General features: G+C 35.9%; 2 protein-coding genes across 2 annotated transcripts in view; one reads left to right on the top strand and one right to left on the bottom strand.

Annotated features, from left to right (window-relative positions):
- The first annotated feature begins 4,961 nt into the window (after nt 1-4,961).
- PLCZ1 (phospholipase C zeta 1) lies at nt 4,962-38,413 on the top strand. Its single transcript, XM_019623620.1, has 11 exons — nt 4,962-5,031; nt 9,902-10,103; nt 15,249-15,393; nt 19,196-19,345; nt 22,417-22,659; nt 24,029-24,176; nt 27,011-27,127; nt 28,186-28,358; nt 33,810-33,942; nt 37,366-37,515; nt 38,295-38,413. Exons 1-11 carry the CDS (start codon nt 4,977-4,979, stop codon nt 38,378-38,380), a joined length of 1,602 nt encoding a protein of 533 aa, XP_019479165.1. The 5' UTR covers nt 4,962-4,976; the 3' UTR covers nt 38,381-38,413.
- Nucleotides 38,414-54,006: 15,593 nt separating this feature from the next.
- PIK3C2G (phosphatidylinositol-4-phosphate 3-kinase catalytic subunit type 2 gamma) overlaps nt 54,007-72,089 on the bottom strand; it is a 310,994-nt gene continuing 292,911 nt past the window's right edge. Inside the window, exons 28-29 of the mRNA XM_019623621.1 lie at nt 60,836-60,961; nt 54,007-54,338 (exon numbers count right to left, since the gene is read on the bottom strand). Of these exons, the coding sequence (XP_019479166.1) occupies nt 54,186-54,338; nt 60,836-60,961 (279 nt within the window). The 3' untranslated portion in view covers nt 54,007-54,185. The remainder of the gene's footprint in view (nt 54,339-60,835; nt 60,962-72,089) is intronic.

The raw sequence follows: 72,089 nt of genomic DNA on the forward strand, positions 1-72,089 counted from the left end.
CATCAGCAGTTTGGTGCCATTGCTCTAAGCCCCAGTTCCCGAAGCGTGATGTGAGGAAGGCCAGATGACATGTGCATTATTACCATGGGTTGCATTACCAGAGAGGCATCTAAAGTTTAAGAAACTCAGATCTTTTATTATGGGGAATAAGCCTGTCTGACCTTTACCCAGAGTGTCATTATCTTTATTATCATGGACAGTAAACAAACCTGTTTATTCCTACGGAAATACTATCTCTTCGTTATGCAAACATCTTTGAAAAGCTAGTCCTGAAGAGAGGATATTGGTGTCTCTGCTTGGGGAAAGTCTAGAAACATAAGCCCAATGGAGAACTGCCTCTCAGCCAGCACTTCTCTGGATAAGACATAGCCCCCATATTATAAGCCACAAGGAGGAAGTTCAAAAAAGAAAAGCAGAACTTCTTAGGAGACTACCATACAAAACAAAGTGTCAGAGTTGTTTCTATGAACCCAAGTACCTCCTGCTGCAATAAGCTATCAGAATTTTAATCAATTCATGTCTAATACCACATCCGAAGAACACAAATTTTTGAGAAAGACCTTTGCACATAGAATTTTCCCCCAGTGGTATCGCCCAAAAGGAGAAACAGCAATGAGCACGCTGTTTCAATAAAATTCACTTTCAACAAAATATATAGGTATAGTAGTAATTATATTTCTAATAAATGGAAAACACTGCAAATCTTATTCAGTGATTATCAGGTTGCTTTGAATTATCTGCAAGATAGAGCTATCTGTTTGCAATACACTTGAGTGAAATGCATGCTATATTTAAAAGCATTATGTAGAATGCCCAACAGTTATAACAAGCAAAGAAATAGCTCATTAATTGAAATTGATGATTATTCAGACATGGCAGGGCTGAAGGTCTATTTTGTTTAGCAAAACCTTTTTGGAGTGGCTATGAAAACAACATTAATTATAAAAATTAGAGAGGCAGAATTTGCTTTGAATACTTCAAAAACCTTTTAAAAATGACCTCAAATACTTTAAAAACATAAATTACATTTAAACAAGTTTGATGACCATAATAAACCATCCTTATTTATTAAAATATTTCCCCTGGGCCCTCTGATAAATACTTTGTAGCTTAAGCTAAGCTGCCATATGTTTATTAAAATGTTGATTATAGGGAATGCTTAAGGAAGGTGTATTGGCTAACTGAATTTTCTGGAGAGCTGAAGATTCATCTTCTTCGATATCCCACTCTTTTGCTTCAGCTTTTGTTGATAATCTTTCCTCACTTTATGGGTATACCTTTTAGCCAGAGTAGATAAAATGAATCATCATGAATCTTATTTTGATGACCAAAATCTTCCAGTGTCTCAGGGTTGTTTTTATTGACAGGCTCAACGGGCACGAGATTCTTCACTCTATTAGATCCTAGCTGTGTGGTACTTGGCAAGTCAGCAATCTCTCTGAGTAAATGTTTTAATATGCAGAATGGGGATACTAACATAGTTAACTTGCAGGATTATTCTGAATATTAGTAAGATATTATTTGTGAATGTACCTAGTGTCAGGTTTGAAAAAAGTAGGCACTCAATAAATTAGTTGAAGGTACACCCATCATGATGTTTAAAAAATATAGAGAGAAAATTGCATTCCATTTATTGATTTCCTAAGAAGCTGACATAAATTCTGACATGGATTTATTTCCTCACAAAGAATCTTTATTATAATATTTGAGTAAAGAAGATGTAACACTATGACTCTAATAAAATATTCTAATCTTTTTAAATCCCTTTATTAAAAGAACCTTTATTGGTTTTATCATTATCTTTAACTTGTAGCATTATAAGAAATATGTGTCATTTCAATCCACATAGCTAGTCTTAGATTACACTCTTAATTGTTGGTCAAACATTATTGACGAAAAAAAGTCTGGAATTTCAAAGTTGTGTTAACCTAGATGCACAATAAAAATGGACAGGGCTGGCTTAAAACCTTTCACTAAAGAAGTTATAGGCCTGAGGCATGACTACCCACCATGACCTGCCCAGCTAGAAGTTTATGATCGAATCACCCTGTGAGGTTATTTTCCATAGAACTCCTTTGTTTTTGCTCCACAATACCGTTTGTTCATCATCTGCCATAGTCTAGACACTGTATTAGGTTTTTGCATACATTATCTTAACAAATATCCAAAAAAGTTATTATTAGCCTGTTTTCATACATAAGGATATTGAGGGTAAAAATGTTAGTGTAATCTGTTTATATTTCATATAACTCTGGAAACTCATGTCTGGGTATGTCTGACTCCAAAATCCTTGTCTTGTTTTCTCCTATAACATAGCAATCCCCCCTTCCCATCCCAACCAATTGCATATTGGCTATCTCTGCTTGGATGACTGGGGGTACTTCAAGTTTAATGTTTAAAATGAAACTTATCTTCTCTGTAAAACTTTATATTTGACTCCCAGCTCAGACTGCTCTTGGATTCCTCATTTCAAACTCTCTGGTAATCATCACTGAACATTTCCTGATGAAATGAAGAGATCATCTTCAGCATGTTTGTCCCATACTGTACCCTAGGGGTTCACTTTAGAAGCAAAACTATCAAAAGATGAGACACTAGGCTGGATGATGTGAAGGAAGCAGACACAGATAAGACTTATATAACAATACATTGAAATATGGAACCGTTTCTTGTACATCTTCCATCCCCTTAGCAATCTGAAGATACAGGTAGTGTTATCTATCCCCATTTTGCAGATGAAGAATATGAAGCTCAGAGAATTTAATTTATATTTCCAAAGTTCCACATACTTTGGAGCTACAACTATGTCATCTCCAATCTGTCTACAAACTGTCAATTTAGCACCACAATACAATAGCCCTTTAACACAAGCCCCTTATACTCAAGCTGTTTACAATGTAACAAGAAAGTTAAAATAGGAGTAAATAGCCTCTTTTGAAATTAAACGTCCTTCTAAGGTGTACTTCCTATGTCTCAGTTTTGTTTTTATTTGTAAGTGATTCTAGGATCATACTAGTTATATAACTCCCCCAACTCCAGAGAGTTCTGACTTCTCTCCCTTATGCGTCTGAAGGTTTAATGTGTTGAATCCTCCTGATTTCTCCCTTCATAATTTCACTGACACCTGTGGCTTAGTTTCTATTTAGCACCTCCCACCTGGATCATGTCCTCTCTGTTCCCTTAACAGTTCTTCTCTTCCAGTTTGGAATGCACAATTTACAACACTAAACTTCTGCTTTTGCTAGTCTTTTTCTTACTCAGAACCTCATAGTGGTTTCGTTGCTTTTAATAACTGGACCCAGCCTAATTTCTTGTCTCTTACAAAGTGCAAGCATGAATTTTCCAGAACAGCCAGGTAAATCCACTCTTTCTTATTGGAACCCACCTTTTTTGTCACTGCCCCAAACCCTTGGGTGATAACGCAGATTTAGCTTCCTCTAGGTATTACGTAACTACTACTACAGCTTCTGTAGTTTACAGTGACCTTGAATGTCTCTGATTTACTCTGACATTTATGCTGCAGGCTGCATCTTGGTGGCATGGGAATACCTACTGTCTGGCTTTTTTTTTTTTTTTAAGAAGGCTTGAAATAGAGTGAAATTGAAAAATAAAATGTGTAATTGAAAGACAACCTAGAATACTCATTGTCTCCCATACCTTGTTCACTCCCACTATTGCCACTGTTTTGTTTTGTTTTTAACAATTTTTAAATTACAGTTGACATTCAATATTATATTAGTTTTAGGTATATAGCATTAGTGGTTAGAAATTTATACGATTTATGAGATGATCTCCCCAATAAATCTAGTACCCATATGACACCATACATAGTTATTACAATTTTTTTAAAAGATTTTTATTGGGGAATTGGGGGATGGGAACAGCGCTGGGGAATTGGGGGAAGGGGAACAGACAAGTTGCTGTCCTTTTGTTCTTCAGTCTAGTTGTGGAGGACATCGCTTCACTGGCCCAAGTTGGCACCATCATTGCGCTCTTCCCGGGCGAGGCAGATCAGTCACCGACTTCTGGACGGCTGCTCACTGTGGCTGCTGGCCGCTCATGCTGGCTGCTGGCTACACACAGTAGCTTATGGCAGCCCACTGCAGCAAGGGCTGCAGCCTATGCCGTCGCCAGCGACTCATGGCAGCCCAGCTCCAGGTTGAGCTGTTGTTCAGCATCTTAGCTGTAGAGGGCAGTGTCACTGGCCCTCATATGTGGGATCCGAACTGGGGCCCTCTGGTGTCCCAAGCCAGCTCTTAACCAATGCGCCACTCGGCTGGCCCAACAATTTTTTTTAAATTATATTCCCTAAGCTGCATTTTATATCCCTGTGACTATTTTGTAATTGCCAATTTGTACTTCTTAATCTCTTCATCCTTTTTACCCACCTCCTCTATCCCCCTCCCATCTGGCAACCATCAGTTTGTTCTCTCTATCTATGAGTTTGTTTCTCTTTTGTTCATTCATTCATTCATTCATTTGTTTATTTATTTATTCCACATATAAGTGAAATCATATGGTATTTGTCTTTCTCTGACATATTTCACTTAGTGTAATACCCTCTAGGGACATTCATGATGGTCACTGGGTTTTAAGTGGTAATGACCCATTAACCTTTTCCCAACTTTGGCATCATTTCATGTAGTTCTACATATTTTATCTGAGATAAGAATTCCATGTAAGATTCATCTTTTAAATGTAAGTTGCTATATATATTATACAAAAACTCTAATTTATTCATTTTGTGTATTTGTTATATTCACAATGTTAGCCCACCAGTCATTTTTTTTTTTTAGTAGGATAATGACAGGTTGAAGCAAGGAAGAATCACCATAGAAGAATTTAGATCAATTTACCGGATTATTGCACACAGAGAAGAAGTTATTGAGATTTTCAACACATATTCTGAAAACCGGAAACTTCTTTTTGAACAAAATCTGGTGAAATTTTTGAAACAAGAACAGTATATATTTAACATGAATAAAAGTGTTGCTTCTGATATCATTGAAAAATATGAGCCTATTGAAGAAGGTATGCTTGCTTTTCAAAGTTTTATCAAATATTTATATGCGAAGTATTTTTTTCTGAATTAGAATAATCAAATTCAAAATTTTGGATGGGTCAAATTTTTTTCTGAATAATATAAAACATTGGAAGTTTTATTTTTGAATTTCATGGGATGTATATATATTTACTTTTTAGAAAGCTACATTGTATAACCACAGCATTCTTTTCTATTTCATTGTCCATCTGTTTTCTTTCTTTTCTTTCTTCTTTTTTTTTTTAATTGGGGAATTGAGGGAGTGGAATAGTGTTGCACAATTGGGAAAGGGGACCAGCCAAGTTGTTGTTCTTCAGTCTTCGTTGTGGAGGGCGCCAGTTGCCATCTGGCTGCCCTTCAGCAGCTCGTGTCCCCTAAGTTCAAGGTGTTGTGTTACAATGTTAGTTGCGGGTGGGCATAGCCACCATCCCATGTGGGAGTTGAACCAGCAGCCTTGTTGTTAAGAGCGCAGGCTCTATCCACTTATCCATCTGGGTGGTGGCTCAGCTCAAGGTACCGAGTTTAGTCTTAGTTGCAGGCAGGCATAGCCCACCATCAAACAGGCAGTCGTCTTGTTAGGAGCCCATGCTCTCACCAGCTGAGCCATCCTGCCACCTGTTGGTAGCTCAGCAACAGCTCAGCTCGGTCACAGTGTCCCTGTCCCATGTGGGAATCAAACCGGCGGCCCTGTGGCTCAGAGCTCGTGCTCTTAAGCTAACTCTTAACCATCTGAGCCACTCGGCCGGCCCTGTCCAGCTGTTTTCTTTTAACTCTTTGCATATATCTTCCAAGTGTTCCGAGATAAGCTTTAATGTGGAAAGCAAGATGAGGATTCTGTTACATGTACTGTAATAGAAGAAAGTATCTTGATATCCATCGATAATATAAAAATGCAGATACAGGCAGTCTTCCATTTTTATACACTGTGTTATTGAAAATATATATGAATATTAAATTACCTATTTGAAAACAATTCTAGCAAAGAAAAATATAAGATGTGATAAAAAATTATGGTGCATGTTTAAATGTTTAAAAATTACAGTAAAAGACACATTGCCATTAATCCCCCTCAAAATATCCCCCCCCCCTGCTTCAAATACACTTATCCCATCATTCTTGCCACTTTCTGAAGCAGTTCTGGAAGTCCTCTTTCGTGTCTTTAGTTGTGCTGTTGTGGCTGCTGAGAATTCCTGAATCAATTCAAAACATTTTCCTTTCATGGTCATTTTGACTTTGGGGAAGAGCCAGAGGTCACATGGTGCCAGATCCAGTGAATAAGATGGATGAGGACACACTGTAATGTTTTTATTTGACAGAAATCGCTGTACTAGAAGCGATGTGTGACACGGAGTGCCGTCATGGTGGAGGATGGAATAAAGACACTAGCAAAAGAGGACTTCCAGAACTGCTTCAGAAAGTGGCAAGAACGATAGGATAAGTGTGTTCAAAGTGAGGGGGAGTATTTTGAAGGGGATTAATGGCAATATGTCATTTACTGTAATACATTTCTTTTATTTAAGCATTCACTGTATTTTTTATCACACCTCGTATTGTGAAATCACTAGTTCTTCTACTACTGTCTATATACATAACTGACTACAACAGTTTATAAATATTTAAAAATTTTGCTTTTTCATTTTTGAATACAGTCATCTGGTTTAAATTAAATGACTACTTAGGCTAATAATCTGTCATATAATTTTTTATCTTTTTCTCATCTTTCAATGGGTAAAAAACTTCAATATTTTTTATTTATGCTCATCTTTAAATAAAATAATAAAGGCATAATATAATAAAATATTCATATAGTTGTATAATTAGCACTGTTAAAGCACAGTGTTTAGTCCTACAGAAATTGATAGAATAGCTCAAAATATTTATTTAACAAGGGAGGTATGAAAGTCTAAGTTCTGACTTTGAAAGTTGGTTTAGGGTTACCACTGCTTAATATATGATGATAGGGGCTTTAACAAATCCAAACTTATTTCTTTATTGAGTTATACATTCATAATTTGCTCAAATATTTATTTGTGGCAACCCAAGTGTGTTTTTAGGGGCTGGAAATGCAGTGCAAAACAAGGTAAACTAAGTCTTATATTCCTGATGGGGGTTGGAGGAATTTTGACGATAGATAATTAGACATATAAAAGGATAATTTCAGAGAGTGCTATGTACTATGAAAAAAAATAAAACAAAGAAAGTGATAGAGACTAAACAACCCAGGAAGCCTAGTTCAGATTGGGTGTTTTGGAAAGTCCTTTATGAGGAGGTGACGTTTGAACTGAGACAAACATGATGAGAGATAACTAGCCATGTGATAAAATGAGAGAAGTTTCCGAGGTTGAGGGAAGAAAAATGTTGGACCTGAGTTGGAGAATTCAAGGAACAAGAGGACGGTGTGTTTGTAACTTGGAGAATGAGGGCGAGATGAATTTGTAAAGATAGGTAGGGATCAAATCATGTCTGTCTTATAGGCTATAATTAAGATTTTGTTTTTGTGACTCAGTCCTACCTAAAGACTTCCAAGGGTTTTCAGCATTGTAGTGCTAAGATTAAATGCAGTGCCAGCAAGAGTTTGGTCTGATCACCATTACAACTCTTGCAGGAAATAAAACAAAACAAAACACAAAACAAAACAAAACAACTCGTGCAGTTTTGCAACAAGATAGCTTGCATCAGAATGTAAAACAACTGGATCACTAAGCACACCTGATGAGTTCAGCTGACTACTACTACTTCTTCTCCTCCTCCTCCTCTTCTCCCCCTTTTTCCCCCTCCTCCTCCTCTTCCTCCTCCTCCCCCTCCTCTTCCTCCTCCTTTTTTTTTCTTCTTTTAATAACAAAGACTTTCTCTGAGAAAGTAGTGAATTGAGTTGTGTTCTGGAATAAGCTCTTTATATCACTCATCACTGGAAACAGCCAGGTCACCAACAAGTATTTTCAGTAGTACTGATCTAGTGACTATTAAAAAAAAAATTACTTAGGCACTGTTACCTGCAGGTGATAAAAGATACAAAGAGATAATGGGATTGTGGCAGTAACATCTTGGAATTGTGTTTGCATTTTAACTGCAATATTACACTGTTCATCTGTTTCATTTTTTGAACCTTCCTCTGCCACAGACACTTTTGTACACAGCCAAGTCCTTGCATTTTATTTATATGCTTATTGATCACTTTAGAGACTTATTAAGGCCAATTTGAATTATGATCTTGTAGTCCCAAATGCTGCCAAGTTCGTCATTCTCATTCCACATTGGTATGTGACATGTACCAAATGAGGATTTAAAAAATCCATGAGATTAGCTCTCATCTCAATCTAGTAGTTTTTAAGGACACAAGATGAGTTTATTTCCTATTTCATTATCAAGGACATTCACTTAATTATTAAATAGTTCAACAGGGCTATAAGTCAAGCACTGCTCATTACACTGGGAAAAATAATAAATTTATGCAAACCATTACTATTACAATATACAATGCATTTGCCTCACACTCTCCCGTATTCCTAAATTTTCAAGGCTTTGAAATAGAGTTTGCATGTCTATAAACATTCTATGTATTTGCTTCTAGCTTTCGTTTTTTTAAACCAAAAACAGCACTTTTGAATGCTGGCTTTTTCAGTTATGATTTCATAAACATTTACTTATGTCACTATATATTTTCTTATACATTATTTTTAATGGCTGCTTACTATTATATCATATTTTGAGCTTTAATTTGTTTCCTCCTGTTATTTAGTTTTAATAAATAATGCTAGTGTAAGCATTCTTGCACATTAATCTTTATTTGAGTCTCTATTTCTATAGTATAAATTCCCAGAAATAAAATTATTTTCCAAGGATCACTCTCTAGTCTTGAGACAAACTGAATTATTAAAAACAGAAACAACAGCAACTAAAAAAGAGCTAATATATAGAATAGGTGCTATTATGATCACCATTTCAAACATAGGGAGAGGTTAACTAACATGCTCATCATATAACAGTAAATGGATTTAATCCAAGGTGTCTGATTCCAGAGCCAGCATTCCTCTTAAGTAGATAATTTTGGTATATATTATACTGTGTAAAGTTCAAAGTTAACTTACTAAAGATGATAATATGCAAATGACCCAGCGATTCCATTTGTAGGCATGCACCCAACAGAAATGTGTACATATTTGTACCAGGTACAGGTTGTTTATAGCAGCAGCACTCTTTGTAATAATCCCAAACTGGAAATTATCTAAATGCTTTTCAAGAGTAGAATTGGTAAATAAATTGTGGTGCACTCACTCAATGGGATATTATACAATATGGAAATGACCAATGTCTAACTATATGCAACTGCAAGAATAAATCTTAGAAACAATGTTGAACAAAGTGAACCAGTCACAAAAATACATACTGCATGAGTTCATTCCTATAAAGTACAAAACCCAGAGAAAACTAATCTATGCTGTTAGAAGGTAGACCGTTGCATACACTTGGGTGTGTGGGGGGGCAGGGGAGACTGACAGTTAGCAAGAGGTAGGCTTCAGGGATGCTGTCATGATCTGTCCTTTGACCTGAGTGCTGGTTACCTAGATGTTTAGCTTGTGGAAATCCATTGATCTATGACATATATACTTGTATGTATTTTTAAACCATTAAAAAATCAGAAATAATTAAATAACATGCTCTCTACTTGAATGTTGATAAAAAATAATTAAGGGTATTGATGAGAAAAAATTGTTTCCAAAGACAAATTAGAAATAGTATTAATATTAATTCTAAATGAATATTTAAGAAACATGCTCTAGTACTGAATAAGTTTTAAAGTGAGATATAATTTTACATGGTTAATGATATTTCTGCACCCTTTTCACTTATCTTTTATAGTTAAGCAAGCACACCAGATGTCAATTGAAGGTTTTACAAGATACATGTGTTCATCTGACTGTCTACTATTTAATAATGAGTATGATAAAGTTTACCAAGATATGACTCATCCATTATGTGATTATTTTATTTCAAGTTCACATAATACATACTTGATATCTGACCAATTAGTGGGACCAAGTGACATCTGGGGATATGTAAGGTATTTATTTTGATTTTAAAATTCTTTACATTTTATAACACTTGGAAGTTTCTGGTGGTATCTACCTCCATAGGTACTAATTCACAGTGAAAACAGGCTATGTGTCAGGCAAATGCATAGGAAAGAACAAATTTGATTGTGCACGTCTTAGAGATTCAGCCTTTGGGTAGCTATGTAATTTATTCTGTGTATTTGTATCATACACTTCTAATTCTGCCTGCTGACCTCCTCTCGCTGATTATTGGCCCTCTGAAGTTTCCTGAATACTTTTTATTTTATTTTATTTTTATTTTATTTTATTTATTTATTTATTTTAGCTGAGCCATCCTGCCACCTGTTGGCAGCTCACGGCTGCTCAGCTCGGGCTGACTCGAACCGCTGTTGTTCAGAGCTCAAACTCTTGAGCGAGCTCTTAACCAACTGAGCCACTCAGCCGGCCCATTTCCTGAATACTTTTAATACTTCTTACAGGAAATATATGAAGGAGACAGCATATTTAGCTAATCAGAACATCCTAAATTTTGAAAAATATGGTTAAAAGTAATTCTCAGACATCAGGACACAATGCTATGAGTAAAGGCAACACATCAACTGAGTAAATTTGGCATTTATAGATAATAATATAGTTTTATATGTTAAATGATTTCCATAGATTAAAAACAATCTGTGCTGTCCCTCTAATTTTTTATTCTAATGTATTACGAGGTGTGATCAAAAGATATGGTGAATGTTTAAATAAAAGAAACTTATTACAGTAAAAGACACATTGCCATTAATCCTCCTCAAAATACTCCCCCTTACTTCGAACACACTTATCCCATTGTTCCTGCCACTTTCTGAAGCAGTTCTGGAAGTCCTCTTTCGTGAGTACCTTTACCTTATCCTCCATCATGACAGTGCCCCGTGTCACACATCGTTTCTGGTACGGCAGTTTCTGTCAAATAAAAGCATTATGGTGTGTCCTCATCCACCTTATTCACTGGATCTGGCACCATAAGATTTCTGGCTCTTCCCCAAAGTCAAAATGACCATGAAAGGAAGACGTTTTGAATCGATTCAGGACACCGAGGCAGCCACAACAGTGCAACTAAAGACACTCATGAAAGAAGATTTTTAGAACTATTTCAAAAAGTGGCAAGAATGATGGGACCTCGTATATTGTCAATACCAGGCTTCAGTTTAGCCAGTGAGCTGAGGATACATGGTAAGCAAGATTTTCAAAGCTGCTGCTCTCATCTGTTCATAGGAATAAACAGATAATAAGCAGGCGAACAAATTGATGTTTTCAGGGACTGATGAGCCAGTCATCTGGAGAAGATGTACTGGGGTAACATGATAGAAAGCAACTGTGGGTTGGAGGGCGTTACTTTGGTTAAAGGGTCAGGAAATGGTTCTTAAGAGGTGACATGGTTGTAGTCTGAGTGACGATAAAGAGAAAGTGTCAGAAAAATTTGGTGGGAAGGTCATGCTAAGTAGTAGTAGTAATAAGGGATTGACATGTTCGATTGTAAAACTGCAAGTGTGGCTTGAAACAAGTAAATGCAGAATGAAGGAGGTGAGTTTGAGGAGGTAGACAGAGTCAGTATAGGAAGGCCTTAGAGGGATAATGGTAGGAAGAATGGATTTTATTCCAGTTGCATTGAGAAGCCATTGGAAGAGTTGTCCTTAGGATAATGTCATAATTTAATTTACTTTTTACTGTGAAGGAAAGACTGATGGTGCAAAGAGCAGAGGTAGAATATGATTTGGGAAGATATTGTAGCAGTTATTTAGATGGTGAATTCATGAGGCTGCAGTTGAAATAAGTGGTTGAATTTGAAATATTTGAAGGAAGCAGAGTGAACAATACTTGCTAGGTAATTTGAAGAGAGGTCTGAGGGAAAGAGACTATCAAGATTTTGGCCTAATAACCTAGATTACGATGATAGATTGTCAAGAGATGGTGAAGCCTGTGGGGAAGCCATTGTAGGATGTGAGGAAAAGTAAGAGTTCAATGGTTTGGACATTCAGCTTGAGATAACAAGTCATTATTAAAAGGCCACATCAGATAGTCAGTTGGGTATATGTGCCTGGAATTTAGAAGAAATATCCAGACTGGAAAAATAGAATTGGATGTAATCAGCATATAGGTGATATTGAAAGCTATGTGATTGGATGATATTACTTTGGGAAAACCATAGATAGAAAAGCTATTTTATAATCCCAAGATCATATCAAATTTACAAATAAACATTGCTTCTCCAATTTAAAATCTAAATAAATACATAATTCCACAAACTCTGAAATGTATCCACTTAGAGTTTTATAAAGACATCCCAATTTATAGTTATACTTTCATTATAGACATTTTTGTTCATACTTTATTATTTTGTTTTAAAAAGGGAAAATATAAATTTTATTTTATTTTATTTTTATTTATTTATTTATTTATTTTTAGCTGAGCCATCCTGCTACCTGTTGGCAGCTCAGCGGCTGCTCAGCTCGGGCTGGACTCGAACCGCTGTTGCTCAGAGCTCAAACTCTTGAGCGAGCTCTTAACCAACTGAGCCACTCGGCCGGCCCGAAAATATAAATTTTAAACAAGTTGATTTAGAAATACAGACAATTACTTTTGAATTCCAAGAAAATGTTCCACACAACTGAATATTTAAATTTAAATTTAATTGCATATCTTCCTCTATTTCTTTACCCAGTTGTGGAAGATACACTCTTAGAATACAAGTCTTTCAAAATTTCTCTTACTCCTGAGAGGTAATGTGTATCTATTGATATTTAAATTTCTGGTGCTGATCTTTTTGCCTTTCCCTCAATTGTTAATTATGTGACAAATATAACCTCTTTCTGTCTCAATTTTCTTATCATCAAAAGAGGAAAACTAATATTAACTTTCCTACAGCATTAAATATTTTAATCCATATAAAATCCCTTAAACTTATTTAAGTGGAGCATTTCTTTACTGAGTGAGAGAAATTTCCATCATTCATTCCCTAAAAGGGGACTCGGTGTGAAATAATAGAAAGTGGCCTCATTAATACCACTAGAGAAGACATGACTTTTCCTTACATGCCTCTGAGTAAAAGGGGTTGGCATGATATAGAGCAATTGACTCAAATCATTTTTGCTGGGGACCACACCATGTAGTCAAAATAAGCAGTTTGGTAAACGTTGGTTGGATCTAAGGATGAAATTAAAGCTATCTAGAGAAGTAGCAAGAATCAGTATTATTTAGGTTGTCCTTCATGAAAAGTTTTTTTTTCACAATTGATTTTTTGGTGATTTTGTTTTCCTAGCAGAGAGTTCAAGATTATTCTCTGTTAGTACTTCAGAGAACTGATATTCTGTGCGATATAAAGGGCAAGACTATTTAACTAAGAGAAGAGTAAAGTAAACAATATAATTAATAAACTTTACTAACAGATATTGTTTCTTCAACAATTTAAAATCTAAATACATAAATAAATCCTCTAGCTGAGAAATATATTCAGTTTGATGTCTACACATATAGCCCAATTTAGGACTTATACCTAAAATTAGGGGCCACCTTATCTGCCCATGGAAATATCAATGGATCAAACAAGATTTCCCTAGAAGACAGTTCTAGGTCCATTCCTCCAACACAAAGACAAGTGGAGTAGAAAGCTCTGAAATTTTACATTGTAGTGCATCTTCACATGCCCAAATAAAGTAGTGTGCACTTAGAAAACAAACAACCCCCTAAAAACTTCCAAAAATGTATTAATCATTTAACTTTATATTTTGTATTGTTTTGGTGAAGCCTTCAAGATACATGAACTTTACCAATTCCCTTTCCTTTTAATGTCCTACCTCCTCAGGTTCCTTTCATCTTTCATCTACATTATTCCCAAAGGAACACAAGCTCCCTTTTTTCCTGAATTCAACACGTTGACTTCAGTGTCATCAGGGCTTTATCTTTTCACAGTTACACTCCTACCTAAATACTGCTTGAGTTATCTACTTAGAAAATTGACTAAATATGATCCCCAAAGAAGTACTAGATCTAAAAAGTCTATTTTGTCATATGGTCTATTTGGTACTCTGTATTTCTGTTTGAAGAGTTACTGATTCTATATCAAGACTTGGTGCTGGGGCCACACTCCTTTCTTCAAATTGTTATGACACAGGTAAGGGTTTCTCAAATTCTTCACATTTTAGGTCAGATAATTCTTTGTTGTGAGGGGCTGGTCCTGGGCATTGTAGAATGTTTAGAAGCATTCCTGACCTCTACCTACTAGATGCCAGTTGTAAACCTCCACTCCATTCCCAGTTATAGCAACCAAAAATGTCTCCAGACATTGCCACATGTCTCCTAGGAGGCAAAATTGTCCTGACTGAGAACCATTGGCCTAGAGACAGAGGGCTAATTTAATATTCTTGGTAAACGAGTATTAACTTGGCTTTCTATGGGAAAAAAATATCTCCGTGTATGGCAGGGGCTTCTTTGACTTTCTACTGGTACATGAGTGTCAATTTGAAGATTCTGGTGTTTCAAGTCAGCCTTTCTTCATTCAGTTCTCTCTCTTCCAAGATTGCATTTCTCCTACCACTTTTCTTCTTATATCCCTATAGCTCCCATTTTTTCTATTATAAATACAATAAATATTTATTGATAGTGAACTGTATATCAAACATTTTTTGATGATACTGACATTTCAGTTTCTGCCCTTATAGAATTTAAAGCCTAAGTAATATGTAGAAATCACAGGATTCAGAATCCACAGCCCTGCATGTCGCATCATCTTGGGGGTGGTTTTTTTTTTTTTTTTTTTTCAGCTGAGCCATCCTGCCACCTGTTGGCAGCTCAGCGGCTGCTCAGCTCAGGATGACTCGAACCGCTGTTGCTCAGAGCTCAAACTCTTGAGCGAGCTCTTAACCAACTGAGCCACTCAGCCAGCCCTTGGGGGTGTTTTGAAACTGAGGTTGCCAAGTATTAGTTCCATGTCAGTGTATGCTCACAGAAAATAGGAAGAAGAGTCTTGTGTTCAGTTTAACAACAACTTGTCTTTATTATGGATTCATTTTTGCAATTTTTACAAAATTACAAGTAGTCTTTGGACTATTTTGACACTATGGTATACATGTTGAATGATCCAGGAATGACAATTTATTTTGTTTAAATTTTGCTAGTGCTCTTATGAAAGGATGCCGTTGTCTGGAAATTGATTGCTGGGATGGATCACAAAATGAACCTGTTGTATACCATGGTTATACACTCACGAGCAAGCTTCTATTTAAAACTGTTATCCAAGCAATACACAAATATGCATTCATAGTACGTGCGTATCTTTGTTAATTTATAAATATTTAAACAATATAATTTACTGGTCTCAGAATTGTATAATGCTTAGCTTTAGTTTAGATCAGTGATATTCCAAACTGTGGGTTATGATCCATTGTAGGTAGTGAAATTCATGTAGTATATAGTTAATGGTAGATTTATCAAAGTTAATCTCAAATAGTAAGGTGCATGTTGTTTCATGGAACTTGTTTAAATACATACATATATATATATGTATTTATACACACACACATACATATATAAATGAGAAATGTGTGTGTGTCACAATGTAAAATGTGTTTCTTACTGTGAATTATGACCAGAAATGTTTGAGAAGTACTGTTGTATATAATAGTAAATGTTTTACCAGTATTCAACTATTATATTTTAGTTTCAAGACATGAAACTAAAATATGACAAAATATATTATCTCAATTATTGACATGTTTTATGACTATGGTGGCAGCTATTTATATAACAAAGAATGTTTAGAAGTTTATTTTGGATTTTAAAATTATTCAATTTATTAAAGTTACAGATTTAAAGAATAGTTCTTTCTAGAACTTCTAAATTCAGATTACAAACCGTAGTCTATAAATTGAGCAGGTTTGAACAGTTACTCAATTTTGAATAATACTTGGCTCTATTTATAAACTTGGCTAGTTAAACACTTTCAGATATTTTAAATTGTTTTGTAAACTTTGTTTATTTGATTTATTTCTTAAGTACTTCAATTGTAATGCAATGGAAGAGATTTAACAAAATCTTACTGAATACTTAATGTATATCTAATAAATTAAACTTACACATTTGATAAACCTAAAAATCTCATCAATAGGTCAATACGTTATCTGTAAATATAAACAAAAGATAAAATCACAAATTTAAATCAATTGCTCTATTATTTACTGGGAAGAGTATAAAATACAAAATACTCACAAAAAAGAAAATATGAAAAATTTCTATCTTAATATAAAACACTGATGTGTGGCATTGATTCTGTTAAATATCTAATTTCTAATGATTTCTAAATTTATATCTTTACCCAAACTTTCCAAATTTTCCCCCTGAACTTTATGCCAATAGAGACAACTATCCATTTGACACTATTTGCATATGTAATAGGCATATTTGACATAACATGTTTAGAATTGAAGTCCAGATATTCCTCTTTCTGCCAGTCAGGCTGTTCCCATGGTCTTCCCAGTCTCTCTGAATGGTAACTTCTGTGTGTTCAAGCTTAAATCCTTGTTGTCCACTTTAACCCTCCCCTCCTCCTTTCCAGCCTCTCAGTAAGTTCTTCAGCAAATCCTCTTTGCTCTACTTTCACAATAGCTATATCCCGACTTTAATACCTTCTTATTCTCATTCTCACTGTCCTGGTCAACCACTGTCACCTCTCAGATGGATTATTGCAATGGCCCTTATCCAGTGTTCCTGCTTCTTTTCCTCCTCCCTTGCAGTTTCATCTTAATGTATCAGCCAGAATGACTTTTTGGTAAGTCAAATCGTGTCATTCCCCTTCTCAAAACTTACAGTCCCACTCAAAATACAAGCTAAAATCCATCCCGTGACTCCCCAGGCCCTACATCACCAGTTTCTGTTCCCTCTCTGAGCTCTTCTGCTCCTTTCTCCCTTGTTCACTTGTCCATTCTGGCTTCCTCACCCTTTTTCAGACACATCTCAAAGGCTTTGCATTTGTAATATTAACCCTTAATCTGAAATACTCTTCCCAAGTATTTGCATATCAAACTTTCTCACTTTCTCCAGGATGGGTAACCAAGGGAATAAAAGGAAATAGAGACAGTCTTAAAATTCAAAGGCCTTGAAAAGATGGAAACCCCTGTGGCTTCTAAGATTCCAATGAGAAAGAGATAGAATGGAAAAAAGGCTTTGATCAACAGAGACTCAATGAGCCTTCTCAGGTGAACAGGGTAACTCATTTTGGCAGCAAAGATTACATTGAAGATTGAGCTTTCTACTCAAGATAGTCACTGTTAATTTGGAGAAAATAGAGCAATAAATAAAATGAACTTGGTAACTATGAATAGGAAAGAGCTTTGATTATAGTTATTGGCACATGTAACTTACTAGAAGCAAACAGAGAAGAAATCTAAGGTTTTAAGGGAATTAAAGAAAATAAAACACAACAAAACACAAGTCCTACTTGAGGTAAGCCTTAAAATAACCCTTGGTCAGAAAGTGAGCTGCAAAAGTTGCTTGGCTTTGAGGAAAGCAAACGCCTCAACACCTACTTTAGATGTGGCCAAAGAGGATGAAACACAAGAGAACCTTCTGAAAGGGTGGAGCCGAGGACAACCACAGAGGCCCAAAAATGAGCTTTACCCAGTGAGTGAAGTCAGGGCCTAATCGTGGAATGCATCTACTAAACTGTCACTTTGTCTCGTCTCAAAAATCGTCTTTTTTTTTTTTGGGGGGGGAGGATTTTACATGTTCTCTTGATATTAGACTGAGTCAATATATATGTATGTGGTAGGGCCCCCGAAGATATTAGGTTCTAATTCCTGGAACCTGTAAATATCACTCTATTTGGAAAAGGGGCCTTTGCTGATGTGATGAAGTTAGGAATTTGAGAGGAGAGGTTATCCTAGATTATCTGGGTGGGCCCTAAATGCCATCGTAAGTATTTTTATAAGAGGGAGTAGAGGAGATTTAGCATACACAGAGGAGGCAACTTGAAGATGAAATGCAGAGACTGGATATGGCTGTAAGCCAAGAAGTGTCGGCAACCACCAGAGGCTGGATGAGGCAAGGAACAGACCTCCCCTAGAGCCTGTTGATACTTTGAACTAATATTTTAGCCGGTGAAACTGATTATACTATTCTGACATCCAGAATTGTGAGAGAAATTTCTGTTGTTTCAAGCAACCAAGTTTGTGGTAATTTGTTACAGCAGCCACAAAAACTAAGATACTCAAACATTAAAAAGGTATATTATTATTACCTCCTATTCAAAGGTCTGGGATAATGCAGCAGCCCTGCAATGCCTTGGCTTGTTAATAAGTTGGTAAATTTGTGCCCTGATCATCATATATGGAAACAAAATAAAGAAAATTATTTTGAATAAGATCCAAAAATTTTGTGGCATATTTCAAGTTCACAGTTGTGAGAAAGGGCAGAAAATATCTTTGTAGAGTCACCTTTATTTAATATAGCTTCTTTATTATTAAGAACTGGAAATATCTTTGTTTTTATTTATAAAGCAATGAGTTTTGATTTTAGAATTTAAAACTGAAATAGTAGAAAATTAACATTTCCCCTAACTTATCAGTGTTAAAGTTTTTCCTTTACATTTTAAAATATCCAAATACACACACACACACACACACACACACACACACACAAACACATATACTTTGAAAAACAAAATAAAACTGTAGAATCTTACTCTTTGGCAACTTACTTTAGTTCAAAAGCCTATATTTTACACAAATTTCTGTAGCAGTATATATAGCTGCACTTCCTTCTTAACAGATCTATATCATTCCTTTAAATGGGTATGCCATAATTTATTTAAACAAGTAATCACTATTGGATGCTTCATTTATTTCCTGTAATTCTAGTGCAGGTAGTAGTCATTTTCCTTTTTATGTAGATTTAGTGTTCTCCGTTTTTGTCAAGCTCAAAAATACTTTCAGTTTAAAGACTTTAATTATTTTTGCAAAGATATTGAACATTAGAAGTAAGTTTTAAAATAGATTAAATGCTTCTATTAATTGTATTAAAGCTATCGAGGAGTTTTGATAAATAACTGCAGTAATGGCTCATTTTTTAGACGTCTGACTACCCAGTGGTGCTCTCCTTAGAGAATCATTGCTCTCCTCACCAACAAGAAGTGATGGCAGACAATTTGCAGCTAATTTTGGGAGATGCCTTGCTTTCTGATATGCTTGATGATTTTCCAGAAAAACTGCCTTCACCAGAGGTAACATTTTGTTGGAGAAGCTCAGGTTGAAAACAAAAGAAAAAAAACCACGTCACTATTATATTGGCTTATGAAACTGGGTTAGAGATCAATAAAAATGCTTAGATTCGCTTATTTATAGAGGTGTATCTTTGCAATGTGTTGCTTAGGAAATGTTTCTGTGAGCATTTAGGTGAATATATTTTGATAAAAGAGACTATATAGCAATATATGTAAAAGCCCACATTTTTAATGCATGCGATACCCCATAAGTCCAAAATTTCAAGTCAATTAATACTAGGCCAAAGGATTTTGGTCTGTTATATAGGCAAAAAGCTAAGAAAGAGGCAAGTACCTAGGGAGTAAAAAGAGTCCAGGCCCAGTACCTCAGCATCTGAGGTATTGTTCTTTTCTATTTTTTTAATCTGCTCTTTTCAATTTCCCTGACTCTATGGGCCTATTTCCATCTTCAGTAGAGAATACTCAACTATTTGGTTTAAAAAAGCACCCTACCCTCAGGATTTCAATTTGCTCTCCAGCTATCTCTTTAATGTTCCCTGTCTCAACACAAAATTTCATTTCCTCACCTCCTCACAATCTACCTAATCAGGCTTCCTAGTTCACCTGCACCACCGTAAATATCTCGTGGTCCTCAAAGACTTTCCTTCTGGTAAATTCTATCGGCCCTATCTCAGTCTTTTTTTTTTTTTTAAATTAGTTTCAGGTGTACAGAACAATGTAATAGTTATACATTTCACCCCTCACAAAGTGATAACCCCTCCCCCAATCTATTGCCTCCCTGCCGTCGTATATGTCTATTACAATTCCATTGACTCTATTCCCTATACTATACTCCATATTGGACCTATCTTAGTCTTTATCTGACTTGTTTCCTCAACAACATTCAATACTGTGGATGCCTCTTTCCTGTCCTTGAAATGTTTTTTTCTGTAACACCACGTTCTTTAGACATTCCTTATTCCTCTCTGGCTACTCTTAATTTCCTCTGCTGGCCCCAGATTTTATCAGGTGATAAATGAATTTTTTCTTTTTTGCATGATAGTATTGCCTAACAACTAGTAGTTTATTTCTGACATATCACCATTTTGGTGTAGAGCAGTGTTTTTATAATATTTGAATATTTCCTTGTATTTTTTTCCTTATTTAAATGAGTAAAAAATTTAAAGATGAAAGTGTTTTGACAGTAGTAACAAGAAATATAGAGCTCATGATAGAATTGAGATGGACAAAATAAATTGAATGTATGGAATAACTTTCATCTCATAAGAATGCTCACAGAGTAAATGTGTTTCATTATGGCAGGAAATAAACATTAAGCAACTTGTGCCAAGTGCTGGAAACATTGTTAAAGCTTTAATCTAAGAATCATGGTCTAATTTAGTAAGTCAATAATTTTTAGCTTTGTAGGAATAGAACCTCTGCTCCTATTATTTATACATTTATTTTTTGACATTTAGATTGTAGTTTTCATTAAAGTTTTTGCTTCCATACTAAAGTAAGGAGATGCTTTCCAATGAGTAAATGAGGAGTTAGAGATAAAGTCATTTTCTCATACTGCACTCAGTCTTCAGTGTATAAAAGAATTGCCTGGAGACTTATTAAAGAGGCATAAGTCCAGTCCCACAACTCAAGATTTCTTATTCTCTCATTTTGAAGTAGATCCCAGGACTCTGTTCCTTTCACAAGCACCCCAGGTGATGCTTTTGATACGTGTAGTTGCAAGGGAGCACTTTGGTAATCTCTGTGTTAGTAATATAAGGGCCATGGTAAAAGAGAGAAAGCTCACAAGGATGGAGTGATTTGAGTGGGTACCTGAGGATGACAAAGGGAAGGGATAATCAAAGCTCCTTGAAGAAAAGAACTTTACTTCATAGTCCAGATTTCAGCAGCGTTATATACAGCACGGCAGACACTTAATAAGTATATTTGTTATTTGATGAATATTTTAAAAGGGCAGGAATAACTAAGTAAACGATGGGAACCAGAAAGCTTTGGATTGAGATTGAGTGGCTCTGATGCCATGCTCCTAGTTTTGATGGATGGGAAATATTAAGCTGATGATGCCAGTGTGCAATACAGTTGAAATGTGAAGAACATTTACAAATCTTTAAATTTAGTCTATGCTAAATGCCAGACACTACAATAGATATATTTACATACTTGCTCTCTCTCTTTTAAAAAAAATATTTTATTGGGGAACTGGGGAGGGGAACAGTGTTGGGGAATTGGGGAAGGGGAACATTGTGTTTTTCCAGGACCCATCAGCTCCAAGTCAAGTTGCTGTCCTTCAATCTTAGTTGTGGAGGACGCAGCTCAGCTCCAAGTCCAGTCACCACTTTCAATCTATTAGATTGTCGGAAAAGCCATGATGTATTTTTTCTATGTTTTTCGTTGCAAAAATGTGTCATGACTTTTCTGGCAACTCAATAGTTGTGTGTGTGAGGGGGTGCAGCCCACCATCCCATGTGGGAGTCGAACTGGCAACCTTGCTGCTAAGAGCATGGCTCTCACCAGCTTAGCAGCAGCTCAGCATGGGCACAGCTCATGGCCCATGTGGGAATCGAACCGGTGACCCTGTTGCTGAGAACTCGCGCTGTTAACCAACTGAGCCTCTTGGTAGGCCCCAATACCTGATCTCTTTTAATACTTTTTATTATTGGATAAAAGAATGATGACTTGAAGCATTTACTACCAGAAGTTGTAATATTCTAACTTCTGTAACATTGGAAGTATTTTAACATATGTGTATGTGTGTGTGTGTGTGTGTGTGTATGTGTACATACATACACAAATAATTTGAATAGTAGTAATTTGTGGAATGTAAAAGAAATGGAGCTACAGTAAGTCCCAATCATAACAGTCTTATTTTTTGGTGAATTTTGGTCAATACCATAATATCACTGGTGGCTATATTAGGGTATTTATAGAGGTATGGAAAAATATGGAACTGTTACGTATCCTTCTGCTGTAAGATATGTGAGAATATGGTGAAAGACTTTTAGATGACTATTACAAATGCAAACTCACCTGTAACTGTGTAACTGTATCTCTCTTTCAAATTGTTTCTGTAGGCATTAAAATTCAAAATACTAGTTAGAAACAAGAAAATAGGAACCTTAGCAGAGACCCGTGAAAGGAGAAATTCTGATAAGCATGGTCAGGTACAGGAATATGAAGAATACGAAGACACAGATCTAGATGAAGAAGAGGACAGAGTCAAAGAATCAGAAACTCCAGTTATTTTAAAAGACAACCCAGAAAAGGAACTAGAGTCAAGAAGTAGAGTTTCATTACCACTTTTCAGGAAACACAAGGTGAGATGATGCTTTGGGAACATCTTACACATGTTTGAAAAGTTGTCTTGTTTTCTTATTGGTGGAGAATTAAGAAAAATTTTTTGGAGGGAAAAATCTTTTTCCTCCCTATAGAAGCTCTAGTCTATCATTTTAATTTTTTTGGGGGGGGGAAATTAGCAGTGGAAAATAATTTTTAAAAGTTATCTCTTTTCCTGTGCTAGTTGTTAGTAGCTTTTTCTCTATAGTTGACAAATATGGTATGTTTTTATGTATTATGCATTGTGCAGTGTACAAAAGAGAGAGAGATAAACAACATAATGTCTCTGCTGTCAAGGAGGTCATACTGTCAGAGACAAGAAAATCACTGTTTATAATATTGGGTTGTCGGAAAAGTCATGACGTATTTTCGCAACAAAAAACAGAAAAAATACGTCATGACTTTTCTGACAACCCAATACATAGTATTATAAGGATACAAATTAGCATGATGTAAGAGGTATATCAGTTTGTAAGTGACACAAAACTAATTCATGTGGTTTAAGTAAAATTAATTAATTTTTTTGCCTGCTTAATTAATTGGCGCACATAAATGAAAACTTAGGGAAAGGGATTCTAATTTCAGGAATGACTTGGTATAGCATCTCAAGCGAAGTCCACAGAACTTTATTTCTTTCTCCAACTTTAGCCTCACTTTCCCAATATTGGTGCAAGACTTTGCAAAGCTTTAGCTTTATATGCCTTTAGGTTCAACTCGAATGGAATGCCTAGCTATCTTTCAAATGACTGAGCAAATTCTTCTTGCTCTTTGGCTGGAACCCTGTTATATACACATACCTGAACCAATCTACTGTTAGGAGATGAAAACTTCCATTGGCCAGGCCTGATCTGCATTATCTATAGTTAAGCACATAAATTGAGTATGAGCAAGAAATGTTTTTCTTAAAACAAAACTTGGGAAGGAGATAACAGAAGTGTAAAGGATATAGATCCTGGGCTGTAAAAGAGCCAATGTACACTATACAATAGAATTTACTCCAAAATGTTAGATCATACTGGAAATATGACTTACTAATGATTAAAATTCCTAAATTGGTAAAATTCATAAGAACAAACTGAGGTCTTTGGGAAAAAGGAAATATTAATTGTCATCCTCAACACTTGTGACATTAATTAGGATTTTTAGGTTTGTGCTGTTTCATATTAAATACTTTTTATGATGATTAAATATTATCATCATGAAAGATAATCACATTGACCCAATCTGGATAGTTTTTGAGGAGGCTAAAATTATTGATGTGAAAGCATATTTTCTTTGTTGGAAAAGGAATTTTTCAAATGATTAGTGCAAAAATGCGAAATCACTGCATTTTATTCTTACACTATGAAGGTAAAAGTGGCTCTGGCCTTATCTGATCTCGTCATTTATACTAAAGCTGAAAAGTTCAGAAGCTTTCGCTATTCAAGACTCTATCAACAATTTAATGAAACTAATTCTATTGAGGAGTCAAAAGCTCGAAAACTTTCAAAGTTGAAAGGTAAATTCTTACGATTCAAACAGATGAAGTGTTTAAACAAATTATATTCACTGCTAAGGTGTTAAGATTAGTCAACAATATAAATAGTACATTGTCATAAAATTTCAGGATATTTAATATAATTAAACAGAAGAGTTAAATGCCTCAGGCCACATTAAATTTTCTTTCACAGAACTTAACCAATAATCAACTTATTTAAGTCATGAAATTTTGATTGAGAATGGGTAGTGTGGACCCTTTGGTAGGTGGGCCTGTGGCAAGTAGTTGATAGGGGAGAGCAGAGAGTGACCAGGCTGCAGAGGAAGGCAGAGCCAAATTGCAAGTAATCTGAACTTTGTCCTGAAATCCAAGGTTAGCAGGAGAAGAGTGAAATCTCAGGAGTTAACGTGATCCCCTGTGTATTTCTGAAAGATGCTTCTGATATCACTATTATAAGGGGGAGATTGCCTGTAGGGAAGACATGATGAAAGCTTATGGGAGTGAGAGAGAAGCAGGGTGAATACTGTGGACTCTGCAGGTATCTAAGAGAAAGAGTGAAATAGACCTGGAGGCTGTATGTCTAAGGTGAGGAAGGAAAGGGAGGAAATGGTACCCAGGCCAGACTGCAGGATAACTGTGCAGTGCATACTGCCACTGCACACCTATAGAGGTACATGTGTCTCTGCATCTTCCTTTACCTGTCTGCTGATTCTAAATCTGAGGTGAGTTACTGTTTGGTAGAGCCCAAGATGCAACAAAGCCTGGGAAGGAGATTGGGAAGTAGACCCTGCCTTCTCTCAGACTTAAATGGCGGGGAATACCCTCCACTTAAAAAAGGGATGGATAAATAAGTCAACAGCCAGGTGACTCTCCACATCCTTCTGAGAAATTGCAATTGACCATCTTGTGTAGAAACACCATGGCAAGAAAATCAGCATCTGTAATTGACCTGAGAAAAGCTGTTGGCTGTTTGGAAATGTGGATTCTGATACATCTGTTGGTTAATCTCATTAGGCTGGCCACAGGTACCCAAGGTTTTTGAGGCATATGTTAGCTAATCTCCTTAAACTGCCTCATAGAAAGACCCTGGATGTTTTAAGGCCTTTTTTAAACTGCAGATTATGACCAAAAATCAATTCAGCAGATTTGGACCACAGTTAAAATAATAGAGTGGAATGGAATGGAGTGGAATGGAATGAAAGAATAGAGAAGAGGGTATTATGTAGTAAGAATAAGGATTGTTGTATTTATAATTTATAATTGAGTGTGTGTATTGTCTGTTGGGTCATGATATAAAATATATTTCTTACTGTGAGGTCTTATCAACAGGGTTTGAATTTGAATGACCTTTTTTTTTTTTTACTAGTCCCTGTCCTTTCAAACTATAAGATTTTTTTTGTTGTTGTTCATGGGGATAGGATTTTGGGGCACAGCAAAGTAGTAATAATTCTCTCACTCTCACTATATTAAACAGTTGCTCAAAATCTGAAAAGGGCCTGGTAATTCTGGGAAGAGTTATAAAGTGTGTCATCCCCATTTCTTTAGAAAGAATATAGAGCATTTTTCTTGGACCCAAAGTCAGTGGTAAATAATTAATGATGTGGGCCAAGGTGCATTGCAAAGGTATTCATCATTATCAAAAACATAAATATTAAGTTTATTATAATGAAAAATCAGAAACAGTACTTTTCATACATATAAATATTTTTCAGTCATTAAAAATAATGTGGTTAGTGAATATTATTGAAGTGGAATGATTTTCATGTTATTTTAGTAAGTAAAAATGTGGAAGTTTATAAAAGCAATATGATTCAATTAAAAATAAGTATATATATATCTATATATATATAAAATATAAAAATGGAAAGTTATATACCAAGAGGTTATCAGTGGTTATTAATTGAGTGAAGAGACTATATGTGGTTTTATTTCTTATTTTTTAAATTTGATTTTCTCATTTATCTAAAATGAACATGAATTGCATTTGTAATAACATAGCATGTTTAATTCCTATAGATTAATCTCAGAAGTAACAAAATCATATTATGTTATGGGTCCTTAGTGACCATTCATGTTTACCATTTTAAAGGTGAGAAAAACTAAGACCCAGAAGAGTGCATGTTTTACCAAAAGATAAAAACATCTAGTTGAGGATTGAATAAGGGATCATGATACTAAGATAAACATTGTTTTTGTTTATACGTGAGTAGCTTTAAAATACACTTTTAAGGAGTGTATAACTTCCAAAAATGAGTGCTGATGAAGTTAACTGTAATTAATGTTAACTGCAGTAACTAATTTTTTACTTGATAATGCTTCCTAAAGAATGGTATTCAAGATGAGAGTGGCAATGATTTTGTTCTAGTTTGACTAGCAAATATAGTGGGCCATAGGCATTCATCATTTCTCCTGCGACTGGTTGCCATATTAGCAGGAATGGTTGGGAGAACAGGATCTGCCTAGTGAAAGAGTACAAACCTTGGAGAAACATAAAATTTGTGTTCAAAAATTTGAAGGAGTGTTCAGTGATAAAGGGGTATAAACTAGTTTTGCATCTTAAGTAATTTAAATAAAATATATGACAATAGAAGCTTATAAAGAATACATAAGTAGAAACAAACAATATACCAGGGTGCCAAAAAAATGTATACACATGACTGGTATTCATCTTTTGTTATACGTATATATTGAGTATTACAATTTAATACAATTTTTTCCTTTCTTAAAATGTTATACATTTTTTTGGCACCCTCTGTATATAGATACTCAAATAGACTCTGTGTGTGTGTGTGTGTGTATAGTTTATTTAATTTATTTGAAATCTTTCATAATGTTTTATTAACTTTTTTTTTTAGCCCATGAATTTATTCTTCACACCACGAAGTTCATTACCAGAATATATCCTAGAGCAATAAGAGCAAACTCTTCTAATTTTAATCCTCAAGAATTTTGGAATGTAGGTTGTCAAATGGGTATGTTATGTAGGATATTTAGCTTTTTGCAGAAATAAGATAACATGAATTTTGTAAATTAATGAAAGTTTCTTGAAAAGAGCTTATTATGAAGATTTTTTTTTTTGGCTCTGAGTCCTGAGTGTTTTGCAGTCAGGCAATAATAATGAATTATTATTTTCAAGAATTGAAGTTATTCCTAACGGTGCTGTGGAGGGTAAATCTACAATAGATGAGAGCTGGGGGCATGGAAGTTAAATTCATGAACAGTTAGCATGGGAAGTGTAGGAAAGGAAAAAGGAAACCCAAATAGATGTAAGAGGAGAGTGAAGATCAAGTCCTCTGTCTGAAAATTTTGCTAAGGGCCTCTTCAAATTAAGTGACCTCTTTACCTTTTGTACTTTATGCCAATTTCTGCATTTATAGTTGAAAGATGAAAGAGATCATATAGCTTTGTTATTTGTCCTTACCAGACTGTACCTGGCATAAAGCACTGGTGTTAACCAGTCAGGAAGTGCCACGTGTTAATCCATCTGCTACTGGATTGTGGCAGGGCCTGTAGGTTTGCGGGGTGGGGAGAGCAGGGCCAGGATGGTGGTGGCGGGGTGCTGGGAGGGTGGTACTGCACACAGTGGCTATTCACCAGCTTATATAGAGGTATTTCTACATTTGAACATCATTATTGCTCTGCCTCTTTCTCATTTTGTCCTCAAGTGATTTTGGACCTGAAAATTCATGATCTGGATGGTCTTCCCTTCCAGCATTTAATGTACTGATTTTCTTTATTCTCATATTTCCTGGGTGTTATCTGATATGTACAATGCTATTGTATGATGTCTACTGTGCACCATTTTGACTCAACTCTATAAAATAGACAGATTAAATTTTGAAACTCACCTTCATATAGACATGCCAGGAGGAAATGCTTATTAAAACATGAGTTATTGGCTAATGGGGCTTGCTCTTAAAATGTTTGAAGATATGTAATCCATGATTAGGCTTTAGTAAATCTACTAACTGTGTTTCTTTAGCCATACCCTCTATTTTCCTGACAATATCAAAATACTTTTTTCTCACAGTGGCCTTAAATTTCCAGACCCCTGGTCTGCCGATGGACCTTCAAAACGGGAAATTTTTGGATAATGGCAGTTCTGGATATATTTTGAAACCACGATTTCTAAGAGATATTGAAACAAAGTTTAATCCAAATGGAGTACTAGAAAACAATAATCCAGTTACACTTACGATAAGGGTAAGATGAATGACTTTTTTTTCTGTTTAGGTTATTATAAAAGCTAGATAGTACACATTAATATTTTGAATTTTATTGATTTCCTTTAATGCCTTTTAAGTTTATGCTGATCTTTGTGGGTATTATAGGTGAGTGGTATTTTAACATCCTTCCATATTTGAAAAATATCTTTCTGTTATCTTTGAATGAATGGTTACCAGCCCGTGAATAGAAATATTGAGGCTAAAACCTTCTCTCCAAAGTTTTCATTTTATAATCCCATTGTCCTTAGGCATTTAATGTTGTGATAGAGGAGTCTGAGTTCAGCCCACCAATTACGTTGTGGATATACTGCTTTTTTCTTTCTTTAAGGAATTTTACTGGGAAATTCTAGGAGCTATTTGATTTTCATTAGTCTCCAGAACTAGACTTTTGTAGTTCAGGATTTTTTCTCCTTATGTCTCTGAATATCCCTTGAATACTTAGAAACCAAAAGTATTCATATGCTTTCCTTGAGTGTCTTCCTTCATGTTTATTAATTTCTGTCAACTCTATCACTTTCCTGTATCCTCTGCGTTCCATTTCCCTCTGTATTTGATTTTGTTCTCTACTGCTTCTAATGTAGATGTGAATTTTTCACCTGCGTCATTAGTTCCTCCCCAAATTTTTATTTGCCTCATATAGCTTCCTTTTTATCTCTACCAGCACCCTTCCCCCAACTACTATCTTTTTTTAAATTCCAATCACAATTTATTTTATTTTTATTTATTTTTTTATTATTAGTTTCAGGTGTACAGAGCAATGCAATAGTTATCCTTTTCACCCTCACAAAGTAACAACTCCCCTCCCCCCATCCACTGCCATCCCAACCCCCATGTCATACTTAGCTATTACAATTCCATTGACTCTATTCCCACACTCTACTCCACATCCCGTGACTATATGTATATATAATTGTAGTTGACATACAATATTATTCAACATCAGCTTCAGAAATACAGTGCGGTGGTCAGGCCTCTATACTGTCTATGCAGTGGTCTCCTTAACAAGGCATGAGTCCAACTGGCCCCCTAAAAAATCTTTACAACATTATTGATTATATTCCCCAGACTGTCTTTTCTATCCCTGAGGCCATATTGTAGTTACCAATTTGTATTGTCTCGTCCCTTCCCCTCCCCCAACTACTATCTTATTATTCCATCTCTCTTTTGTTTTATTATATCCGTGCCCTGTATAATTTCATAGCAAAAGTAGTTGTCTAAAATGTATTGTGTCCCATAAATACATTTCAAAAGCTTTCTTATTCTTCTATAACCTAAGTGCCATTTTTGTTTCCTTTTTTTTTAATGTCACCGAATCTTTGGAAAATCCCTAGCTTTTTCTCTTTACTTAATTATAAACAATTCTATTTTAGATTGTATCTGCACCTGTTGTTTGCAAATAAATGGGGTGAGTTTGTTCTTTTTGGATCTCTCTGTATTTAACTAGTTGCTTCTAGAATCACATGAACCATCTCAGATTCTATTCTGAAATTTTGGTACTTTTATTGGTATTCCTGGTGAGTCTCATTGTGTCTCCCGTTATGACTGAGTGTAGCTCTGCTGGCTGTGCTGGTTGATGAGAGAGCCCCCTGCTCCTGTCGCCTGGCTCTCAGAGGGCAGGAAACGCTAGAACCTCCAGACTGCACTTCTCCCACAACCCATCCCATCTTTGCTCCTTCCTCTACTGTCTTAAAAGCCACAGTGGATTTGGGGGACCACTTTCATCCACTTCAGGACCTAGACATTTGTTTCCAGCTGAAAATGGGAGGAAGTTTAAGAGCTACTTTCCAGAGGTTAATGCAGGAAGAGAGTACTGCAAAGATGAATGGGACAAAAATGATTCTGGCCACTGTAGGAAGTAGTGCCAGCGAGGTACGTAGCTGATGCTTTTCCTGGTTATTAAGCATTTTTTTTACTCTAAAATAGGAGCATATAGTGAATATGTAGAAATTGTCTACAGAAATGGGTACAGCCCCAATCAATTAAAAACTAGTCTAGTTGTTCTAGTGAGAGGAAGAGAGGAATCAGCCACCTTTTAAGATCCCTTCCTACTCCATACAAATCTCCTTGCTATGCTTCTGGGCTTTTCTTTCTCCTTTTCCCCTCTACCTCCTAAACAATTCTTACTTTCTTTTTTTATTTTTATTTATTTTTTTGGCTTAGGGTTAGGGACAGGATTAGGGTTAGGGTTAGTGTTAAAGACAGGGTTAGGGTTAGAGTTAGGGACAGGGTCTGGGCTAGTGTTAGGGTTAGGGTTAGAGAGAGGGTTAGAATTAGGGTTAGAGACAGGGTTATGGTCAGGGTTAGGGTTAGGGACAGGGTTCAGGTTAGGGTTAGGGACAGAGTTAGGATTAGGGTAAGGGTTAGGGACAGGGCTAGGGTTTGGGAAAAGGTTAGAGATAGGGTTAGGGTTAGGGTTAGGGTTAGGAATGGGGTTATGGTTATGATTAAGTTAGGGTTAGGTTTAGGGTTAAGGTTAGGGATACGGTAGGGTTAGGGTTAGGGACAAGGTTAGGGTTGCAAGTCTTACTTTCATTTGTTGGGTTCATCTTTCTCTACCTTTGCTAAAATATTTACGAGTATGTTGCCTAAGACTTTTTCTTAATCCTTATTTAGAACTTAATATTCTCCTTGTGTCCTTTTATACATATTCATAGTTTCAACCACCAATAATACTCAAAACTTTAATCTGGCCTCATTTTGGGAGTATAGAAGCACATTTTGAATAGCCTACTTAGCATCCCTACCTATTTAATTACTGTTCCACCAAACTAAAAATATTAAATCCTGAATGTCCCTTTCTAGTCAAATATACTTCTGTTTTATTTAAATCTCAATGAATTGAGACGAAATCATTGACTCAACTCAGGATAGAAAACTGGGAGCCATTCTTCTCTTCCCCATGTCCTTCACGTCCCAAATCCAGTCCATCTCCAACTTCTGTGGATCCTCCTCCTGCATGTCTTCCTTATCCATTCCCTTGGTTTGATGTCTTTTGTTGCAGTCCTTTTTGAGGAGTTTCTTACCTGTCATCACATCTAATCCTTTGGCTTTCTAAGGGATTTTCAGGTAACCTGTCTCAATCTTCCTGATTCATCTTTCAAAATTTACCAGAGAGCTTTTGCTACAATTCTAAACTTACACCTTCTTAATATTTACTGTGTCACCTGATTGCTTTCTTAGTCAGGCCTTGGCTTACTTCTCTAGCCCCATCTTTCACCACTTCCAGTCTTTCACCTTAGTCTGTAATCAGAGGGAAGCCTTTTCTGTCCATGATGATACCTCCATGTATTGCATATGCTGTTTTCGTTGATTGGACTATTCTTCCATCTTTCACTGCCTATTTTGTCCTGACTGATTTTTCAAGATTTAAGAGCCATTTCTTGTTGGAAGCTTATTACTATGCTTAATTGTGCTTTGTTGTATAGTTTTCTTCTGTTTTTCAATAACACTTTATGCATGTGTATATTATGGTACTTACCACATTGTATCATAATTGTTTATTTACTTGTAATTCTTGTCATTCTCCCTATTTGTCTGAGGATCTTTTAAGGATAAGGACTATGTTTTGTTTGATCCTTATCCACAGGTCCTGACACAAAGTGTATGCTCAATAGATGTTGGTTAATTGAATGGATGGTTTCTTTTTCAAGTTGAGAATATTAAAGAGAACATACATGCTCTTTAATTGAGAAAGTGAAGATGGAAGATAGCTAGTATGCACAGATGTTTACAAATGCCATCTGTTTGTATTATGCGGGGGGGGGGGGTCTCATGTAGGGGTATCAGTGGCATGGTGTAAAATAGACCAGGTTAATGATTTTCCCAGAAAGTTGCTACTGTAGCCATGTGCGTCTTTCCCTCTTGCTTTGATCATACTAGGGAGCTTTGTGATTGTATTATGATTTGCACAAATTGTGGAGGGCATGATTTGGGATTCAAAAGACCTGGTTTTATAGCTTTCTTATGCCCTTGATGATGCCATTCAACATTTTTGGTTTATTCCTTGTCACCTGCAAACTAAGAGTTTTGAATTATGTCAGCTATTTTCAAGCTTATAAAAACTATGAAACCATTTTTTAAGCTCCAAATCTCATGCATAAGGCCAACAGATGAAATAGAGCTACTCTAGTTAACAACCGAAGGTTTTCTGTTTGACATCCATCCTCTGCAGTTGTTCCTTGGAGGGTTTTGGGAATCAGAGTGTACAAATTATTTGAAGAATAATCTCTAAATTATTCTTCAGTTCTCACATTTAATTATTATTATTTATTTAGTTAGACTTTTTTCTTTTTTGTCATGAGGTGCACTAAAGGAGAACCTTTCCATATTGGTAAAGGTCTATTACCTGAGGAGCTGACATTCATCTGGTGGGGTCTGGTATTGGTGTACTAGTTATTTATGACCAATGTTCTTTCTAATTACCCTAATGTCTAATTTCACTGATTGATCAATGCCCATTTCATACTGGTTGTTAAATATTTGCACAGTCATTCTGGATTCTAGCTAATGCAGTAATGTGTGGATGTAGAAAAGGAAAACATTACATATTGATACATTCTTGGTTTTTTTCCTTTTCATTCTTTTTCTTTTCAAACTTAATTTTTTATTTGTTCCTCTTTGGTACAATCTTCAGAGCTTGAAATCATGCCTCAAGTTTTATGTTAGTACATTTTATAAATTAGTACACTTCAAATATTGATTTTTGTTCAAACTTTTTTCTTTAAAATAAAAACAAACCTTTGTTTCAACAATTAGCTTGACTAATAAAAGGCTAAGTAAAATTATCATTAATTACTTAGTTGAGCACTTTTCTGATACCCAGTACCTAATATGCATATGTAATAATTGATTTTGTGAGACTCAGGTTACTTGTGATAATATAGGTAATAATGGATACTGTAAAATTTTGTGATAAATTATCTAAATGTATAAATTATACTAGCAAATGCTATCTAGGAAATTATGTGATTCCTTCTCTTACATTTCAGAAGTAGTTTTCATATTGTTTCTTATTTTTTTGCTGTATATATACAATATGAATTTGAAACTAGTTCATGGTACCAGAGTAGCTCAGCCTGAGTTACAGTATAAGGTAATCATAACAATGCCTTTAAACAATACTTTTTAACAATCATAACAAATACTTGTAAAATAAAAACACACGTTGAACCATTAACTTTGGACAATATGGTTTCTATTATAAACACATATCAGTAAAATGGAATAATTTAGACATGTCCCTGGTATTCATCTATTGAATCTTGAGGATAAAAGAGTTAAAATTTAAGTTTTGCATTTTCCACTTTCAAATTTTTTAGGGAAACTGACTTATAATCTATCATTTTTTGAATACATATTTATTTTTAAATTAAGTGGTGATGGAGTTTGATATTCTGTGAAATTCTTGTATTTAAATATTTTTGCACAGCTCATCAGTGGAATCCAGTTGCCTCCCAGTAATCTTTCATCATCTAACAAAGCTGACACATCAGTGAGTATAGGAATTTTTGGTGTTGCAAATGATGAAGTGAAACAGCAGACTCGTGTAATTAAAAGAAATGGTGAGCTCCTAATATATTTCATTGAACTTGTACTAGACTTCTTTTTGGAAAGCTTACAAATTATATATTGATAGAGTTTTGATACATATTTATTATTCATAAAGCAAAGATTTTGCATATCTTCAAGATGAAAAATGTGTTATGCAGCAAAAAACAATTTGATAATGATTTAATGCATTATTTAGATGTATTTTCAGATTACAGATACAAAAATTTCACAGCCTGAAACATTAATACTTTTTTCCACTTTTTCCTCATTTTTATGTTTTCCCCAGTATCACTGAATTAAGAGAGACATTTTGATGGCTGCAAATCTACTTAGCTTCTAGCCTCAGTGTAAAATAAAGAATTTATGATTATTCTGATACAGCATGTTACACATTTTTACTTCACTACTTGAATTATTTTAGATGAAGTTCTGTGGCTTCTGACTCAGGCCAAGGATGCCATAGAAACCTACTCATACAATGTTTGGATTCATTTTTGCCAGAAGGGAAATATAAAAGGGAAAGAAATGACTTTGGTCAGATTTTCAGTGTTCCAGCATCCCATGGTATTTTATGTAATACAGTACTGACCTTGTCATTTCTTCTCTGAGGTTGAAATCATTAAGGAAATTAGAACAGTACAGATTCCTGGAATAACCCTTAGTCAACTTGGAGGAAATCTTGAAACTGATCCTTGAGTCTAGAATCTTCTTTGAGTGGATATTCCCAAAGTATATTGGACCCCATTTCTGAGTCTAGCAATATGCTCCAGGCTAAATGGGACTGACAGAGAAGCAGGTGAAGTTTTATTAGTCTTTTTCTTCTTGGGTGGTAACCCTCTTTAGTTTTCACCAGCTGCCCAGTACTCCTCTAGCATGACCGCTTGTGCAAAAGGCATGGAAAAAAAGATTTGGGAAGTTGTGCTACCTCCTCCTATGTTATCAATGGGAAAGGATATTGGTGATGACTTACTGCCTTAATTGATATCCCTTAGAGCTGAAGGTACATTACAATGGCAGTGTCTGCGAATGGTAACTGCTAATATCAGGAAGCTTTTTGTAATCTATCTCTCACTCTCTCTGTCCTCTTACTTGAATCTTTGTGGCTAAGTGCACAGAACATCGATTCAATGCATCCCTTATAGTACTAGGATGTTCCCTGGGTTTTATGGGAATATCCCTGCAGAAATTCAGTTTGGTTCACCCAGCATTACGGAGCCCATTATTAAAAACGTGGTGGTAAGTATCAAGAAGCTTAATATCTTGGTTTATTAAATGTATTATTTTGTATGTCCCAACTAACTCTATTGTAGGTAGTTTACAGTTCAGTATGGGAGATAAGATATGAGTAAAACTAGTATGATAAAGAGTTATCAGTGCTTTAAGGAAAGTACAAAGAATTGTAGTAGAAGGGGCAAATTTGGAGATAGTTGTAGAATGAATAGAATTTTTAAATTTTTTTATATATTTTTTTTATACAAAGATTGGGGATAAGAGCATTGAAGGCAAAAGGAGTAATATGAGTGCCAAAACATGGAGAAGACAAAATTCAAACATGCTAGGGAAAAGTAAAGTCAAGATGAGTGGAATACAGGTTACTTCAGAAATATTAGTGTGAGATAAAATAAGAAAGTTATATTGGGGATGGTCATGGATAATCGTGAAAGCCATGATAAGATGTAGGAGCTTTCTTTTCTATAGAAAATGAATAAGGTTAAAATTTTTAATCAGGGATATAACACTAACAGAATTGAGCTTTAGGGAGACTGTTGCTGCAGATTAGATAAAAAGTATATGAGAGGGAAATGAGAAATACAAAATTGAGTTAGGATATGATTTCACAGAGGATGTAGAAGTCAGGTTATAAAGAAGAATTGTGGCATCAGAAAATAAATGGAGGATGTGTGTGAGGTAGACTATCAAGAGTAAAAGTTTAGGTAGTTGGACAAAAGGGGTTCTAAGGCAGCTTAGCTTCTAGGGTAATGGCAATGAAAGATGTGAGAGTCTGGGAGGAAGAAGATCATTTTTGGATAAGGTGTAAAAGTAATTCTTTATTTTTGGTTATGCTAGGGAAAATTATATTTGGACTATCAAATTTGGTATTCTGTTTTACTTTTTTGGACAACTAAGGGACTGTCTCGTAATATATATGATTGTGTGTGTGTGTGTGTGTGTGAAAGAGAGAGAGAGAGAGAGAGAGAGAGAGAGAGAGAGAGAGAGAGAGAGAGAGATTATAGAGGGTTTATAGTTAAGTGGTGTTGAAAGAGGTAGGTAGAATAAATCAGTATAAGAATTTTGTGCAGATATTTTGCAGTGTCTGTGAAGAATTGACTCTTATACCTGCCCCTGTACTCCGTGGAATTCTCTTCTTAGGGCAAGGTAACACTGTCATTATTCCAGCATGGCTCAAATTAGTTTTATGTATTTGTGGACATAGACTGGATTATTGTCCAGTAAATGTACACTTGTGAACACAGAGACACCACAGAAAACATAGATAAAGTATACGTAATTAACCACAAATTCTTCAGTGTTTCTAGAAATGTAATTCAAAGAACAAAAGCAAAAAAAAAAAGAGCAAAAGCTATTGACACAGAATGCATAGCATTTCCTTTGTCCATGAAAACCGATGTATATTATGTCTCTCTAAACCTTTGAGTCTTTATTAAGTACATTTTATTTTATCTGGATGTGAATTTCTGGATTCCATTAAATTATGCTTCAATATTGGATGGTTTCCATTACATTGTGACACAATTTGGATTACTTGTTTGACAATAGATTGTTGTTTGGATGATCTATTTTGCTAGAGACCTAAATTACTCATCAACTTTGGACTTTAGAAAGCACTTAGTCAAAAGAAAGGTCAAGAGCTGACTTTAGAGCACTCATGATCTAGTTTTCAGTCCAACAGCTATCCATGGAGCTCTGCCCATAATAGGACCTGGTATAAAAAATGATGTTACTTATTTATGTCTCAACTTCTTTGTTAATGAAATGCCTAAACACAGCAGCCATATTGCATACTGATGAGACATTTCTGCTCTGAAATCAGACTCCATTTATTTGAATTCCTATGCCCCCACTTAATGGCTGTGTATGTGAAACCCTTAAGAAGTTATATAGCATCTTCCTGGCTCAGTTTTTTCATCTGTAAATGTGGATAGTTAATAACCTTGATGTGGTTGTTGTGAGGTTTAAATGATATTAATCTACTTAAAGTTCTTAGAACACTACCCAGCAGTAGGAAACACCCAACAAATATTGTTATTGTCATTATTATTTTCTCAATGGGTGCATTAAAAATTGAAGTGCTCTAAAACATAAGATATTATTATTCAAGTATTGAAAAGAAAAATTTTGGAGAACAGGTATTATTCCTTTTCTAGAAATAATGTCTGTGACTCTTTGGTACTATCTATTTCTTTATGTTTCAGCTTTTAGTCCAAGATGGGATGAAACATTCACATTTATTATTCAGGTACCAGAATTGGCATTGATACGCTTTGTTGTGGAAAATCAAAGTATGATAACCGGAAATGAATTTCTTGGGCAATATACTTTACCAGTTCTATGCATGAGTAAAGGTAATATTCCTAAAAATAAAATGATTGTGCTGATGTTTAAATATAACTTGAGTTTACCAGAGACATACTTTGATATAACAAATAGTCCTATCCAGGACAGCCAGATGTGAAGGAAATTTTATGTATTGACACATGTTTTCTCTTAACAGAATGATAGAAATACAGAATGGGAGATTGGGGTGTGGGATCTCTAGGAAGATTGATTTGGCAAACTTGGCATGTATGAACATTTCTTTACTTGGATCATAGCTTTTTTGTTTCATTTAAGAATAGTCACGACTATCATAAAGAAATGAAGGATGGCAATGAAAGAGGAGGGAGAGCCAGTGACTTGTTCTTCCCACCTGAGGAGATGAGACTGGGAGCCCAAGACTGTTCTTTCTCGACTGTCTCGAGGGCTGCATTTATGTTGTAGTTACCTCGCAGGGTGATTTACGCTGAACTCCCAATTACCTCGTCTCAGTCTGTTTCCTTTTCTAACACCACCTGAGATAGACCTAGGAAACAGAGTCTGAAGCACAAGGGTGGTGGCAAAATTTGGAGATGCTGCACTTGAAGGAAAAGCGTGAGCTGTGTCTTCAGTTACTCAGTAGAAGGTCAGAAGAGAAACTTAAATATTTCAGTTTTGTGGAAAATTAACATACAAGACAAATGGAACTATACAGTCATAGTTTTTAATGCACGCTTAGTAAAGATATATTTTTTTCTCGGTAGCACTCTAAGACCACTGATGGTTAATTTATTTTGATTGTTCTAATTAGATATGATTCCCTTTGCAGGTTACCGTCGCGTTCCTCTGTTTTCCAAAGCTGGGCAGAGTCTCGAGCCAGCTTCACTGTTTATTTATGTTTGGTATGTCAGATAGCAGCTAATAGTACCTGTCAGCAATACATTGCAATAAAACAGCCAAAATAAATGTTCGTATCTGTTTTCCTTTTTTTAAACATAGAGCAAAATGACTATTTACAAAAAGGGAAATATCGAGCGAAATCACGTGTAAATATGCAAAACAGGGCAGTTGAAGAAAAGAAAAGAGAAATTTCAGAGGATCCTGACTCAGTGTGGCATTTCTGTCAGTCAGTTTCTGACACCCCTATGCTGCGGAGGCTGCTCTTTCACCTGGTTGTATCACTTTTAATTAGCAGAATTTACAACCTTTTAAAATATGTCTGATTGTATAAAATACTCATATGTTGGCAAATATTTGGTGGTATAAAAGAAATGTGAAATCTGAGTGTCTTACCTTTTAAACACCCACTATTGCATATTGTAGTGGGAAGGAATTAGATTTCAGGTATTATATTTTGGGTCCTTTTATATTTTAGATAGCAATTAGCCCCTACATTCTCTTGCTAATTCTTAAATGCTATGCACTGGATTTGGTACCCTGTTATTATACAGATATCTTTATGCATGCCTATGAAATTGATTTGTATTCTAACTGTATTCAGACTCCATATCTATAAAAGAGATCTACTGTGTGGATTTACATGCTTGGATCTCTGAATGGATTTGGCAACATTTCTGAATCTGTACTAAATGTACTTTGAAGATTGCCTCTTGATCAGTGATGAGATTTCTGTACTGTTTCATATGCTGAGCTTCTCACCATCAGCAGGATTTTGCTTTACTAAATGTCATATAGAAAAGAATGTGGTTCCTTAGTAACCATTCTTCAAAAAACCAGGCTTATCAATACTTATTGTCTATTGTATGGCAGTGAGGTAAAAGCACCTGCACAATTTTTGACAAATTAGGCAGTCCTCATAGGTATTTGTTGATATTAAATCTAAACTTATAACTAAAATAAGAAAAAATGACTATTTGAGATGTACACTAATGCATTAGCTCTCGATGGCTAGAAAAGTACAAAGTAACTCCTCTACCATGTTTTACTATTACTGTAGTTGACCCTCAGGCCTAAATATTCAAAATAAAAATGCCCCTGGGAATAAAAATATTCAAACTGTAAGTAGTGTGAAATGTCTCAAGTTACTCAGCGCATAATCATTCAGATCCTACCTCCTGGGCTCTCTGTATCTAAAGCCAGGGTACACTTTTCTCAGTAGAGATGCACAGCCAGTTCTCAGAGGGGTGCTTCCATTTTGCCAGACTATGGGAGGGTCTTATTTACATCATCTCTTGTTCAGCCCATTGATCCAAGGCTTTGATTTTCTCTAACCTCCTGAAATCTTTTGAAGCTCTGGGATTCTATGAGATTTAAAGACTTTTTCAGAGAGTTTTGCAGGACAGTTCATTAATTCTGGTGCAAGATAAACTTTTTTTTCCTCATTTGTACCAAAAATATTTGAAATAAGGGAAAACGAGTATACATTTTCTTTTCTCACCCTTTCTTCAGTTATCAGTAAAAGCTCAGTAACTTTGAAGGCCAACGCTTTCATTTTTTTTTTAGACATTCCACTTTAAATTAGAAACATAAATTTGAAAGGAAACATTAGATTATTTTATTTTCTGTCCAATAATCTGTGATGTCTTTAAACATCTCTGGTTCACTTCTTGTGTGCATTATTTACCATTTACCCTTTAAGTTGAACAGGTATCATCATCGTCATCATTATTATTATTTTCTCATAGGAACTTTTAACAGATGCTACCCATAGAAACTCTGTAGTCAGGGAATGTTCTTACATTGGAGAAGATTTGGAATGGTGTAAGAAGCCAGATTTAATTTGTGTTTTCTATGCATAATTCACATGTAGGAAAAAATAGTGTTGATGAGTGGAAGAAAATGGAAGAAAGGGCTAAATGAACCACTGGGACATGGCAACAAAAGACCTCTTAACTTTTAAACTCTCAGTTTAAATGGCAGTTACTCCAGAAAGCCAGCATGATCTCCTGGATTAGGTTATAGTCCTTGGTTTATGTTTCCATACAATTGATTAAAGTGATAGTTAGGAACTGACTGCATGGTCAGGGAGGTCTTGGTGTAGCTAGGAGCTAGCCTGATGCTTATAGTTAGGCCATGGTGTTCTCCTGTTGAACATAAACAATTTCACAGAGCATCAACACCAGACAAGGCTTCTCTGTGACCACGATGGATTAAGAAGAAAACAAAACCACTGTGTAATCATGCTTGAACACATAAAGTTGTTCACGCTGAAAATATACAAACACTAAAAAAACAGTATAGTTTCAGCTCTCTCTTGGGCATTCTGAACAATAACTTGCATCAATAGTACATGAAAGTTCTTCACTTGACTCAGATATGACAGCATGTGTTCTAATAATAGGATGAGCCAATACCTAATCAGATTTGTTGATATAAACTTCCCTAAATTGAGAGACATGAGATTGAATGGAGTGCTAGGCATAGGGGTGCTATATTCTAGTCTCTGTGGGCTTCTGGGCTTTCTAGAAACTTTTATGGAGTTGCTTGTACAATATTTATGGTCAACCCACATACCTGAACATTCATGTAACCAATGAAAACTATTTCTAATAGCCCTTATGCTAACTGGCATACTCTCTTGTGTAGGTAGAGGCAAGGATTTGTGTAGCTCTTATAGTAGACACCTCTGGAATATGGATTCCTGATTAGAGTTTAAAAATATTAGTTAACCTGTTTGGAAGACTGATTAAAACTAATTTATACCCACTCAAACTCACATATATACCACATACAGAAACACATATTTTCATGCATATATATTACATGTTTTATTCTGAAATTGGTTAATTACAGATATTTAACCAAAACAAAGGATAGATCTGTGCTTGAATTGTTTTAGAGCTATCTACTTAGAGTACCCAAACAATTATTTATTTCTTAGTCTAGCCAGTGGTTTTCAAACTTATGTGCATATTCTAGATTATGGACTATTCTAGAATATTTACCAAACATGTTTTCAAAGATTCTGATGAATTTGGTGTGGCATGCTTGGATGTGACAATTTATAGAAGCTCTTCAGGTTATTCAAATGTAGTGTTCTTGAAGTATGGTCCTTGGCTGGTAACAATAGCAAAATCTGGGGACTTTTTAGAAATGCAAAGGCCTGGGAAGAAGCCCACCAAAAAATCAAAGGGAGGGAAGAGAATGAGTTCAGGGCATCTATTCCTCCCAATGAATTCCCCTTTGAGTGGTAATGTTCCTCAAGGTGACTTGCTTCCTTTCTGGGTTTTGATCAATAAGAAAGTCAGAATCAGAAAAGAAAATGTCAAAGAATGAAAACAAATGTTCTGATTTACTTTCATGTTCCTTTAAGTGTGATGAGTAGTGGGGATAGAAATCAGCCCCCAGTATACAGTATGTTAAAAGCATATTAAATGGTACAAATTTATTTTTATATGGTGGTTTTACTGAAAATTTATACCAGTTTTCTCTTTTTCAAGTTATTTGACTTTAATTCCAAATTCTATGTTGAAACTTACATAATCAGAGGTAACACATTAAATGATCTAGTGAGAAATGAGGTAGCTAGCACAAAACACATGAGTAAAAGTAAAGAAACAATCAAAAGCCTAATTCTTATTTTAATTCAGGAAAAATTTTTGGCTAGATGAACCATGAGGATTAAGCCTGGGGGGTTTGTACATGGTTGTTACAGAAGAGACAGCAAGCAATAGAGGTACTGAGAATTAAGTTAAGATGAGGAGACAACTGTATTTTCTCATTAAAAAACAGTAACACAAAACAGTTTTCTGAAGTAACATATGTTAATTCTGCAAACCTGGGAAATGTCAAAAACTATAAAGCTATAAGTCATGATCAACCATGAAATAAAACAATCTCTTTTAATTCTTTTTGAATTTTGAAAGCAATCTCAAATCTCTTTCCCTCCTCATTTCTTTAGAGCACTGCATCCCATAGAATTGTCTGCAACAATGGAATTGTTTTTTATCTTCTCTCTCCAATAGGGTAGCCACTAGCGCCATGTGATTATTTATCACTTGTGATGTGGCTAGTGTGCACTTGTCATGGGGCTAGTGCCACTGAGGAATTGAGTTTTTAGCTGTGTTTCATTTTAGTTAATTTAATTAGCCACCTGGGCCTGGTGCCTCCTCTATGCTCTTCTCAGTTTCAGGCTTTCTCCATTAGGCTGATTCACTCACACCCTATCCGTTATTATTCACAGATGCCACAATCACACCCTATTTTTCTGATATGTATCCCCAGCCTTCTCATATTACTATGGATACTATCCAATAAAATATATCGTATCTTATTTGTACGGCACTTAGAAGTTTTCAAAATGCTTTCACATACATTATTTAGCTTAACCCTCATAATAAATACAACTATAAACTCTGTTTTTCTTAAGTGATTTTCCCAAATGAAAGCTTCCTAACTGATTTGATCAAGGAGCTCATTTGAAAGACCGGCAATATAGACACTGGTGATTCTGGTTATTGGTTAGAAAAGTATACTTAAAATGGTTCAGAGTGGTAATGTGAAAAGGAAACTGAAGTGGGCATCAGAGATGTGTGTCTGCCACCAGTGACAATAATAATGATAATAATAATAACAATCATGATAATAATAATGATAATGATAATAAAGTCATGTGTTAAGCACTAATGATATTCCAAGCATTGTGCTAAGTGCATTGCATGAACCAACTAGTTTAATTAACCATCATAGCGATCTCAGGAGGATTTGCAGATGAAGACACTAAAGATTAAAGAGGTTAACCTCTCATTGCTTATTTAATCCTCTTTAAAAGTGAGAACAACATATTTATTTAAGTTCACTTCTTGTTCTCTGTAACACAGACAACTGGAATGTCTACATCAATAATCTGATTTTTTGGCAGTGTCCATTCTGATATTGACGTGTGTGTGTATGTGTGTGTGTGTGTGTGTGTGTGTGTGTGTGTGTGTGTGTGTGTAATTTTTGTGATTGTGGAAAAATGTGGCAGTCAGATAGAATAACTGTTTTGAAAAATTTATTTCCTAAAACTTTATTTTTGTACTGATCTTGTTTCAATGTAGCATATTTTTATTTTATGATTTGATATCTGTTAGGGACTGTTTGTGTTCCCCAAAAATTCGTATGTTGAAGCCCTACCCCCAGTGTGATTGCATTAGGAGGTGGGCCCTTGAGAGAGAATTCAGTTGAGGTAAAGTCATGAAGATGGAGCCCCCATGATGGGATTAATGCTCTTGCAGGAAAAAGAGACAGTAGAGCGTCTTCCGTCTGCCATGTGAGGATGCAGTGAGAAGGTGGCCATCTGTAATCCAGGAAGAGAGCTCTCGCCAGAAACAGAATCTGCTGGCACCTTGATCTTAGACTTCCCAGCCTCCAGAACTGTGCAAAATAAGTGTCTGTTGTTTAGGCTACCCAGTGTGTGGTATTTTGTTATTGCAGCCTGAGCTAAGACAATATCTTCTGGAATCTCACTGAGAATATGAGTTAGATTTTTTAAAAATTAGGGTAGTTATACCTACCAAACAGATTTATTGTCAAGATTAAGTGAAATAATGTATGTAAAATGCTTACCGCTATGCCTGCCACATGATAAAGATGCAAAAAAAACCCCACCCAAAACCCAAAAAACAAAACAAAACATGGCCATAGGATAATTGAAAGAGAATGTAGCCCAGTGGTTAAGAGAATGGATTCTGGCACCTGATCTCTCAGGCTCATATCCTCTGCTACCTACTAGGTAAACAACTTTTTTTTTTTAAGTTTTCACATCAGGGGAATTGGGACAATAACCATTGTTATAAGGATTAAATGAACAAAAATGCATAAAGAATTTGGAGCAGCGCTTGAAAGTTGAATCCCATGTATGAATTAGCTATTGTCACTATTATTATTATCCTTTTCTTTGCATTAGCTTTTTTTCAATGGGGGGAAATTACTGTGATAACCCACCTAGAGTTTCTTTCCTCTTCTCTTATTATTTTTCTAACATATCAATTGATTTTTTGGTTTGTGCTCACATTTGTACTTGGCTAGGTGAGCCCCCTCTGCACTTATGTATTCTGATGAGTGGGCAGATGTACATCAGAGCAGGGTAGGCCTGATGCGCCTACGTGTGTCGGCAGGCACATCCCTGGGCAGCAGGTGTAGATGTGGTGTTTGCGCACCTGTGGGCTGGTGGTGAGTTGGAGTGAGGTGAGCAGCACCTTGCAGAAGGGAGATGAGTTACACTAAGATCTGTGACTTCCCAGAGTGTTTGTCCTGTCTGTAGTGTGCCAGAAGATGACTGTGCAGCAGGCATAGTCTCTTTGGAAAAGGCAGGAGGCTGTGGGACTGCACCCTGGTGCTTCAGTGCTGATAGGCGGTGGTATGGTAGTGCTGCTCTCAGTCCCTGTCTCACCTGAGGAATTTTGATGCTGCATGTGTGTAGGTTGGGTTCTACCTTGTTTCCAATAGTTGACCAAAGTTTTCCTTTCTTTGTTCGGATTCCTCCCATATTGGGAACCTATGCCCGGAAGGTGGGCTAGTTCCTTTATGGGATCCACCAAGCTGTGAAGCAGGGGATGGGGTCAGGTTAAGTGAAATGCCACAAAGCTCTGTTATTAAAATTCACCTGCTTTTTTTTTTAAGATTTTTATTGGGGAATTGGGGGATGGGAACAGCCAAATTGCTGTCCTTTTGTTCTTCAGTCTAGTTGTGGAGGACGTTGCTTCATTGGCCCAAATTGGCACCATCATTGCGCTCTTCCCAGGCGAGGCAGATCAATCGCCGGCTTCTGGACGAGGCTTCTGGACGACCGCTCACAGCGGGTGCTGGCCGCTCACGCTGGCTGCTGGCTACACACGGTAGCCCATGGCAACCCACTGCAGCAGGGGCTGCAGCCCAGCTCCAGGTTGAGCTGTTGTTCAGCATCTTAGCTGTGGAGGGCAGTGTCACTGGCCCTCATATGTGGGATCCGAACCGGGGCCCTCTGGCGTCCCAAGCCAGCTCTTAACCAACGCACCACTTGGCCGGCCTTCACCTGCTTTTTTTGATTAAGCATAATTTTAATGTTGTAAAATTTAATTAGTTTCCATAGTTACAATAAAGTGCTTCTGACAGTTTTTGCCAGTTTATTTGCTGTTTTTTATGGAGGAATGGACCTTTGGAGTTCCTTATGCCACCATTCTGGCAGATGTCTCCACCAATATTATTAATATCTTATATTAGTATATGGTGTATTTGTTATAATTAATGAACTGATATTGATACATTACTTTTAACTAAAGTTCATACTTTACTCAGATTTTCTTAGTTTTTATCTAATGTCATTTTGCTGTTTCAGGGTCCAATCTAGGATACATTTTACATTTAGTAGGTTTATTTCTTGAGGCTCTTTTTGTCTATAACAATTTCTTATACTTTTTTTTTATGAGTTTGACAGCTTTGAGAAGTTCTCGTCAAGTATTTGGTAGAATGTCTGTCAATGGGGATTTGAGTGATATTTTTCTCATGGTTAAACTGGAGCTATGAGTTTTTGAAGGGAAGACCTCAGAGGTAAAGTGCTATTTTCATCAAATCTTATCAAAGGTACATACTATCAACATGACATTTCACTTTTGATATTGACCTTCATTACTTAATTGAAGTAATTAAGTAATTAATTACTTTTTTTTTGTCAAGTTTTTTCCCCCACTGTCCATACTATACTCTTTGGAAGAAAGACACTATATGCAGTCCACACCTAAAGAATGGGTATTATGTTCCACCTTCTAAATACCAAATAGCTACCTAAATTATTTGGAATTCTTCTGCATGGGAGATTTGTCTTTTTCCCCCATTTATTTACTTATCCAATTATTTACATCAGTATGGACTCATGGATAACTATTTTATACTTAGATTATAGTTTAATACTACTTGTCCAACTTATCCCAGCCTTGGTCATTGGCAGTCCTTCTAGTTGGCTCTTGTGTCTTAGGGAGTAGGTTTTACCTCCATCAGCACATTTGTTTCAGCTGGAGTATCACTGGCAGCAGATCTCTTACCTGAAGCTACAGTTGATGTCTGCAAACAGTAGAAATCTAGGGATGATTAATATTTTTGCCATCTGATCTTCAAACCACTTTATTTTCTTAGTTTTTAAATTTCATGAATTTTGAATAGTATTTGTTTCAGTAAAAACATTTTTCTGAGATAAATACCAAACATTTGTGATATTTTTTTCTCTCTTATTATTTCCACATTCTTTTCAGATAGTTTTAGCTGGGTTTATAGCTCTTTATTTAGCTTTTTATAGTGGTCTCTTCCCTAGCTCGCATAGGAATGACATTGGTTCTTGGACCTGGGTGCCTTTTTCACTTTTCTTTTCCCTTTGCTCTCTGTGAACTTTGGCTCAGACATTCTTTTCCTTATTTATTTATTTGTTTTATTTTATTTTCTTCAGACATTTGGTTTTCTAAATTTCTACTCTCAGAGTTTTGTCTTGGGAGAGATAAAGTCAATGAATTCCATGTTTGTTACACATTCCTTGTTCAAACAAGTCTTGACAATCTTGATCCCCTTGAATAAGATAGTTCCACTTAACTAAAAGATAATATTCCTATCAAGCCAATATCTGATCCAAACAAAGTCCTAATCTGTAATCATCTTGTATGGTTCCCTTTAATTAGTCCCCTCTTTGCTTAATTTTCCTTTAGAGTATCAGTTCCATAAATTATCTGGATATGTTTCCTCAGGGCACCCCCTTGGCAATAATTCTGCTCCTTTGCAACTCAAAGAGCAATAATTTTTTGAGTTCTTTACATGTATTTTTTTGGATTTTCCTCTTAAATCTGACTAGATTTTCATAATCACTTAACTATTCTGTCCCAGTTTTTAAGGGATGGTTTTCCAGTGGTTCTTATAAAATTCTATGGCTTTAAGAAGGATCATTTTAAACATTTCTGATCCTACGTTTCTCCAGGATATCATTATATTTGCTCTCCAAGGCATTTCCTCTTTTTGCCTGATTGATTTTTTTTTTGGTACCAGTCTAACTTTCTGAAGGAATAAAAACTGAATTGCATCCTCCAGTATTGTGGGAATTGGGTGGGGCGGGATCCCAGGGAACTAAACAGACCAATCAGATTCAGATGTGGCCTGTAGGGGAGGGCTCAACACAGGAAAGCTGGCACCGGCTTGCCGGCTGCCCTGGATGAAGACCACATATAGGGAACATGATGACAGTCCTCTAGCTTCTGTCTCAAAGCTACACACCTCGGTCTGCTCCTTGTATGCCTCCAAGATTCCCTGAGTCACCGCTCCTCCTCTGGAGCCCAAGGTGAGTGCCTGCGAGGGAGAGAGTTCTTGCACCAGCATTTAAGAGGACGCCTGGGTTTCCCGCCATCTTCTGTCCCGCCGGATGGTCAGAACCCCCAATGGTTTTCACAGCCAGTTGTAGTGGTAGCTCCTCTTTCCAGCACCAGTCTGGGCTGGGGACACTGGTTTAGGACTAAGGTTCCTCGTTCCTTGGCGGGGAACCTCCATGGCCAAGATATCCGTTCTGATTTTCAACCACCTCCTGGAGGTCTGGGGCCCTTTTCACCTCTCTGCTCCTAAAAGTCCCAACGTATCTTATTTTATAAAACTTCCATTCAGCTAGACTTCAGATGTTTCTTCAAGTTGATTGTTCTAGTTTAGTTGTAATTTTAATGTGTTCATGGAAGGAAGCAGGCACAGTGTTTATCTACTCTGCCATCTTGGATCTCCTCTGTATACATAATAAGTGTATCACCTTTTAAACATAGTTCTTCTTGTTTTTAGCATCTCATTTTCCCTTCAGATCTGCCTAGCCTATGTTTTAAGATATCAATATTTCTTTTAAGGAAATATTTTTTCATTACTACTCAGTTTGATATCTTCTATTACATTTTCCTTCTTCCACGAACCTTGTTCTGATAGTAAGTAATAAGGTCCTTTTCAAACTACTCCAGTTTCTTCTTGATTCCTGGGGTAAATTAGAAACTCAGAACCAGAGTCTGATGGGCACAGACTTTTAAATTACTTTCTCAGTTTTGCGGCATTTAATAATCTCTGTCAGTGTTTTTGCATCCTCAGCCTAGGAAGAAGGTATATTCTCTTTATAAAAAGAGTCTCCATTCCTTTTGATTTAAATATTAATAAAATCTGTCTTCTTTCTGTGACAGCAGCCATGATTTAAGTCTCTGAACTCTGATAATCAGAGTTTCTTTAATTAGCAATTGCAGAATCTTCTTGAGACTGTATTGTTGTGGCGAGTTTATTCTATGGACATAACGTATGAATTCAAGGTTGGTCTTATCTCCTCCAGTACTCTGTCACTTCAAAGTAACACACACACACACACACACACACACACACACACACACACACACGCACGCACACACACCCTGGAACACAATTTGGGAATGTTGGTATAGTAAGCAGGCACACCTGTGTCTGGGGCTAAGAATTTTAAGTTATAACTTCACTAGAGTTTCGAACACATTTTGAATTTAGCCACTGTTTAAATTTCTGGCCTATTAGTTTGAGAACTGGCTGAAAAATTCATTAAAGAAAGCAGCCAATGTTCTTTTATCACCCAATCCTTAAAAAGCTTATTTAAGGAGAAAAAAAAAAAAGGTTTGTTGTTCCTTATAATCTATTTTGTTCCAAGGACTGTATCTTATGTGGCCTGTACTCACTAATGCCTAAGGTTTAATGCTACATCCCTTTAATGAGAAAAAACAGTTATTTGGTGCAACATAGGCCATTGCAAACTATCAAGGTTAATAAATCCACATGGCAATGCTTACCAAAGCCTAAAGCATAAGCCATATGTCTTGGCTAGTTCACTGACTTCTGTATTGACGCTATGTAGTCCCCAACATTCCTTCTGAAGAAAAAGCTTTGGTTAGGTTTAATCAGTTTAACTAAAATGTGTTGAAAGCATACAAGATCCTGTATTAGGAAATAAAATATACCTTAATATGTGACACTTGTGTTACAATATGAGGGTTAAAGTTGCTGGGTGGTGGATTTTGGCACTGAAATTTCTTCCACGTGCTATCAAGTCTTTACTTTTGGTACAGATAATATGTAAATAAGGGTACCTCCTCAATAATACATTTTTTTGTGGGGACCAAGTCCTGACCTTGAAACATATTTGCTGGAAGTGGGTCCTTTATAATATGGGTCATAATGTTGTATCTGTGATCTCAGTTTTTTTACCTTGTGTTTTTTGAGATGTCTTAGTTTTCTGTGGAAGTTTTTTGCAGGGACTTTCAAGATAAGAATGGAGGGGGCAGGTTTTGGACATGGCCAGTTGTCCAATGCTTCAGGTCCCTCACATCCACTGAATTTAAAAATACTTCTCCTGAAGCTCAAGTAGAATAATATTGAATGCGCGCATGCGTGCGCGCGCGCACACACACACACACACACACACACACATACACACACACGTACATGCATACATACATACATACATATACATTCCATTTATGATATCACCTTTCCCACCTATTAGACTTCTTGTAAGGAGTAAATAAAATCCAGAAATAAAAAGGCTAAAGGAGCTTTAAAACATATATGAATGAGAGTTAAGATTTGGGACCTTGTTGTTATTCTTGTTCACTGGTGTATCATTCAGTCATTTGGTTAGGCATTAATTTACAAATATAATTGAGCATTAACTATGTGCCATGTATTTGTGGGGTTAAAATAAGTAAACAAAAGATGATCCAGTGTATTAGTTAGCTAGGACTGTTCTAATCAAGTACCACAAACTGAGTGACTTAACAGAAATTTTTTGTTTCACAGTTCTGTAGACTAGAAGTCCAAGATCACAAGATTGGCATGGGTAGTTCCTTTTGAGAGCTATGAGGGACACGCTGTCCCATGCCTCTCTCTTAGCTTTGGGTAATTTGCTGCCAACCTTTGGTGTTCTTTGGCTTGTGGCATGATCACCCCAATCTCTACCCAGTGTTCACATAGTATTTTCCCTGTCTGAGAGTCTGTGTTCAAATTTCTCCTTTGCAGAAGGACACCAGTCATAATGAATTAAAGGCTCACCCTACTCTAGTATGTCTTCAGCTTAATTAATTACATCTGTAGTGATCCTATTTCCACATAAGGTCAAATTCTGAGGTTACTTGGGGTTAGGACTTGAACACATGAATTTTGAGGGGACATGATTCAATTCATAACACCCACATATTATCTACCTAATTTTAAAAGTTACGAATAAAATTAACAAGTTGTTAAATACAATACATTTTATGCTCCTATTGTGACAGATATACCTTAACGAACACCAGAAGGACAGGTTTTAATTTAGAATTCTTGGAAATCCATGTTGAACTATGGTAGCTTGAGAAGGGCTAGTCCTGTCCAGCAACCCTCTGTACGTCCTGCTTTTCTTTCTGCCCCAGGCTCCCTCCTGCACTGTGAGTGGCCTTATGCACATTTGTGAACACTCCAGCTGGCACATTCAAGCTGCATCCCTATACTCTTCAAGTGGCCTCCCCTTGGTCACCACTAGCACCTAAGCATTATTCACAACTGGTGGTGCAATTTGACTTCAGATGAATGGACCATTAGAAGAGGCCTGCAAGGCTGTTGAAACAGGGAATTCTGGGGTCCTGTGTACCTAGAATGTGGTCTAGAATGAGGGTTCTGGGTGTGGCTAAGATTCACAACTGGAGGAGGCAGGATTCTCTTGGTAAGGGTGCGAGGACAAAGACCTTTCACGGCTCTAAGACTGTACTGTCAGTGAACAAAACTTCTCTATAGTCTGGTGTTGGTTCTCTAGAGAAAAAGAGACAAAGCTTACATAATAAGCAAATAAATAAGTAGATTGTATAGAATGTTCAAACTTGGTAAGTGCATAAGAAAAAAATGGTAGAACAGAGAGGGAAGGATCTGGTGTGTATCTGGGGACAGGGCAGGTTACAGTACTATATAGAGTGGTCAGGATAAGCCTGATAGAGATGGACACATTTGATCAAAGCGAAAGAGGTGAGTGAGGCAGGTGGTTATATGGGACAAAAGCACATTCTTTTTTGAAAGAAGAGGCCATCTGATAAAGATTCCAGGAGTGAAGCATGCCTAGAGTGCTCAGAGAACAGAAAGGAGACCTGTGTTGCTTGAGTGTTATATTGGAAAATATAATCAGAAAGACACCTGATGGGAGGCCAGATCACATAGGACTTTTTAGGTTCTTTTTAAAGATTTGGGCTTTTACTCTGAGATTCAATGCTCCTGCAGAGTTGTGAGCAGAAGAATGACATAATCATTCCAGTTGCTGTGTTGAGAATAGACTAGGAGGGGGGCAGGGTAAACACAGAAATAAGGAGACTGTTTAGAAGAAGGCATCGTGGTAATCCAGGACAAAGATGGTAGTAGTTCCTTGTACCAGAGAGGTAGCTACGGGGAGTGATAAGTGGTTGGATTTAGGATATGTTTTGAAGGTGGAGCCAACAAGGGTTGCTGATGGATAAAATTATACTGAAGGGAGGGGATCAAGGATGACTTCCAAGTTTTCTGCTGTCTAAAACAGGTTTTGAGGAAAAGATCAAGTGTTTAGTTTTGGACATGCTGAGTTTGAGATATTAGGTATCTAAGGAGGATATTTGGTAGGCAGTTGGGAATGGAACTCTAACATTTGGGAGGAATTCTGAGCTGAATTTAATAAAGCTGGAACTCATTAGCATGGAAATACTTAAAGCTATGTGAATATACAAGATCATTAGGAGTGAAGATTGATGAAGAAGAGGACAAGGAGTGAGCCCTGGGACACTCCAACATTGGGGGCCATGGAGAAGAGGATGCTTCTGCAAAGAAGACTGAGAAAGAGGGGCCAATGTTATAGAAGGAAAGCACAGTGGGTGTGGTGTCCTGGAAGCCAGGTGAAGAGCATGTACTGAGGAAGACAGAGTTACTGACTGTGCCAAATACTGCTGATAACTAAGTCAGATTAGGGCTGAACATTGACCTGGGGATTTAGCTACCTGGATGTCAATAGGGACCCTGACAAAAATAGTTTCATTGAAGTGCTGGGGACAAACACATGCTTGGAATGGGTTTAAGAGAAAATATGAGAAAAACTAGAAACAGAGAGGAGAGACAACTCTTTGGAAGAGTTTCACTGCAAAGAGGAGCAGGGAAATGTGTCAGTATTTGGAAGGCAGCTATGCTCACCACTATACCACCAATGCCATTAATGTGTCAGTATTTGGAAGGGGAAGACGGGTGGTGAGAATTTTCAAATAATGGTTGTAAGATCCTGTAACCATGTAACATCATGGTTATATGCTGAATGATCCAGTAGAGAACAAAGAAATGATGCTTTTCAGTAGAAGAGAATTCCAGTAATGTTTGTGAGTAAGTGAGAGGGACTGGGATTCAATGTAATGAGAGATTGGTTTGGGGTAGGAGCATGGGTAATTTTCCTATGGTAGTATGTAGGAAGATGGAGCATAGAATCTAGGTGGGTAGATGCAGTAGTGGAATCTGGAGGTTTTCTTTGGACTGATTGTAATTTCTAGTAAAGTAGAAAACAAAATCATCAGCTGAGAGTGCAGATTAGGGGGAGGTGCTGGGTTTCAGCAGAGAGAAGGGTGTGTAATCATGGACTCACAGGAAGGGAGAGTGAATAGACTAGAAACATAGAATTATTGCCCAGCAGCATTAATGACTTACTTGATTTGCATGAGTATACATTTCAAGTGGGACCACATCAGCCCATACCAGGCATTCAAATATTTTCGATTAATAAGTGTACAGACTTTGACATGTTTATATGGTTGTATAGATGACTGTATAGAAGAACTTAAATTACTATTTTTTAAAATTCAAACACACTAAAACATTGAATAAAGCAAGGATTTAAAATATTTTTTAGTAACTTAAAGTCAGGAATTAAAAAAAATCCTATTTATCTTAAAGAATGTGGCATAGTGCCTTGAATTGTACCTGCTTTGCAGGTAGAAATCTGTAGGATTGATGAGTATAAAGGTAGGTTCAGAAGTAAGGAAAATACTTGATGTTCTAAGAGAGGAGGTTTGATCAGTGGTGTGAGTTTCAGAGTTTGAGATCTTGGAGTTAGGAGACAATGAAGTTTAAAATGTGATCATTCCTCTGGATGGGTGAAATCCAGTGATGATGAATTCTTTGGTGTGGAAGAGGGTAAAAAACTGCAAACAAGTGTCTTCCGGTAATTAAATTTAAGAATTTGAGGCATTTATGTTTTGTTTTTCTGATAGAAAATAATATAGCATTCTGCTGGAGTTTACCAAACCTCTCAATATATAGGATTATAAGTGGTTATGCAGATACATACATATATATATATATATATATATATATATATATATATTCACATTTAAAAAAATGTGTTGCAGATATACTTAGGTCTTGAATTAATTGATAAGATTTATTTATTTGCCTGTGTTTCTTAAAAAATACATTAAAGCTATTGCTTTTAATTGGAGGAACACAATTAAAACAAAATGTGAACATATATTTTATTTAAAAGATGTATTTAAATTAAATATTCTTTTATTATTTTTACATGTATTTTATACAATCGATCAGCATTTTAATTGAGGAGAAAGGATTCTAAGAAAACAGTGAAACACAGGTAGAGAATAAATAACTATAAAAGAGTGATTCTGTTTCCTTTTCATTGTGTCCTTAGTAAATTACACTATCTTTGACAACAAAAATGCCCTGCTCATGTGATAGAGAGGCCCAGAAGTGGAAAAAAATACAAGTAGTTAATGAATAATGCATATGTTCATTGTAATGGTCAAATTATACTGTTTCCCAGTGGGTACCATTTTTCTTCATTGAGTGGGACACTACAAAGTTGGATGTTAATTGCTCCCACAAATGTGGTTTTGCTCTTCACAATTAGCATTAAGACGTGTCCTTGGAGTTCTGTAACTTCATCATATACCACCTGAAAAGGGAGAGAAATAATAAAAATAGAAATCAGACCTGCTAAATGAATCTTTTTAAAAATATCGCTTTTAATAAAAACATTTAGCTGCTAATACCTTATACCTTGAAATGGATAGGCTAATGTTAGAATCTTTCATTTCTAACTAATTCTGAAAAGCTACCTAAAGGTTCTGCGAACATAATGAATTTTAGTAATAGAATATTTTTCTAAGGAGCTTAAAATTTACTCTAATTTCATTAATAATTGTCCATTCCAAATTTAATAAGACTAAATTATTCTCTGGGAAGAAATTTAAATACATTTCACCTTTTAAGTGTCCTTGAATTGACTGTCCTTGAATTAACATGGGAACTTGAACACTATCTTTCTTTGTTGAAGGCTTATGATGACAGCAGACCAATTTCCATGATTTCCTTGTGTTATTTTAATGTAGTACACCAACATTTCTTTTGATGTGTGAAGAAGTCAATCTGTGGTTCCTTTATTTAAAATTGCTTAATTTTTATTATGAAACTATGTGCTAATTAAATAAAATATGGATGAAACAAAGAACATAAAAAGGAAATAGCTATATTTCTACCATTGGGAGATAATTACAGTTAACATTTTGATAATCTTTATGTTTTCTATATATAATCACTTTTTAAGAATCCGAGCTTTAATTATGCTGTATGTATAGTTTTGTGTCTTGCTCTTTTCTACTTACTAGTCATATAACTATTTTTTAAAAAGGGATATGTTTAACTGTATTTTATAATATCCTGGAAGTCACAGGCGTTACCACTGGGTGGGTGCCTGTGGTGGTAAGGAAACTTTAAAGTGTAGTACTATCTAGAAATTAGTAATCCATCATGAAAAGGGGAGAATTTTGTGTAAATCCAGCATGGTTGCCAGGGAAACTCCTTAGAACACATTCAGAGTTTCATATGCTGCTTCAAACTTGCTTGCTTTTTATAAACAAGCTGCAAGATAGAAAGAAGTGTTCTCTACATATGCAAAAAAGCAGCAGAGGCAACAATTGAGGAGGGAGCTCATTAAGTCAACTGAAAAGCCTCCTCAGTGAATCTGGATGTAGTTTCTTGTCTGTCACACTGGGATTCGCCTACCATTTATGAACCCATGAAATTCCCTTCAAGATCTGTTAGCTGCTCTGAACAATGATTCACTTAAAAAGTAAGTAATAATTCAGTCAAGGATGTGCGGTCCAATATATTATAATATGTTAACCCAGTCTACCCTGCGTCATGTGGCAGCTCCTGGCTACCTCCTGTTCTAGGATTTTACTCACATTCCAGAAAGGAGATTATCTTTCCCTAGGACTGCTTATTCAAATAATTCCATATCATCTATTGAGCTCCTCTGGGATAATAAAAGATTTTAAGGGCTGCCTTAAAAATCTCAAAACCCTACCACTGTAATTCAACTTCTTTAACTGCAAAGCGATGCCATAGTGGTCTCTGGGAACCACTCTCTCTGGGACTCTTATCTTTCCAGGACTTCAGAATAAACTCCTTTTCCTTTTCTCTGTAGTAGCTATTTTGAACTGTCTAAACTGTTCTCTATTTTCCTCCCACAACACTTTCAGCAGATGAACCCATCTGGTATTTTATAGATAAGTTGATAAAAGGGCCCTCAAAGTGTTACTGTATGTGAAGTAGGAAAATGGAATAACTCTATGCATTAGGCCTTTGGAAAAGTGTGGCTTAAGAACTCTGTGAATCCTATAAATAAATCCTAAAGATGTAACTTGAAAAGAAACATGTGTATAATACATATTTATATTAATCTGTTGTCAATTACATGTATTCTCATTTGCATAATGGATAATAATATTTACCTTTTAACATTGTGGGGAAGAATAAATGAGATAATGAGTACAAGCCTTACTACAAAGTCTGGTACATATTAAACACTAAAAAATTGTAGCTGACAAAGATCCACCAAATACAGAAAAAAGAACAGTTGTTTTTTGGTATTTTATATTAGTTGACTGGAGAAAACACTTCAAGACAGACTTGAGTCTCCCAAGTACTGAGGAAGCTGAAATTCTCAAGAAATGCTCTTAGGAATTAATTGCCTTCCTGGTTAAAATACAAACATTTCAACTCAAAAGTTTATATTACTTTATGGAATATTTTCATTGTGCTTCATTATGCAAAAGTAATTTTCTTAAAAGTGACTGAAGTTTTATGGGCATTGCACATCATAGATGCATAATTTCTTAACTGCATCCACAAATTGTTAAAAAATAAACATTGTTTTCTCACTGTGCAATGAATAATTAGAGGGTAATGCTAGAGAAGTACACAAATGATTATGTTCTTTGAGAATTTTTCGCCAAATGATTTAATATATATTCTGCTTTCACATAAACAGACCAAAAATGTACAGCTATTTTGATTTCACTTTATAATACATTTTACCCACTGGCATGAACTAAGTCTTCATTGCCTCCTGACAAATATTGGCTATGTAGGTTTAAAATTATTACATCAAGTAGACAAACCTTGTTTAAAGTAAATATCTATTAACTTATATATAAGCACTCACTGTGTGGTGTTTGACACCAGGGTCTAGTAAATCATTCTAAAGTGTATTTTAATGATTGCAATGGAAAAAGAATAATAAGGAAACCAAAGTATGTCTGGTGCTGGTGGGAAGAGGAGTGAAGGAGACAGGATGATGAAAGGGTGAGTTAAAAAACAATTGAGAACAGAACTCAATGGGTGGAGAGAAGGAGGGATAACACAGCATAGTTTAGTGGGGTCAATATGGGCCTTGGAATCATGCAATTTTGGACCTTAAGTCTAGCTATGTGGCCCTGGTCATAATGTTTGACCTCAAGGCATCAATGTCTTTATTTACAAGTTGAACTTTCATTGTGTTCTGCATATCAAATGAGAGGACCATATAGATAACAATAGCTATTGCTTACTGAGTGTGCCATGTACTTAGCATTATGCTGAATAGTCATACACCTTCTAGGAGATATTTTAAGGTACGTAAAACACACAGAATGATTGTGTTCTGCCCTTCCTAATGTCCCCCTTATGCTTTATAATAGGATAATATCTAAGGAAGGAATACATGTAAAAAAAATACATTGACTATAATAAAATAATTCTGTTATAAGATAGAATCTATTGAGTCATTTAAAAAAAAATGATGGACTTTAACCAGGTGCCAAAGGTAATAGAATGGAAAGAGCATTGGCTTCGGAGCCAGAATCCCAGTTCTGCTTCTTAATGGCTGCGGTGCAGTTCTGAGCATCTCTACCGGCAGCCCTGCCCCACCTTGAGCAGAGTCATGGCTACCACTGGGATTTGTATATGATGGGGTTTTTCTGGGAGACTGCTGGCAAAGCCTGTTGAGACTCACTCTGGGAAGTGTCAAGTAGACAAGCTTGGCTCTGTATGAAAGCGTTAGTATCTGAAGGGTGGATACTAAAGGGACACTTGGCTATGTCCCTGACCCAGCCTCTCTCAGGTCTAGGTGTCAGGGAGGAAGGGCTGTGAAAAGAAACAGGAAGAACTATTTTCATGAAGATCTTTGTGAGACATTGGTGATGCAATGCAATAACCCCTTTGCATCCCTCTAAGAGATTTATATAAAAAGGAGAGCAAGGCCATTCTCCCCCACTTCCCAGAACAATGCTTGACTTTGGCAGCTTGAGAAATGCCAGCCATGGTGAGTGCCTGAGTAGTAGTAGTTGGGAAGCAAAGCAGGGGGGAAGTTAGAAACAAGTTAGCTGCCATGTGATAATTTACTGAGCTCCCTAGAAAATACATTAAAAGTGTCACTGAGGATGCCCAGAAATAATTGAGGGGGTTGGCACAGAGATGAGGGCTTACATCACAGCTGAAGTCAAGAGAAAGTAAAACCAGAGTTAAAACTGGTATAGAATACTTTCTTTTTGCATTTCTTAAAAAAAATATTTTTGTTTTATTGATGCAGACAGTTTATCAGGTGAAAAAAAATTTAGAACATAGCCCTTTTTTTTCTTCATGGCTTTCTAAATTTAACCAGTTTCTTTGCCAAATTTGCTTATATTATGATGATTATTATTAGAAGAGTTAATTATCCACACGTTAATTCACATTTCTGCACATTTGGATTCTGTATAAATTGGAGTTTGCTGTGCGTGGACTATGGTCATTGAAACAATTTTACATATGTTCCAAGTATAAGTGGTATGTGTTCATGCTATAAGTATAGACTGATGGAAAAATTACTGCAGGAATTTTTAGTCAGTGTGTCATGAATGTATGAGGGCCCCAAATAATTGCAAGCCATCAGAAAATTTATGGACATAACAAGCATATAAATCTCCATGCATGTGTATGTACTACTGTTTATAATAACACATGGAGCTTGAAATATAAAACACAAGTTTTTAAAAACTCTCATGAACTGTTAGTGACTTTTTGTCATTATGTGCTTCTTTAGATTATAAATGCTGAAGTGCATCATTAAGTCTGAGAACTTTCATTGAAGCCGGAGTCTTGTACTCAAAAAGTACAGAAACTAGTGATGTTGTTGGGAGGTGTGTATCTCTCTAGCTGTTGACATCGTGACAAATAAAATATCAAAATATCTTCCCTTACTAAATTAGAGAAGTCTCAACCTCTATCTCTCCCCCTCTCTCTCTCTCCCCCTCTCTCCCTCCATATATATATATATATATATATATATATATATATATATATATATATATATATATATATTCATTTGTTATCTGTATATATTGAGTATTACAATTTTAACACAGTTTTCCTTTCTTAAAATATGTATACATTTTTTGGCACCCTTGGTGTATTATATATAATATATATATTACACTTATCCCCCCCAATTTTTTTTTAAAGTGCATGAGGATGATATGGCTCTAAGAGACAACTTAGGAAAATTACTGAGTCGAGTGTTAAGGGCTATGGACATCATGTTTAGGATTTTTGACATTATACAGTAGGAAGTGAAGAAACTTTGAAAAAATTTAAACAGGAAATTAATAAATATGACTAGTTTTTGAAAGACATTATACGTAGAAATATGAAAGATTTAAACAAAAAACACAAGCCAGGAGGCAGATAGGAGGCTATGATAGTAACCAAAGTCACAAGAACCTCAAACAAAGAAATGGCGATGGACCGGAAAGAAAATAACAGATTTAAGAGGCAGGCAGCTGCACAAGGAGAACTGACGAAATGTGGCGATTAGTTGGACAGGTGAGTGAGACAGGCAGATGTCATTAGAAGTTATCTTTTTAGGTGGCAAACAGGGGAGGAAAGCCTGGTTTAAAAGTGGTTAGGAGACATTCAAATGGAGCTCTTCAGTAATCAGGCAGAAGTGTAGGTCAAAAGGTTAGGACAAAAGCCAGGGCGTGAGGAATAGATTCAGATGCAACCTAAATAAAAATCTGTGGATACACCAGATAATTTGAGAGAATATCGAGAAGAGATACAGGTAGATAAATAATGGAACTCCAGCAACACTATTTTAAGAGGAAGGATGGCAATGCAGGAAAATAAGGGAGGGGTAAGAGAAGATGGAAGGGGATTAAGAAAAGGAAGCACTCAAGAAGCATGTGAGGAGGTGCCAAGAGAGAGGCATATTCAGCCATGTTGTTGTGTAACTTCAGGAGAGGAGAGCCTGAGGGCTCACTGGATTGAACAATTAGGAGTCTTTATTCAGTGTCTAATAAAGCAGCATCAATTAAAGTCAGAATCCACACTGCAAAGGATTAAAGGGTGAAAAGGGAGTGCAAAAAATGTGAGTTAATTTTGTAAAAGTTTGGAGATGACAGGGAGGGAAAGAAAAATTGGATGCTTTAGAAACCTTGAGTTGAGGAGTTTGTTTTGATTTGTTTTTTAAAGATTTCTGAATCAAGGATCCAATGGATGAGACAGCCTTAAGAAGAGCAAATAATCAGCTGAGCAAGGTACAGAGAGATGTGAGAGGATGGAATCAAGAGAATAAATGTAGGGCTTGCCTCGGAAGTAGGGGATTGGATGTTCAAATCTTATAAAACAAATGAGACAGAGAGCTATATCAATGTAAATTAATGGTAATTTAATTTGTATTTTGTACTTGTTTATTTAGATTTTTCAAATGTGACTTTATGAAACGTATTTTTATATACAGATTAAACTATAATAAGCTTATTAGGTAAGTAAAACCTAAAGGAAAGTAAGGGTAGAGAAAATCAGAAGTCAGGGATAATAATAATATATAAAATAAATGCCACATAGTCTTAGACTCTTACTGGAGGCTAGCCACAATTTGAAAATTGGTTCATAAGCACTTCGAAAGCAGTATATTTTCCAGTTCCCACAGCATCTAGAACAGTGATCAGCACATGGTGCTTATTTTGGGAAATGTCTTTCCTTTAAGGAATAATGCTGCCAATTACTGCAAAGTTTCCATATTTGGTTGTTAAGCTGAAAAATGGTAAGAAAAATAACAAAATGACTGAAAAAGGGATGAATCATACTTACAATTTCATTGTAAGTGGGGTCAGTACATTTTGGAACAGGTTTTGTTTTCCTCCTACGGACTTCACTGGGATATGGTAAAAGATAAAATTCAACATGTGCACTGGGCGCAGAGCCATCTGGGAGATGCTGCAAAGGAAAACGGTCATAAATATTAATGTGTGTCGCTATCAAAGAAAACAAGTACGTAGCTACTAAATATCTAGACCACAGGCAGGATCAAGATGTACTACCGTCATTCTGTTTATCAGAAAATACGAGAACAATCAAAAGGAATACATCACTGTTCAGAAATAATTCCAGAGTACAGCTGAAAAGAGTAAAATTGTCCATCTTAAATTAAGTGTTGTGTCAAAGAACTCATTTAAAAGCCCATTAAATATAATTTATTTTTTTACAGTAAATCTAAATTTGCATTTTTGACAGAAATGGTTGAGAGATGAATATAAGCCACAGGCAGAGACAGTAATTAAGTACCTCGGGATACAGTATACCCCTTGAACATAAAAAAATTCAAGCTTAACACGTAAAATGAGATGTAGCATTTCATGGTATGTATATTAGCTAATATCACATTTTAAAGCAGAATTTAATTCAAACATCTATTAGACCTACAACTTCAGATTTTAAAATGGTTATAATTTTATTATCTAAAATTTCCTAAAATATATTAAATAACCCCTTTTAAATTGTGTTCCGTTGAGCCCCATCAGTTTCCTAAGTTGCAGCCTGAGTAAGGATGCTGGCTGGTGCATCTCTGGATCCCTTCTTCCCATGATTCCTAACCACTGCCCGCTCACCCCCACCTCCACCATTCTGGCTCCAGAACTTCCCGCTTTCTTCTTTTCCATCTTTCCTTATTATGGATATTTTTATTTCTTAGTGTATCATTTGAAGAAGGAGCCTACTGTTTCAGAAATTTGGAAACTGCCATGTTTCAAAGAAATGGGTTCTATCTTTGCAGTCTTGACCAGATGGAAAGTGAATGGTATTAAAATTCTGAATATCTGGTTTAATAAAATATGAAATGTTTATGTAATTTAAAGAGGATGATTTAAACATCAAACTTGAGGAATTAAGTACTTGTTTTGATACATTCCATGAAATCGGGAATTTTCAACAAACATATTTTAATGCTGTGAATCACTGACATTCACATGTGGACATCCAGGACCACCCCAACGTCATTAGCTTTATTTTTACATCTTTCTTTGGCACTCAAAAAAGCATATTGGAAATAAGAGTGATATATATTATTATAGGACTAACTTTTATTCATTTTTTTTTAAAGATTTTTATTGGGGAATTGGGGAATGGGAACAGCGCTGGGGAATTGGGGGAAGGGGAACAGACAAGTTGCTGTCCTTTTGTTCTTCAGTCTAGTTGTGGAGGATGTTGCTTCACTGGCCCAAGTTGGCACCATCATTGTGCTCTTCCCAGGCGAGGCAGATCAGTCGCTTGCTTCTGGATGGCTGCTCACGGCGGCTGCTGGCCGCTCACGCTGGCTGCTGGCTATACACGGTAGCCCATGGCAACCCACTGCCATAGGGGCTAAAGCCTACACCATCGCCGGCGACTCACGGCAGCCCAGCTCCAGGTTGAGCTGTTGTTCAGCATCTTAGCTGTAGAGGGCAGTGTCACTGGCCCTCATATGTGGGATCCGAACTGGGGCCCTCTGGTGTCCCAAGCCAGCTCTTAACCAATGCGCCACTCGGCTGACCCTCTTTTCTTTCTTCCTTTCTTTTTTAAATTATTAGTTTCAGGTGTACAGAACAACGCACTAGTTATCCTTTTCACCCTTCACGCAGAAATAACACCCTTCCCCCATCTACTGCCCTCCCACCCCTGATATCATACTTATCTATTGCAATTTCATTGACTCCATTCCCACACTCTACTCCACGTCCCATGACTATATGTATATATAATTATAGTTTACATACAATATTATTCAACTTCAGCTTCAGAAATACAGTGCGGTGGTCAGGCCTCTACACCGACTATGAAGTGGTCTCCCTAACAAGACATGAGTCCATCTGGCCCCCTAAAAAATATTTACAACATTATTGATTATATTCCACAGACTGTCTTTTCTATCCCTGAGGCCATATTGTAGTTACCAATTTGTATCGTCCCTTCCCCTTCTCCTTCATCCCCATCACCTCCCAACTAGCAACCCTCAGTTTTTCCTGTGTGTCTCTGAGACTATTTCTGTTTACATTTCTCATTTATTCAGTTCTTTAGATTCCACATATAAGTGAGATCATATGGTATTTGTCTTTCTCTGACTGACTTATTTCACTTAGCATAATGTTCTCTAGTTCCATCCATATCATTGCAAATGGTACGATTTCCTTCTTTTTTATAGCTGAGTAATACTCCATTGTGTAAATGTACCATAGTTTCTTAATCCAGTCGTCTACCTATGGGCATTTTGGTTGTTTCCAAGTCATAACTATTGTGAATAATGCCGCAATGAACATAGGGGTGCATTTATTTTTTCGAATTAATGTCTTGGGTTTTTCTGGATAAATACCTAAGAGTGGAATTGCTGGGTCATAAGGTAGTTTCATTTCCAGTTTCTTGAGATTTTATTCATTTCTAATTCACATGGTAAAAATTACATCTTCAGGAAAATTTGGCTTTTTTTATTATTCACAAATTATATAAAACATATCTGGACACATCCATATGTCAAAATGCTAAGATGGCCAAAGCTACTGCTTTAGATAGAGCTCAAGGTATTCGTTCCCCCCTTGAAAGCTTCCCCCAGGAGGAGGAATTTTAAACGTGTCAGGGGCATAATGAGCTCTGCAGTGGCACAGAAAGAAGCTGCTATTAATATTTGAGAGAGTGAATATTTTCTTTTTGGTGAGAAGAATGGAGTGTTTTTGCCCTGTGTAATTGTCTCTTACCTGCCAATGGGTTTCATCTCACCATACCTTTAGTCACTGTGTGCTTCAGCTTAGAGGTTAGAATCATGGTTCTGGAAATGGACTTATTGATTGCAATCTGGGCCCCCAAATTAGCCAGCTATGTGGCTCTTGGCAAGCATCTTAACTTTTCAGTGGATCGGTTTCCTAACCTGTTATGTGAGGATACTATCTCATAGTATTTAAAAGATTAAATAAAATAAACCATGTAATGTGAGACCAGTGCCTGAAATAGAGTAAAACACAGTGAATGTTTGATACTATTTTTATTGTCTATAAATTAAACATGAATATGCTATATGTACTGATTGGACAAGATATCCGTAATTAACTGTGACATTTATAAGCAAGGCTTTTCTACCTTGGCACTACTGACATTTGGGGCCAAATAATTCTTTTAATTCTCTCTTGTAGGGGCTGTTCTGTTACTGGTATAGTAGGTAGGTAGAGTTTCAGGATGTTTTAAGAGTATCCTGGAAGTCTACCTACTAGAATCCAGTAGCACCATCATCCCAGCTGTGACAACCAAAAATGTTTCCAGGTGTTGCTAAATGTCATTTGGGGGAAAGAGTGACCCGAAGTGAGAACCACTGATGTAGATGACTCCCAACAAACAATCTCTAGTTCATTCTTAGGACCCCAGCCCAGTGACCCGTGAATATCCCCACCTGGATATGTTATTGGCACCCTTATATATACTCTAACCATAATCTATCTTCTATTCTCCCTCATCACTTCAAAACAGATTTTTCACCACTCGTTAAAATTCTATTAAATGGTACCATTTCTCTTTCCTGGTTCCGCCCTTGTCCTTGATTTTGAAATCCAAGTATGTACCAAGTTCAGCATCCTACCTTTTTGCTCCAGCTCATCTGCCACCACAGATCTTTATTTCCTAACTTATAACTGGATTTCAATTACTTTTGATGCCCCCGTCTTCCCACCTCTTTCTTTAATTCATCCTGTAAATCACTCTTTTATTTAACCTTCCTATGAAGTTGCTTTGATCATGTCACTTTCCTTCTCAAAACATTCAAGCATTTCCCACTGCCTGAAGAATAAACTTCCAATTACAGAAGGTGAAAACTCTTTTGTATACCACACTTCACAATCATTTAGTAACTCAGGACTTGGGCTTCTATCTCCAACTTAGCATCACAAGTTCTTTCAATGTCCTGGAGTTTTTAGGATAATAAAACAGTACAGGTTTCAGTTTACGTCAGGAACGCATTCGATTGGAGCAGTGGGCTTAGTCTGTCCTTAGCAGCTTTCAATGCAGGCATTGATTTCTCAAGTCTTTAAGAGAATTGTTTTCCAAAGCAGCTGTCTCATTAACATTATTTTTTTCCTCTTCTTACTGCACCATAGCCTGCTCCTAAACATCTCAGCTAATTTACTAAAGAAATCACTAGCTGTCCACTCATCAATATCTCTCATTTCACCCTTTGCCCTTATGTTTATGGGAAATAAATTTTACTTGAGAATGATTAAATAACCCCTATTTGTCTCAATGGCTCACCATAGGATTTTTTACTCTGGCTTCTTTCAGACCTTCACAAAGACTTAACCCTTTGGCCTGAGGAGTCATAAGGCTTGGGGATGATACAGCGTTCTTAGTCTGACCCTCAATCTGAACAATGAGAAGTGTCTTGTGTCACTTGAGGACTTTCTTATTCTTTGTGCACTGAAGTCAAGCAGCACCACTACTTTCCTTCGAACTCTGGCTAATAGTTTTACTGTGCTCAGAAGGTAATGTGAAGTCCTGTAAACTATTTTTGTTGCTCATATTAACTCTGAGTTCTCTATTTTCTAGATTTTCTGGTAAAATATTGATCATTTTCTATGTTTCAAAAATAGTTTTACATGTATATTATCTTCCCTATGAGATCAGAAATTATTTAAAAGGAATATCCATGTCTTTTTGTGCCACACCTGCCTCTCCTCACATTTTCTGGGAGCTTTGCTCCATTGGTTACCCGCTACTCCATTACCCTAATCCCACCCTCAGTTCTTTCTTCCTAAGCTTTCAACATGTGTCTAAATCTCTAATTAAAATTTTAAAATCCTCACTTGAAATTGGGCTTTCATTTACCTTATTATTTTCTTTCCTTTTATGACCATGCTTTCCTTTTATGGCATTCCTTTTTTCCCCCATGGAAACCTGTCCCTAACAAAGTACTTGGTATATAGTAGACACTAAATAGTGATCAAGTGATTGAATGAATGACGTAGGTATTCATAGTGTCTAACTCTTTGAAAGTACCCCATAGCTATTTGTTGAATCATTATTTATAATGTAATATAAAAACTAAAAGTTTTCTTAACGTCCTAAAATTTCATTTAAATAGTTTTTCTTCTCTTGCAACCTTTCTTATTATAATACCAAGCAGTAAAAAGCCAACTGCAGGGTAAAGTGGATGCATCTGGGGTTTTGTTTTCGAAGTCTGCCCCAGGTGTTTACCCTGAACCCTTAGCTGTTTGAAGGATCGTTCTGTTAGAGCTGATCTTTTCATGCACATCTTTGGGTTTTGTGACTGATCAGGAGAATTTGTGTTAAGGTCTGCTTGTTAGGTCCAATATCTCTCAATGTCCCACTTCTAAAACTTTGACTTTATGTCATGTTTCAGATCATATTAGACAATAGATGCTTACTCTCCTTCTTTAACCTCTTTCCACCCGCCCACCTGGATCTAGATTGGATTTCTAACATAATTATTTGTACTCTGAATGAAACTCATGTGCCTGTCTTCAGTATCGTCTGGGCACTTGACCTCCAATTGCTGTCCCCTTTCCCCAGGGCCTTCCTTTTTCTCCTATGACAGCCTTACCCACCACTCGGGACTTCTCCCACTTCATTAAAAACCTTGACAATAAGCACAACAGGATATTAATATCTGTTTCTAGATGCCATTTGATGACCTGATAATTTATTGGGAGCCTAATAAATTGTGGAATGTGAACTAAGCTTAATATTTTTGTACTAAATTCCCACACCGTCTCTCAACATCATGGAAGTTTTCCCCTCCATGCTTCTCTTTTGTGGAGTACATGGAAGAAACAGAAATAGGGACATTGAATTTAACAGGAGAAAGTTAAACTAACTGGCCTTATGGGGACCTTTGGGTGGACGCTGGGAGCTGGATCACCAAGTCTTCCCTACTACCCTACAGGGGAAATAAAGATACCGCCTACATATGTGGGAATCTTTCTTTTTCTTTTTTTTTGTTTTCTTTTTTTAAGGGGTCCCTCTTTAAAAAGATTGGAAATGTGGAAATGAAGGCCTTAGGATATTCATAGCATTCACTGGTTGAGAGACGTTTTCTCAACTGAAGAGTTAAATATAGAGGATTCTTAGCTTGGTTATTATTTTAGTTTATAAAGCTTAAAATAAATGTATGTATATTAGTTCACAATGTTGACTTCTAAATGGTATTGTTATAGGTGTATGAATAATTAAATATACCAATTTTCTACCTTTGTGTCTTGCGTCAGCTTGCACACAGCATTTCAAATGGTTTTCAGTGCTACTTTAGTTGTTCTTATCAGGAAATGAAAGTATGTTAAAAACATGGTTAATTCATCAAAATAGAGAAAAATCAAAACAGAGCCCAATATAAATTGTTTAGAAAGTAAATAAAACCATCTCACATTGTAGGCTATGCCAGCAACCCCTCAGTACTTTTATATGAATATATGAGGAAGTTATTTATTTTTCATATATAGTAATGATAATAATAAACATCACAAAATGAGTATATACTTAATTTAAAATACTCTCGTTAAATAATTCTTGAGCCAGTATTATTGCCTTTATTTTATTGAAGAATTTTTTTCTATAAGACCTCTATGTTCTTAACTACTACCTTATATTTACAGAGAATGTAAAAGCAACTGTCAAATTTAAATTAACAGCCCTTCTAGATCAAGTTTTATCAGGAATGTGATAAAGATGCATGGTTTAAAAATATCAGACACTTTGTAAGCTTCTGTAGATTAATTCAAAACTTAATTGTATTTAATAGGTTATTATCTTTTTATGAATAATTTATGAGAATTTTCCATCAAGTTTTTTTTACAACTTAAATGTTTCCAATCATAGGATAATATAGGCTTTGGTAGAAATCAACTGATGATGATTAAAATATGATAGGACTATAAAAACCTGAGGCCTATGCCAGAAACAAAGCAACACAATAAAAAAGCATTTTCCTCATCTATGTGCATGCCAAATTGCAATTGCAAAACTTAGGCTAGCCATTGTGAAGAGCATCTCTAAAAAGACAGTAAAAGTACAGATGTACAATAAAAGTGCTTGTGATATATGGTATGTTGTGTGCTTCAGTTAAAGCAGTGGTGCCATGATCTTTCCAGTCTTTCTGTTTGTGTTGGTTAATGTAGAGTGGAATGATTCCAGGCCCTTGTGAATTAAATTAGGATGGTCTCTTGCTTCATTTCATGCCCATTTAAGCCTCTTATCATCAATAGGTGATTGCCAATAATTTTGTTTTTTAAGTCAGTTTAAAAATCAAAGTACCATGTGTCTAACACTTTGGATGGTCTGTGAGAGGACACGGAAAAGTGATCAAAATCATTTCAGCCTTCAAAGAAATAACAAACTGTTTAGTTTGCTCATTTATTCTGTTCTTAAGATTCCACATATAAGTGAGATTATATGGTATTTGTCTTTCTCTGACTGACTTATTTCACTTAGCATAATGTTCTCTAGGTCCACCCATATTGTTACAAATGGTAAGATTTCATTCTTCTTTATGGCCGAGTAATACTCCATTGTGTAAATGTACCACAGTTTCTTAATCCAGTAATAGCTATATACGATGTCAGAAGGGTAGTAGATTGGGGGAGTGAGGTTATCACTTTGTGAGGGGTGTAAATGCCTAACTATTACATTGTTTGTATACCTGAAACTAATAAAAAAAATTTAAAACAAGAAACAAGAAACTCATTTTCATGATCACTTTGACTTATGTATATCATCTTCACACACACGCGCGCGCGCACACACACACACACACACACACACAGAGTGCCAAAAAAATGTATACACATTTTAAGAAAGGAAAAAACTATTAAAATTGCAATACTCAATATATACTGATAACAAAAGATGAATACAAGTCACATTTGACTTCTGCAGTTATAAGAGGTGCTCAAAATGGTTACCATCAGTGTCCAGACATTTCTGATTATGGCGAACTACTGCTTGAGCAACGTTGACCAAAGTGTCCACTTGCATACATTTTTTTGGCACCCCTGGTGTGTCTGTGTGTATTATATATTATATATATATATTATGTATATTATATATATGTATATATAATTATATATATTTTAAATCAATTTGAAGTATTATAGTTAACTAGACAGAAATCAAAGTTTGGTAGCTAGAATTTGTTATCTAACTCAATACATACAAATTGAATTGCTTCTAAAAATTCAAAATTCTAATTAGAGCTCCAGACTTTGTTACTGAATGTCTTGTGAAGCTTAGCAAGTTTTTCCATTTCTCAGTCTTAATAATATGTAAGAAATAAGGCTTTAAACCTCATTTATTTCTTTACAATCTACTCAATAGCAAATGCTGAAGAGTTATTTATGAGTTAGCTGGTAATTCAACTTTTTTTTCCACAATTGCACTGAACTGCTTTAAATGATTTTAAATCTCCTAACCCTTAGCCTTTATCCCCAAGTGCTGAGAAAATTGTACAAATAAGAGAGATTATGTTTTATTAGTGATTTTTGAGGAATTGAAAAGAACAGATGATTTACTGGAAGATTAGATTTGTAGTGTTGCTATGCTTTACATTAGGGGAAGAAGATGAATTGCAAAAAGCAGAAACTAGTATTCATGGGTAAAATATAATAATTTTATATACCTAAATATTTGCCTTGATTCTGTCCTGCAATCCAGTGTTATCATGACTTAAATAAAGATACTTATATGATGTATAGGCATCAGTAACCTGAGTGTTATGGTCAGTATGCTGGGTTAGATCATCAGGACTGAGACATGAGGAGCTGGAATGATGAACTGTGTGAGTATCTAACAAGGTTAAAAACAATAGGCAATGCCAAGTCCTTCTTTTGGGTCTGGAAAACTCACTCTGCAAATACAGAATATGAAAAGCTTGGCTTAACAAAGCTCTTGGGAAAACTTTTCAAAAGTTCTAAGTGATTTAAGGTTCAATATCTCTATATGCCAGAGATTGCTACCTACAATGTAAAGTATGGTTATATAACTATATCTATATCTATATCTATCTAATCTATCATCTATCATTTATCATCTATGTATTTTTTCTCTGTATCTCTCTCTGTATCATATGCACAAGAAGCTTAGTTTAAATGTGAAGATTGAAAAAGGTTAAAAGTAAAAACTGAAAGAGGTATAGCATACTAACATTAATCAAAGGAAAACTGATTATTTATGTAAATATCTGGCAGAGTACATTTAAGAGGAAAAGATACTGCATCAGAGAACACTGCTCCCAAGAAACATTAAAACTACAGGAGGAACCAAGATAAAAGTTTCAGAAACTGAGCTAAGGCAGTGAATATCAGATGGATGGTTTCTACAGTAAGTGTAATATTAGAGGCTGAAGTACAGAAGGGTCGCCAGGTACAGGAGTGACCCAGGAGCTTCAGAGAAGATGAGAAGTTTATGAGAAGTTTAAGCTCAGCCTGAAAGTCGAGTTGGATGTAGAAGGTAAATAGCAGATAAGTAGAAGTATGATACAGTCAACTAGAATGACATGTGTTTGTTCAACAATGAATTAACCTTGTAGAATATAATACAAGTTTTATGTTGGGGAGAGGATATAAAAGGCAGGTTATAGTTAGATTGTATAGTACGTTAAATATTAGGCTAAGGAATTTGAAATTCATAGAGACTATTAAAATTTATTATTGATGTGATGAAAATGGTGTTTTAGGATGTTTTATGCAGGATAAAATAAAAGGAAAGGAATAGCATAGAAGCCAATCAAAATGATCCATAGATCAATTAACAGAGAATATAGAATAGGATTATTTATTTATTTTTAATTAAATTTATTGGGGTGACAATGGTCTCAAGTGTACATAGGTCTCAAGTGTACAATTCTATAATACATCATCTATATATCACATTGTGTGCTCACCACCCAGAGTCCGCTCTAGAATAGGATTTCAACAACGATAAATGTAACAGGAAAATAAAAAGAGGAATGCAATGTGTCAAAATACAGAAAATAACTATAAAAAAAGATTTGATTGGGGTCACTGGTGGATGGTGCAACAATTTTTTGAAATAAGTACTTCAGAGTGAGAGCTGGCTTTAGTGGAAAGTAAAGGACTTATAATTTAGAATTGTCAAGTTTAAAGAGATACCAAGATATCAGAATGTACAAAAAATGCCTGTCAGGCAGTTGGAATTATGTAAATTGAGCTCAAAGAATTATGAAAAGTAGAGATATAAGTTTAGAAGTAATTCATACAATCATTGAACCCTCAAGATTTAATGAAATTTACAGAAAATTAGTTTGAAGAGTTAAAGCCCTGAATATTGGAAAATGTTCACATTTTAGGGCTTAGGGTGAAGCCAGCATCTACTAAGTCCCTATATACATTATGTAGTTTAAATTTGTAAGAGCTAAGGAAGCCTGGGAAAGAGTGCTGTCAAAGAGTGCTGTACATTAGGGAATGTACAGATGGTGAAGTTTCATGGAGATCCTGAAAGCAGAAAAGTTTAAGAAAGAAGGACTAGTAAAAGATGTTGGTTCTTGGAAAAAGATCAGTTGTCATGATCATATCGATTATCATAGGTTTAAAGACCAATTTATGGCTTATTAAGAAATAATTGATAATCTTTGAGGGTCAATATTTCCCTGGTAAAAAAAAAGCAATAAAACACAACAAAAATCTCCATATCTGGGCTGAGTACTGTTCACTACCCACTGCTTTGCATCCTATTTTGTGAAATGTGAGATTAGTGTCATAATGGGCCAACTCTGGAAGAGGAATTTTTTATTCAGAAAATATATTCCAAATACTTTTTTTTTTCCCTTAAAGAGGGCGTAGCTCTAAGTGGCCCATGCGGTTCAGAGCACACGCTCTAACTAACTGAGCCACCGCGTTGTCTCCAAATACTATTATTGGGATAATTGTTCTTAAAAAATTGCCCTTTATCAAGAAATCGACATTCATTTAGATTGAAGTGCATCTAAGATAGAACAAGGACAAATTTCATTTACAAAACTAGATTTTAAAAAATTGAAAAGAATTGGGATAGTCACTTAACCAAGTTAGTTTTAAAAGGAAACACAGAA

Source organism: Hipposideros armiger, unplaced genomic scaffold (genome assembly GCF_001890085.2).
Source record: "Hipposideros armiger isolate ML-2016 unplaced genomic scaffold, ASM189008v1 scaffold_554, whole genome shotgun sequence".
In the NCBI taxonomy this organism is placed as follows: domain Eukaryota; kingdom Metazoa; phylum Chordata; class Mammalia; order Chiroptera; family Hipposideridae; genus Hipposideros; species Hipposideros armiger.

Excerpts from the sequence above, each read along its gene's own strand:
- PLCZ1 (XM_019623620.1), top strand. The coding sequence starts at position 4,977 with ATGAATAAAAGTGTTGCTTCTGATATCATTGAAAAATATGAGCCTATT. Across the intron at positions 22,660-24,028 it reads CACTTTTCAGGAAACACAAG|GTAAAAGTGGCTCTGGCCTT; the intron begins GTGAGATGATGC and ends TACACTATGAAG. Across the intron at positions 24,177-27,010 it reads AAAACTTTCAAAGTTGAAAG|CCCATGAATTTATTCTTCAC; the intron begins GTAAATTCTTAC and ends TTTTTTTTTTAG.